Source organism: Sciurus carolinensis, chromosome 2 (genome assembly GCF_902686445.1).
Source record: "Sciurus carolinensis chromosome 2, mSciCar1.2, whole genome shotgun sequence".
Classification (NCBI taxonomy): Eukaryota; Metazoa; Chordata; class Mammalia; order Rodentia; family Sciuridae; genus Sciurus; species Sciurus carolinensis.
This window is the reverse complement of record NC_062214.1, coordinates 4107373-4178161: the sequence shown is the minus strand read 5'-3', so window position 1 is coordinate 4178161 and position 70789 is coordinate 4107373. Positions and strand designations below refer to the sequence as shown.

At 46.9% G+C, this 70789-nt stretch overlaps 2 protein-coding genes across 13 annotated transcripts; both read left to right on the top strand.

Moving 5' to 3' along the window:
* Window positions 1-590: 590 nt before the first annotated feature.
* On the top strand, window positions 591-1682 carry LOC124978161 (neuroendocrine secretory protein 55). Its single transcript, XM_047542287.1, has one exon. The coding sequence runs from the start codon at window positions 908-910 to the stop codon at window positions 1643-1645; it is 738 nt and encodes a 245-aa protein (XP_047398243.1). The 5' UTR covers window positions 591-907; the 3' UTR covers window positions 1646-1682.
* Window positions 1683-14026: 12344 nt separating this feature from the next.
* Gnas (GNAS complex locus) lies at window positions 14027-64882 on the top strand. 12 transcript variants are annotated; one of them, XM_047538026.1, is made up of 14 exons: window positions 14027-15181; window positions 15485-16274; window positions 51921-51993; window positions 55202-55246; window positions 59428-59482; window positions 59568-59687; window positions 60402-60499; window positions 63012-63066; window positions 63195-63268; window positions 63380-63438; window positions 63545-63665; window positions 63769-63899; window positions 64142-64209; window positions 64446-64882. In XM_047538026.1, exons 1-14 carry the CDS (start codon window positions 14027-14029, stop codon window positions 64590-64592), a joined length of 2991 nt encoding a protein of 996 aa, XP_047393982.1. In that variant the 3' UTR covers window positions 64593-64882. The 12 variants fall into 12 exon arrangements, with proteins under 12 accessions (XP_047393982.1, XP_047393979.1, XP_047393973.1 ...); XM_047538023.1 differs by having other exon boundaries at window positions 14027-15343; XM_047538017.1 differs by having other exon boundaries at window positions 14027-16274.
* The last annotated feature ends 5907 nt before the right edge of the window (window positions 64883-70789 follow it).

The following is a 70789-nucleotide window of genomic DNA, read 5'->3' as shown; positions in this document are numbered from 1 at the left end:
GCACAGGGTGTGTATTTTCTGGAAGCTTCTCTAATTATAGTCACTATAACAGATCTGCCAAAGGTGGTTTCATGATTAATGACTGCCTGAGGTTACCATCCTCAAACTATTAAGCCCTTGGAAAATGCCCGGGGCTGGATCATTAATACTCACGTAGGGCCCCCCTCATTCCCCAGAATATTTGCAATTTTGCGGTCTGATTTTCAGTTACTCAGGGGTTACACTCACTTCATTGAGAAGGTGGGAAGAGGGTCTGACCCCAAGAGGAATCAAGGCCCAGCTACCCAAGTACCCCAACCTGTGGCTAGCTCCCCTGCTTGGTGGTTGATGGGTTGGTACTCATCAGGCCCCCCGCCCATTGCTTTGACCAAATCCTTTCAAACAAGGTTCCCTCCTGCCACCTGCCGGCCCACCAGGGTCTGCGCCACCAGCTCCGCGCCACAGCGCAGCTCGCGGGGAGGCGGCCCCCACCTCTCTACTGCACATGCCCGGCAGAAGTCCGGGCGCGCAACTTCGCAGATCCTCACCGCCCCATCTCTCCTCGCCTCAGTCTCCTCTTTCCTCTCCCAGGCGAGAGGACCAGCGGAGGCACCTCTCCCGGGTCTTAGACTGCGGTCTGAGACTTAGCGAGAGGAGCCTGGGAGGAGACAGACCTTTCCTTCCTTTCCCATCCTTTCTTTTAGCTTGGAGAGGCAAGCAGAGGCGCGGAGCTTTAGAAAGTTCTTAAGTGGTCAGGAAGGTAGGTGCTTCGGTTTTTCTCCACACACCGAGGTGGAAGTGGGACCGCCCGGACCCAGCTTCTCACCTCAGAAGGTGCACTTTTTTCGGCTCCAGCAGCCGATGCGCATCGGAGCCGCTCTCTGCAGAGCCAGAGGGCGGGTTGGTTTCTCGGTGTGCGCCTAAGAGGATGGATCGGAGGTCCCGGGCTCAGCAGTGGCGCCGAGCTCGCCATAATTACAACGACCTGTGCCCGCCCATAGGCCGCCGGGCAGCCACCGCGCTCCTCTGGCTCTCCTGCTCCATCGCGCTCCTCCGCGCCCTTGCCACCTCCAACGCCCGCGCCCAGCAGCGCGCGGCAGCCCAGCAGCGCCGGAGCTTCCTTAACGCCCACCATCGCTCCAGCGCCCAGGTATACCCTGAGTCCCCCGAATCGGAATCTGACCACGAGCACGAGGAGGCAGAGCTTGAGCTGTCCCTCCCCGAGTGCCTAGAGTACGAGGAAGAGTTCGACTACGAGACCGAGACCGAGACCGAGTCCGAAATCGAGTCTGAGACCGACTTCGAGACCGAGCCTGAGACCGCCCCCGCCACTGAGCCTGAGACCGAGCCGGAAGACGAGCGCGGCCCCGTAGTGCCCAAGGGCTCCACCTTCAACCAATCTCTCACCCAGCGTCTCCAGGCTCTGAAGTTGCAAAGCCCCGACGCCTCCCCAAGTCTCGCGCAGCCCACCACTCAGGAGTCGGAGAGCCCCAGCGAGGGGGAGGAGCCCGAGCCTGAGGACAAGGATCCGAGGGACCCCGAAGAGTCCGAAGAACCCAAGGAGAAGAAGCAGCAGCGCCGCTGCAAGCCGAGAAAGCCCACCCGCCGCGACAGGTCCCCGGAGTCCCCTTCCAAAAGGGGACCCATCCCCATCCGGCGTCACTAATGGAGGACGTCGTCCAGATTCTCCTTGTTTTCATGGATTCAGGTTAGTTGCTCAGGGTTAAACTGGGGAGCCTGAGGGCAGTGTGGGCTCTGCGGGGAGGAAGGGCGAGAAAAGGAAAAGCCAGGTTAGGGGCAAGGTGGGAAGAGCTGGCTGGTACCTGAACGGAGGGTCAGAGTGAGAAGACAAGTGCTTCCCGACCTTCCCAAGGTGCCGGGGCCGCCCCCCGGTCGTCAAAGGCTTGTTTGACGGCGGGGTGCTCCTCGCGCCTCGCTGGAGACAACCTGAGGTCTCCGAGCGGGTGCCGAGCGGGTGCGTGAATACCGAGTGCACTCCAGATTTCGAGCTGCGTACAGAAATGGCAGTGGTAAGTAACTTGTTTTATGCGCTTTTTTCCCCCTCCTATAAAGATTAGTCTCAAACAAGTTGGTTTGGCGGGCGCCCGAAATGTGGTTCGGAGGTGCGCGCGCCAACTTTCCGGATTCAAGAGCCGCCGCGCTGTAGCGACACTGTTGCAATGTAAGAAAAGTAACCGGAATGGGATTGGGCGAGAACTCCGGAGGCTGCCGGCTCCTGAGGGAAGTCGCGCGCGCTCACCGCGCCTAACAGGCTCGGAGTCTGGAACCCAGGTCCTAGGGCTTCCAATTTGGAGCCCCGGGACCTCAGCGCCTGTGTCCCCCACTTCTGCGGTGTACCAGTCTTGGACACCACCGCCTGCCTCCAGGCGCTGGTGGGACCGGAGGCCTTGGAAAAGAGCGTGCGCACCTGTCTGTGCGCCCCAGAGTCAATCTCTCAGCCGACCGGCACCTTCTCGCAAGTACTGGTACTTGGAGGGCAGGCCGTGGAGGTACCAAGACCCAGAGTACCTCCCAGGGTAGGCAGCGCCGGCTTGGTCACGTCGGGGTTATCTCCAACCTTTTGGCTCAGCTGGTCAGACGGTGGGGCTGGGCGCAGCTTGGCTGGAGAGGTCCTAGGCTGTTTGCGCATGGTCCTAGAAGCCAGAGAGAAGGTTTAAGAGGCCCCCGAGGTGGTCGCGTGCGGAAAGGTAAAGCGGAACAAGGAACAGGCTGGAGCGGGGGATCCTGGCTATCTTCAGGACATCGTACAGTGCATCCCCAAAGAGCGTGGCCCTAGCCAAGATGGGGAAAGGTATTGGATCGGCACGCCAGTTCTTGGGCTTGGGAGAGGCAGGGGGCTGGCAGCTTCGGCAGCCTTAGGGGAGGAGAGGCAGCGGCGCGCTCCGGCCATTTTCGGTCCGGTGGAGCTAAGTTTGGAATCTGTAACCTAGGGGAAATTACCCTAGGAATCCAGCACAAAAAACGCCGCAATCTAGCAACACACCTTGGCGTGTCTTTCTCTCCTGTCGGGTGTGCGTGTGTTGGCGAGGTGAGGGTGTGGAGATTGATAAGTGAAATGTATTTAAAAAATCTCACCTGATTTGGAAACTGTTTTTTTTTTTTTTTTAGCGTGCGCGCGTGCGTCTGGTTTTGCACGGGCTTGAGTTATTCTGATAGGAATGATTTGCGGAAAAAATAAAGCGTTTTGATGGCTTGTGAAATGTAAGAAAAGGATGTTGCTAGGAGGAAAACACTTTAAGTGGTCTTCCTTCCAGGACCTCTTCCCCTGGAAAGGCGTCGCAGTCCCAGAATTTGGTTATGCAGGGCTAATGACGCCGGATCGGGCTTAATCAACACCAGGAAGGCAGTTTGTTAGCAAGGATTTACTTTGGTAGCCAGTCGGTTTCAGAAGTCTGGGGGAAGGGCCACGGTACCCTGCTTTTGTCTTGAAAACATGAAATTGCCTTAGAGAAATGGAGCCCCCCCCCCCCAACGAAGTTGAAATTTTTACTTAATGTAAACAATGATGGTGACATTTCTGTGTTTTTCTTCTGGTAATGAATTAGTAGCCGGAGTTCACCAAGCACAAGGGCTGTAGTTAACAGGCAAGAGAAGCCAGGGGTTTTCTATTGGATTTTGCCTCCTTTCTAGGATGGGAGCTGTCTTCACAGTTTGGGTAGTCTAGGGGACATGTTTTTCTGCAGAGGTAGATTTTTCATTCGCTAAATTAGCATGTTGACTATTTGTGGAATGAATAAATAAGTTTTCAAAAAGGTCTTTGGTGCCTAGGTTCATGCTTTATGTAAGTCTTGTTCTGATTTAAAAAGAAGGGAGGGGGGAGGACAGGGACGCTGGCTTCCTTAACTCTAAGCAATGCACTAGGTTCCTGTATGGGTAGAGAGTCCCCAGTCTAGGAATACACAAATCATTTACCATCTTTCAGACGGTATCTTCCATAAGCTACCCAAGTCAAAGTAGAAGATCCATAAATTACAGCCCAATTGTGAGAACCTGTTAACCACGCAAACATCCTCCCCCCTCAGTTCCCCTCCCCCACCCTTCCTCTTTCCCCTGCCTTTCCAGGGTAAAAAAGCCCTTTTTAGACCAAACAAAGCAACCAAGAAGTGTACCAACAACCCCCACCCCACCCCGGGCGGGGAAGCGCACCCACAGCCCACCATAAGAAGAGAAGCTTTTGCTAAACACACACTTCGAGCCCACTTTCTGCCTAGGGCACTGGGATTCAGCTACCTTTCTTTTCCAGAGACATTTCTAGCAAGTTCTCCAAACATTCCCAGCCCACTACTCTCCCAGCTGGCCCTTTGTCTCACCCTGGTAAGAGGAGGTTAGCATTTGAATGGACTCATTACCCTTCCACATAGGTAGGGTCTGCTGGGTGAGGCTAGGATCTCAAAAAAGAGACCTTCTAGTTGACCAGACACCAAGTGCCAGTCCTATAGGATATTTCTAGTGGAGAGGGAGGGAAGAGGGACAGGGACAAAACAAAGCTAGTTAAATATGATGGCATGGCCCAACGTTCAGGATTTTTTTTCCCCTTCATTACAGTAATCATTTGCTTAATGGAAATCTGCTTGGAGGGGGTATTGCATTTGTTTGCGATGGAAATTTATGTAGCTGTGTTCAAATGTGTCATGTCAAAAACCTGACAATGTAAGTTTATGTCTAAAAGTTTGTCAACAACACTGTTAATGTGTGCCTATGAGAACTGGTGATTTTAAAGCTCGGTGCTGAGTTCTGAGAGAATGTTTCTTTGGTGCACTGGCGTCTTCTCCTGGAGCTGCTCACAGCCCTTCAGCCTGCAGCCCTCATTGTTAGCAGCTGTGAGAAGGGTTAACGAGGAAGAAGGCTGAAACTTGGTAAGAATGGAGTTCTTCTTTAAAAAACAATTGCATGAGTTTTTCTTAATTTATCTGTATTACCGCTGCTCTTTAGGGAGAGGGAAGCTATTGCGGGGATACTGAGCAGCACTCCTGTACACGCAAAAGAACGGGAAGCAGTAACCCTTCAACTCCGGGCGAGGGGAAAGCATCTTAATAGGAAGGTGACCTGTCACGAAAACAAACCACTAAAATCAAATTAGCTTCCAGAGGCCAATGATGTCATATGCCAGCTCAAGCACTGCCCTCCTCTCAAATACTGCCCAGCAATGGGGAGGAGATGCTCAAATTACATCTTTAATCCCCATGTTCCAGAATGAGGGATGGAATTTCTTGTCTTGATGTTGGGTTGATATCAATGACTCTATTTCCTAAATCTTGAAGCCCCAGACCTGGGCAGTGGAATCTAACACAAAAAACAAAAGGCACTGGGCTAGCACCCCTCTGCCTCAGTCTCTTCTAAAATGAACTAGTTGAATGAGATGTCCCTATATCCTTCTCAGATCCAAATATGTGCAGGTTGATAGAAGCCTAGAGTGTCCAGTTTGATTCTATCAGTGATTTTAGCACTAATGGAGCCCAGTATTTCAAAAGTTGATCAAACAGAAAGCACCAGCTGTGAAGAAAGGTTTTTTTGTTTTTTGTTTTTTGTTTTTTTTTTGCATGGGTGGGGGGGTTGATCCAATATCAGTTTTGTCAAATCTGCTTTTCAACTGGTGACAAAAATGTTTTAAAGAAGCAGGGAAAGAATGCAAAATTCCACTGTGTACAGTCCCTAAACTGAGAAAACACTAGCCATCCTGCAAGTTGCCCTTGGTGTGTGTGTGTGTGTGCGTGTGCACACAGGCGTGTGTATACATGCATAGAGGCACACACACCCCTTGTCTCCCAGACCTCAGGCTGGAAGCAAGCTTTGCAAATCAGGCAGCAGAGTGCAAGTACTGCGTGGGTGCTGCAGCAGGGCCAGGACACCGGGAAGGTGCACGCTGAGGAGCACAGGTGTCCACAGCCTTGAAGGTATTCGCTGGTAACAGTCCTGAGCATCCTGACTGAGCTCTGCCCTGGAAGTCAGCATAAAGACGGCAGCTAGGGTGGGATGAACCCGTTCTTCAACCTTTTTCTCCCAGGAGTTTTTCAGTCATTTTTTTCCTAGTTGTCCCCTTACTGTAAAATTTTAATATCACAGATACAGATACACTATATTACCTATTCATGAACCGTGGGATCTGGCAATAGCTAAGCCTGTGTGTGTGTGTGAGTGTGTACACACGCACGCGTGCACACACACATGCCAAATCTGGCTCCACTGCAAGTGCATGGTATAAACAAAGCAAATGTTTCCTCCCACAATTAGTTGTGTCAAATTAAGTAATTTAACATCTATTTTTGTTTTGTAATTTAATATTTTTGGCCGCTTATTTGATGAATTTTTCCTGGTGTTTATTTTATTTTAAAAAGTCCCCTGATGCATTGTGCTGTGCCGGGGTTTAGTGCCTGTTATTCACATGGCAGGAAGGCCAGAGTAAAAGCCTAGTGACTTAGTTCTCTCAAGGCCCAGAGTCTGCACTGCAGGGCCACCATCACCTGTTGACACTACTCAGCCAGAAGAGGCAGGACACCCAAGAGGAGCTGGCGCCATGGCACCCTCCACTTGCAGACTATTCAGGGTGAACTGGGGAGGCTGCCTTCCAGCTTCAAGTGTGGGCAAGGCTGGGTGTTTATTCTATGTCTATGGGCCTATTTTAGGGTAAGTGTGTTATAAATTAGCCAGGGGACACAGCTACCAGAGAGGCCACGGTAAGCCCAGGCTGTGGACAGAGGGTAGGTGGTGGCAGTAATGTGGGGACACATTTAAGGAAGTTAGAGGAAAAGAAAGTTTGGGGAAATCACAGAGGGAAAATGGGGGAAGGATGTGGGCAGAACAAGGGTACACAGGAAGGAGCAGAATATTTAGAAATGGGGTGGGGGGCAAAGCCAGTACATAAAAAGTTGTATGAAAGAATAAAGAGAGACTTGGGGAGAGGTTTGGGCATTCTAGTAGGCTTTAAATACCTGGTGGCAAGGGGTTCAGACAAGGTGCAGCCAGGCACAGACTAGCTCAGCATTAGGAAGAGCATTTTTAATAGCCAAAGATATTAGAGCCACTAATAAGGATTTCAGATTAGCCACTCTTAAATTCTGTTTCCTTACAGTGTCTTAAAGACCTCACCTGGGTGGGGCACAGTGGTGCATGTGGCTAGGGAGGCTGAGGCAGGAGGATCAGGAGTTCAAGGCCAGCCTCAGCAACTTAGCAAGACCCTGTCTCAAAAATAATAAAGGGCTGGGATGTGGCTCAGTGGTGAGCACCCCTGGGTTCAGTCCCTGGGAACTGCATAGGTGCAGGGAGTTTTCATACAAGTACCTCAAATGCTTAACCAAACACAGACTTAAAACCTAGGAATCTTGTTTTGTAATTCAAACCCTAAACCTTGGCTTTCAGATCAGCAAAGGCCGGTTTTGAGGCCCCTGCTCTCTAACTGAAGGGGTGCGAGGGGCACATGCCCAAAGGCTGACAACCAGCCTAAGTTGACATGCACACTCCCCCTACCTCCCTACCCCAGGAGAGAGCTGGTTTCCAAGTGTCCTGGCTTATGTTGCTGTCCCAATTAGATTCATTAGAAAAATATACCCGGTAATTGAGGTTGTTCGAGAAGGTGAAATATACCATTCCCCTTAAATCCAAATAGCATTTGGTGCCCAGAAGCCCCCAGAGTGCCTGGAATTTCCAACCACGGATTACAGAAATTTTAAATAGAGCTTCCACTAAAGCCAAATTTATCTTCCGGGATTCCTCCCCCCCCACCCCCACCCCCACCCTCACCCCCACCTCTGCCCCTCCTTCTCTTGCCTTCCCGTGGTGCCATTCATCTTTTCTGGAATGGCTACCTCTCCCCTCAAAACTCTGCTGCATCATCATCTGGTCTGGAGAAGCAATCCACAGCACAGTTCAGGTGACTAAAGAGTGTGTGTGGACCTACTACACAGGCACAGGTGGTCAGGTGATAGTAGCATGCCCAACTGAGGCAGAAGTTGGTGGCCCTTCTGTGAAGAGGGCCACTGAGCCACAGCTAGTGAGGTGGTCTGAATTTACGGTGGGGGTTTTTCATCCAAGCAGATGAAAAGTGTTTGCATAAACACTGTTTTCACTGCCTCACCAGCTGCACATCTGCCCCAACCCAGTATCTGGCCTCATCCGTTGGAGGTAACTTTCCTTTATTTGGCATTTGCCTCAAACAGCCTGGTCATACAGCCCCTTCTGCAGACAGCTGTATGCTGCTACTGCTGCTGCTGCTGCTGCTTCCGCCACCACCTCCTCTGCTGGCCAAGGCTGGCAGAGATGCTGGGAAGGCAAGGGATGGCAGCGGCAGTCTTAATTGAACAGTAATTAATTGAACAGCTTCAAAGTCTTATTGCTACTCAGTTAGCACTCAGAAAAACCTTTGTCACTGGGAGGCTGAGGAACTTAGTAGCTGCCTAAATTCTCTTCTGTATTTTCTTTTTGTTTTTGCCTCCTTTTCCTCATTTGAAAGAAGCCCAGTGACCACTAATGAGTAGGCTTCAGAGAAGGTCTCCTCCCACCTGCCTTGTTCTTCTCAAGGGACCCTCTTGGCTTTCTCTTTCTTGGCTAAAGGAATGAACCAAGAAAGCTGACAGGCAGCTACTTAAAATTTGAATGTGCCTTGTACTTTTGGCAATGAATAGGAAGCCCAAAATGTAAGTATAAACACAATTAATTGTTGATTATAATGTATGTCATCACAGAGGCATCAACAGAGATTAAGTCTGGGAAGCCCAGGTACCACATAGGGTTGCCAAGAAAGGGCGCCAGGCCTCTACAGGTGGTAACGGTGCCAGGACACCCCTGGGAGAGTCAGACAGTGAGGAAACACATTTTTCCATTTGGGGTTACTTACTGCAAAAAGCCACTGATTTGCCACCTAAGCCTCCTGAACCAAGGGGTTAATTTTCCTCAGAAATGCAGTTTAATGGGAGCATGAGGAGCAGTTTCTATTTCTTTATAAATCATTAAATATAGATGATCTATATAGTTTGCAGAGACTGTAACCTGAACTTTGATAACAACCCAGTCCTCCTCTGATCCACACACCATCTCACGTAGCCCTTCAGTCTAGCGCATTCCCCACTGGGACCAGGCCAAGACCCTGGAACACAGCTCTTATCCTTCATCACTCCTCAGCTTTTTTTGGGCACTAGTCTTCTTGACTTACTCTTCCTTAGGTGCATGAACCCATTAATAGCCTTTACTTCCTCATTCCTATTAATACCTCTCAAAGATTTACCTCTTCCCCTGGCGCAAATCCATGTGGAACTGGAAATCCACATTTAAGGTCCTTTGGCTCTAAAAACAATGTCCCCAATAGGGCTGGGGTACCAAACATAGGCTGCCCACCAATACCCAGCACTGGTCCTCTCCATACAGGTCAAGCCCACATTTCTGTCTTAAGTCAGCAAGACCACCAATCCTCAACAGAATCACCAGACAGACAACTGGTCAAGGTGACCCCTCGTCAACCCACTTGCAGATTCCCCAGTTCTTACCATACCAATTTCCTCAGGTCTCTTTAGCCAGGTTACCCAGGTGTCTTTTGTCAGGTCCTCAAACATTTAGCCACACTTCTGGGGTCTCTGAAGCTCTACTACTGATGTCATTGAGGTTTTCAGCTTTCAACCCCCACTTATCCAGGTGATTTTGCGTTTTTAAATTCTGATAGTCACTACAGAAAAATAAACAAGAGTGGAAGAAAAAAAGGGAGACTTTCAGGTTTAAATGCTGAGATTTATTCTTCCCGAAACTAGCCTATCTTTAAATTAAGGTTATTTCTATTCAAGTCTATGGATTCTTGCTCAGCTTATAACAGTGATTTTCAACCGGGGGTGATTTTGCACCCCAGAGGACATTTGGCAAAGTCTGGAGACATTTTTGGTTGTTACAACTAAGGGGATGCTACTGGCATCTAGTGGGTAGAGGCTAGGGATGCTGCTCAGCAAATTGCAACACACAGGACTGTCACCACAGCAGCTATCCAGACCCATATGCCACCAGTGCAGAGGCTGACAAATCACCATCTAGGGTATGCTCACTGGTTCTGAAACCCCTTCCCCTGGTGTGGTCCCACCTCTCTATTCTGAGCCCTCCTTGTTTCTCCTGGACTGTCTCTCTTAATCCTGTCCACTTCTCCAACTGTTGTTATCACCAAATACGTGTATCCCCTGGGGAGTTTTCTCTGATCCAAGGATTTCAGATGCTAGTAAAGTTGATAGCCTATCTGAGTTTATGCTCTCTACCTTTCTTCTAAACCTCAGACCCTCCTCCCAAATAATGGGCTGTTAAAAATCTCCACCAGACTGCCCATCCTTCCTTCATCTCTGCCATGTCTGAAATCAAATTGGTCCCACCATCTCACCAACCCCTCCATAGGTCTTCCCCTGACTTTCCTGTTCTACTCCCAATATCCCATAATCCAGACACCCACCTTTGGCCCCTTTGCCTTTTGTGTCCCTCTAAAGTGCCTTCCTGAGCCCTTGGCTGTGTCTGGGTCTCTCCCTTAACAGTCAGGAGCACCCTCAGCCTGCTGGGTGCACAACCCCTTTCCTTTGTTCTCTTCATCGGGGCCATTTTCCACACTGCTTCTACCTTTACTAAAACTTGGCTCAGTTCTTCACTTGTAGGACAGAAAAACTTTCAATGCCTCTTCATTTCCAACTAAAACAGCCTAAAAGGTATTTGCTTGGATGTTCCATGGTATCCTCAGAGAGATCCAGTCCAGTTTGCCCTGCCTTCTCTCCCACTGCTCCTCCAACATGGGCAGTCTTGTGGAGATTTTTAACAGCCTATTATCTGGGAGGAAGGGTCCAAAGTTTAGAAGAAAGGTAGAGACCATAAACTCAGATCGGCAATCAGAAGTGACCTGTTCTGTTCCAAGTTTCCTACCATTGTATCCTTTGTTCCTTGTAGGCAAACATAACCCCGCCCCCTTCTATTCATAGCCAAGGTGTTTGTCCTTCCACAGGACCCACTTGAAACGCCATTTTCTCCATCATGACTTTCCAGGTCCCTCTAATTAGACATTTTTCTTTCATTTTTATGCTGCTTTGCACCTTAGGAGGAGGAATTGGTATCTGCCCGATCTTATCCCCTCAAGGTGCTCCCCTAGCAAAGAACATGATGCAAGAGAGAATGTGGAACAAAGGGGTTCCACGGGCCAATGAGACCCTGAACCCGTTTTTCCATGAATGGTGTTTTGGAAGTGGGCACAAGGCCTGGTGAGAACAAACAATCCCTTTGGGGCCCCCATCTCAGCCTCGCTGGGCCTCCAACCCCAGCATCTACTGACCTTCCACTTGTGCAGGGTTCAGCATTCTTGGGGCCTCAACTCTTTATCCATCCTGGGCTGCTTCTCTGCATTGGGGCAGCAACACTCTCCCCAGGGTCCTGGCCCACTACCTCCAGGCCCTGGAAATCTGTGTGCTCGCCTGGCCCAGCAGCGGCCCCCTCTGTTGAGTAGGCTAGGCTACCGACATCAGCGAGCCCAAGGGTTGGCCCTTGGAAGCCCCCGACCGCCTCATTCGGCCTTTGCGACTTGTGGCATCAGAAAGACTGACCCCACGGCGCTAGCTGTCCTCGTGGCCTTGTAGGCCTGGCTGCCATACGCCCGCCCACCAACCGCTTCCAACCACCCCAGCAGCACAACCTCTTTGGGCGTTCCAACGCGGCGCCCCCTATTGGACCTCCCACTCATATCCGGTTTCCGGTCCGACGCCCCCTGCTCATTCGCCAGGAAACCTTGATTGGCGTGACCCCAGCCCAATGGCTGACCCGGTGCTGGGGTCGGAGGGGAGTGAGTTGGTTGTTGGTACCCAGTTGGCCCATTCAGTGGATTCTCAAATTTTTAAGCCATAGAACAGGAGGGTAGTTGGCCAAACTTTGAACCAAAGTTCAGTCTTGCCATCAGGAAGTATGTAGACCCACAGAGCTAAGGCAACATGCCCTTGGGAAACCCCAAACCTACAGTTAGACTTTGTCAGCTTTCTTCCGTGCCGCGCGGCCACGTGGATGGCGATACAGGGAAGCGATAGTGCGCCGTGGCTCTGGTACCTGGTTCAAAGAGGGAGGTATTAAACTTAGCGGAACCAGATTCTGCAGTGGCTCATCTGCCTGCGGCTCATACACAGTGATCCGTTCGGCGCGCCTTTCTTGCCACAGCCCACCCAGCGTAACATTCATCTGGTGTCCCCTGACCCCCCAGTTCTGCAGGCAAGCTGACCACCTGCCCCCTGCCCAACTAGTCTTGCAACTGAAGGAGTTTTGCATATTCTGTCACTTGCTAGTGAGACTGACCACGTTGCGTGCGTGACTGGTTTTACGTGATGTGGGAGCGGTATTTTCCCCCCCAGACTCAAAACCTCTGCAGACGCCGGACCCAAAGCAGTGTGCGTTCATGCATTGAGCCCACCAGGTGATGTGGTTATTTACCCTTTGTGGGTTCTGAGTTCACCATGGGTTCTGAGTCCACCGCGGTTCCTCAAGGGGCGCGCAGCTCCGTGGGAGAGCGCTGGGTTTGTGGCCGCGCTTAGTGCCGCCTCGGCGAACTGTAACAGTGGAAAAGTAAAGGGGGTGTTCTTGGACTCATATTGGGAGGAGAGGGACTGACAGGGGGCTAGAGATAGGCTAGAGGTGCAGGCTGACCAACCCTGCACCCGGCTATAGCCGGCGCCCGAAGCAGGAATCCGCGCATCTCAGCTGCCGTTGCCGGCGCGGCACGGTTGATAAACCTTGGGTTAGGTGCGCGTAGGGTTTTTCAGTCTTTGAGACCACCCTAAATTGGCCATAAACCCCAACCAAAACCATATTTAACCCTTCTCCAGGATGCGGAAGTCTGAGGCCTGAATTGGGTAGGGTCCTGCTGAGCGCCCTGCACCACCTCCCCCATCATTGCCGCCGCAGCTTCCACCTAGGGGGGTTTGCTAGATTCTCTGTTGTGCGCGTCTAAGCCCCTCTTTTATTTCCCTGCGTCACCATCCACATAAACCGGAGAGCCCTGCCTGCGCCACCCGAGGCCACTACAGAGCCCCCGAAAGCGTGGTGGGGTTGGGGGACATTGAAGTGCTTTACCAGAGCCAGTCTCGGCAAACGGCAAACAAAAGCTGCAAAAGCAGCAGAAAGTACCCCAGAACATCTTCAAAACAAATGACGCATTCGCACTCAGCAGCCCCTCGCCCGAGTCTCTTCTCCACCCCGCCGGTGGGCTCACGACCACCTGTCGCATTCCGGCGCGCGCATTTATACCCCCTTCCCCGACATCTACAGCTTCATTCTCTGTACTCGGAGCTCAAGATCCGTGGCTGCCTGGGGCTGGGGGTTCAGCTAAGGGGTTCAAAGGTATTCTGGGGTGATAAAATCCTCCTGCAGTCCCTCCTCCCCCCCTGGAGAGTCAGTTGGGGAGGGAGGGTTTCAGCTCCTGTACTCCAGCATACCGAGGCCCACGTCTTGCGTCACGTGTCCCGCAACGCAGAAGCGCTTTCTCTCTGACCAAGGGAGAAGCGAGGAGAAAGACTCCAAATCAGTCAGGGAGAGGAGAGGAAGGAGCCAAAACATCCCTGCGAGGCCTGCGCTCATCAGCCCCCTTACCCAAAGTCCGGGGCTGCCGGAGCCAGAAGCGGTTTCCTGGAGCCGGATCCAGCTCAGCACTGGGACCGGCGTCCTCTGGTGGCAGAGAGAGAGCGCAACTGGCGATTTTCGGACCGAATCGGCACGCTCCTCATATCCAAGCAGGCGGAGCTGGCCTGGAGCATTGAAAAAGAGAAGAGGGAACAAGAGCAGGCCAAGGGGTGGCTGGTCAGGGGACAGCCTGAGGGGACAAAAGTGACCAGGAAGGAGTCAAGACTCCGCGAGCAAGAACTGAGTTGCTTCGACCATGGTCTGGGATTCCAAGCCCTGAGCCCCCCAACCTCATAAGGGTTGGAAAATAAGGTTGGAGAACTTTCCAACTGGTACTTTGATATTTTTTGAAAACAATTTTTGACCCTAGTTTGGTTGGGTGCTCCGTCTTACGGAGCCCCAATATATTTTAAGAGACCGCCACCGTGTTATGGGCATGCGCAACCGCCTCGACGGCAATAATATGTCAGGACAACGCAATATCCCCCCTGAAATCGGGGAACAGCCCGAGCAACCACCCTTGGAGGCCCCAGGGGCAGCTGCCCCCAGTGTTGGGCCTAGCCCAGCCGAAGAGATGGAGACCCAACCGCCTCACAATGAGCCCATCCCCATCGAGAGTGACAACGAGGCCAGCGGACCCCCAGAAGTCTCCAGGCCCAACTTCCAGGGCCTCAACCAGACCTTCGAGGAAGCCAGAGCCAGTGGAGGCTACAGCCCACCTCCTGAGGAAGCCATGCCCTTCGAGGTCGAGCAGCCCAGCTTGGGAGGTTTCTGGCCTACCCAGGAGCAGCCTGGGTTCCCCACTGGGCCCCCTGCAGGCCTCGAGGCCTTGGGCCCAGCGTTCATGGAGCCCGGAACCTTCAGTGGTGAGAGACCAGGCCTGGGAGGCTACAGTCCTCCACCAGAAGAAGCTATGCCCTTTGAGTTTGACCAGCCTACCCAGGGAGGCCGCAGCCAACCTCTCTTGCAGGTCCCCGACCTTGCTCCAGGAGGCCCGGGTGCAGGGGTCCCTGGAGCTCCTCCCGAGGAGCCCAGAGTCCTCCAGCCTGCAAATGCTGGCTTCAGAGGAGGCTATAGCCCTCCCCCTGAGGAGGCTATGCCATTTGAGCTTGATGGAGAAGCATTTGGGGATGACAGCCCACCTCCCGGGCTCCCCCGAGTTATCCCACAAGTCGTCGGTGGCAGCCAGTTCACGGCAGTCGCGGTCCCGAGTGCGGTCCGCCTCGCTCCCGCCGCAAACGCGCCACCCTTCTGGGTCCCAGGCGCCATCGGCAGCCCATCTGGAGAAGCTGTCAGACCTGCTCCTAACTTCGCGGTCGACAGCCCCCCGATGGAGATCTCCAGACCCCCTCTCAAGATTGGCAGCGCCCCCATTGGGGTCGACGACGCTCCCGTCAACATGGACAGCCCCCCAATCGCGAATGACGGCCCGCCCATCGAGGTCTCCGGAGCCCCAGATAAGAGAGAGCGAGCAGAGAGACCCCCAGTTGAGGGAGAAGCAGCCGAGATGGAAGGAGGCTCAGCTACCGCTGCTGCGGAGGAAGGAAAAGTCCCCTCTCCGGGGGACGGATCCCCTGCCGCCCCAGCCGATCCTGACTCCGGGGCAGCCCCTGCCGCCCCAGCCGATCCTGACACCCAGGCAGCCCCTGCCGCCCCAGCCGATCCTGACGCCGGGGGAGTCCCTGCCGCCCCAGAAGATCCTGATGCCGGGGCAGACCCTGCCGCCCCAGCCGATCCTGACACCGGGGCAGCCCCTGCCGCTCCAGCCGATGCTGACACCGCCCAGGGAGCCCCAGCCGATCCAGATGCCAGGGGAGCCCCTGCCGCCCCAACCGATCCAGACGCTGGGGCAGCTCATGCCTCCCCAGCCGATACCGATGCCGCCCAGGGAGCCCCAGCCGATCCAGATGTCGGGGGAGCCCCTGCCGCCCCAGCCGATCCAGACCCCGGGGCAGCTTCTGCCGCCCCAGCCGATCCAGACGCCGGGGCAGCCCCTGCCGCCCCAGCCGATCCAGACGCCGGGGCAGCTTCTGCCGCCCCAGCCGATTCTGATGCCGGGGGAGTCCCTGCTGCCCCAGCCGATCCAGCCCCCAGGGCAGCCCCTGCAGCCCCTGTCGCTCCTGCCACCCGGGCAGCCCCTGCCGCCCGGGCAGCCCCTGTCGCCCCTGCCTCAGGGGCCAGACGCAAGCTCCATCTCCTTAGACCCCCCAGCCCCGAGATCCAGGCTGCTGACCCGCCTACTCCGCGGCCTACTCGGGCGTCTGCCTGGCGGGGTAGGGCTGAGCGTGGCCGCGGCCGCCGCAGGTACGAGGAGGAGGGGTCCGCCAGCGACGACGATTCCTCCAGTGATGAGTCCGAAGATGGGACCACCGGCTGCTTCCAGTGGTTCCAGCGGCGAAATCGCCGTCGCCGAAAGCCCCGGCGCAACTTACTCCGCAACTTCCTCATGCAAGCCTTCGGGGGCTGCTTCGGTCGTTCTGAGAGTCCCCAGCCCAAAGCCACGAGCCCCACCAAGGTCAAGAAGGTATCTCTGGCGGAGAAGCGCAGACAGATGCGCAAAGAAGCCATTGAGATGCGCGCCCAGAAGCGCGCAGCGAAGAAACGCAGCAAGCTCATCGACAAGCAACTTCAGGACGAAAAGATGGGTTACATGTGTACGCACCGCCTGCTGCTTCTAGGTAATGCGGCGGACTCTGCCTGCGGGCAGCAGGGCCGCCAGGGTACCCAGGGAGGGGGTGGCAGGGCTGCCCGGTGGGGCTTGGGGCTCAAAAGAGGGAGGAGGGGTCCTGTCAAAGGCGGGAAGAGCCTGCTAGAAGTTCAAGGGAGGGACCCTAACTTTGCCCTGGGAGCGGGAGGGGAGTTTGGGTGGGTTCGGGTGGCCGAAGTATGTGCCCTCCAGGGAGAAAAGTGATGCCGAGCGACACTGGGGGTCGTTTCCGGCTGGAGAGGCCAGCGCCAGCGCCAGCGACCGTAAGCTGGACAGGCGGGGGCTTCAGGTGAGCCAGGAACTGCCGGGGAGGGGCCCCGGGGCTCCCCTGGCTACGTTGGTTGGGGCCATGGTGGGCTGGGGTCATTGGGGAAGGCGCGTCCCCGCCTCGCCTGGCACGGCTGCTTGGACTCAGACAGCTTGTTGTTGGTGTGTGTTGGTGTCCATATTTTGTGTCCGCCTGTGCATGATATGCTCAAGTGTCCCCCAATTCCCATCCCCAGCACCCCCAAATTACCCGCCGACTGTGTACTTGTACCTGGAAACAGGCTGTCTTGTGATTTGCGCCATGGCGCGGGCAAAAACTTTCCGTGTTCGCACACTCCTGTGGTACCTGTGCGCGGGCGCTCTGCAGCGAGCAAGCGGCGCGAAAACGCGCAGGGAGAGGTGGCGGGGCATCCTGGGTAATGCGCTGGGCCGCTGGCCGGGGGAAGAGGGGTCGCTTCTCGCGGGCCTCCGTAACCTTTTTCCTGTATGTCTTTCTCTCTTTTTCCCTTTGCGCTAAGCGTTTCCTCACTTCTCATTCGTTCGCCAAACCCTCCCGCCTTTACGGTTGAAAAACCAGACACACAGGTATCTGGGGCTCTGGGGCTGCAAACATAATTTCGGTATTCTGCACACACTCTGCTCACCTGGTGGGAGGCTGGAGGGGGAGGGGGGAACACTTAACCCACTGTTGACAAATCCAGATCCAAAACCGCAAGGGACTGGTTCCGAGGGGGTGGGCGTGGCTATGTTTTAAAAATATGATATAATTATTTTTACTAGCGAAGAGCCCGAGGTAAGCCAATCATTTACAAAGAGTATAGTAGGAGGGGCCTGGTTTAAAAAATGGGAGTTGTGTGTTGGGAGTGGAATGTCTTGTGTTAGAAATGCAATTAAAATAAAAAATATATATATTAAATGCTCCGAGTGTATTTTAAGTATGTGGACAAAGTATGGAAAACTGTGACTATGACTTGTGATATATGTTTGCATGTGAATTTTTTCAAGCAGCTTTAGCTGGGGGCAAAAAGGCTTACAGGTAAGGTCCTCTGCCAAACGGCTTTGGATTAAAAAAAAAAAAAAGGTCTTGTTGATTAAACTTAAAATACTGTTATATAGAAAAATGCTTCTGGAGGCCCTCGCCTCCCCCTCTCTACCTTTCTCCAGCTCCCAGTGCCCTCTCCCTGTGCAGGCCTCCTCCCTCCTCTCCAGACATCATGTCAAATCTGGGACATTAACTCTTTTTGCCACAGTTAATTACAGTCTCAATTAACACTGGTCAAAATCTGTGATTTAAATGAAATTTCCAAAGTAAACCTCCATAATCAATTGCTTTTTTATTTTCAAAGACCTTTCAAGGGATTTCAAGATCACAATTTCTCATGCTGTGCTACATTTGCTTGTTAAATATCTTTTAATATGTGATGGTTTTATTAATGACATTATTGACATAACTGTGCTGTTGTGATGTGTCTCCTACAAATCAGTTTTCCATGTGATAATCATTTTATTTTTGCCTACCTGGGGAAGCAATGACATTTTCATTCACCCAAAAACATACAAAAGGGAAGTAGTTTGAAATTTCAGCTATCCCAAAGCCACAGAACCTTCAAGAACAGTGTACTGTGTTCCCTGCAGACAACTGATTTTGCCATTACAGACCCACTTCAATATTTCAAGCTTAGTTCTGGGAAGCAAACTTGTGATTTGGGAGGAGGGAGGGACACAACTGGGTAAAGATAGGAGACCCAAGTGATGGTGCTCACCTGACCCCTTGTTGGCAAATTGACAGTGTCCCCTACATGCTGGGGCCTTAGTTGCCTCATTTGAGAAATTAAGCTTCTTCCTAGGAAGAAGCTTAATCTTCACTAAGGAGTCCCCTCAAGAATGGAGGCTCATACCATTATGCAGCCATCAATCCTGCAGCAAACTGTCCATGTCTGGGGTCAGGACTTAAGAATTTTAAACGTTTCCCTTTACCTCCCCTTGATTTGTTCCCAGGGGGAAAAAAATTAAACATAAAAAGAAAAAAATGTTAGGGTGCCTTTGCTCCTTGGGTATTGATAGTCAAGCAAGTTTGGATACAGCTCTGTATAGAAAACAGACTGGTAAACCTTGGGCCAAAGCTGGCCAGTGTTGCCTGCTTCCTGAAACCATAGCAGTGCAGTTTGTCAAAGCAGGCTAGTTTCCCACAGGCTGGCTTCATCTTGCTGAAGTGACAAGAGAGGTATCCCATCTGGGTCTGAGTTATTAACTGACAAGAGGGCAAAGAGGAAGAATAAGGACTTAGCTATATTTAGGATAAGAACTTTTTACTAAATTTCTAGTCCCAACACATGAAAAAGACATCCTCACATTCCAACCACTGAAAATGCAGGTCAGGAGCCATCTTTTGACATGGTTCCTAGTTTGCAACATTCATATTCATTCATTGCTTTAAAAATGTGTTGTTTACGTGCGTATGCTATTTTTATTGCCCAAATACCTTAACCACATTACAGAGAATCTTAAAAAGATAGAAAGCAATAACATGATGAAAATTCTAGAATATCCAAAGAGTCGAAGGCTTTTTTTTCTTGACCCTGTCCAATAATAGATTACATCCATGTTTTTGTTGCCTTTAAAAATAATTTTGGTGGGCTAGACTTTCTTTCTTTCTTTCTTTCTTTCTTTTTTTTTTTTTTTTTTTTTTTTTTTTTTTTTTTGGTAAACCTCATTCAGAAGTGATCCCCTCATTTTAGAATTGAAAGGGGCCACTAGATCAGAGCTTCTAAAGCTCTGCTGCATTTATTAAAATTGTACAGGCAAATGCTATATATAATACTGACTATTCTGCTAGGACACTTTATGCAGTGATTCACAATTAATTGTGTGATAATTTATTTATGTTGCCAGGTGCAACAGTGATGCAGCCCACCTTACAGAACGTTCTTCCTTTTTTCTTTTTTATCTTTCTTTTTTGATACAGCCATTTCCCATATTTAGAATGCTTCCCCTGAGCTGTTTGGTGCAGTGAGAAAGGCATGGCTTATCAGGTTACAAAATTTTAGAGTTAAAAGAGATTTTTATATTTTCTCTTCTCTCTCTCCCAATAGTATTTATGCTTCTCAGAGGCTGAAATTCTGCCCTGCTTTTTAAAATCTAATTTCCCATAGATTTCTCTGAAAGAATTTTTTTTCATATGGGCAGATTAATTTTTAAAATTTTCCCACATTGTCCACCATGAAAAATTGGTTTTTAAGCAAAGAGAATTAGTGCTATCTCCTTTCTGTACATCCCCTCCTGACTTGAAAGGGAAAAATCTCAACTGTTCTCAATACTGTCAGTGACCAGTAATGATAATGATAACACATTCAGATTGCATTTTACATTTTTAAAAGTCTTCTACCTAGGCACATTAGTCCTTTGAAACAATCTGGGCAATAAAAACATGATGGGACCCCATTTCATGGGCAAATTTAAAAAGGGAAAATATCAGGGACTTTTTCTCAGACTTCAAAGGTAAGTAGAAGATCTAAGGTTTCTATTTTAGATACCATAATGCTTACCAAAATCATGGTAATAAGCTGTATGGCATTATTTAAGTGTAAAGCATGATCGTTGTAAATGTGCTCTGTGTTCCTAAAATCCCTTGTCAAGTGACAGGTGTCTAGTAGTCTGTTGCTGTCTGAATTACAGCCAGGCCCTGCCAGATCCCTGGTTATAAATGTCCATTGAGTGTACATGAAATGTGAGCTACCCATTTCTGAGATACCTGTCATTGCTATGGTGATATTTAATTTCCACATTTGCCTTAACTCATCTGCCAGCACTGCGACACTGCAGTCTTAGTTTATTTGTTGGACTTCCTTTTCTTTTTTTCTAAATGCAGGTTTTCTTTAAAGGCTTTTTTTCTTGTTGTTGTTCTTTTTAAATTCCTCGGTAGTTTTCTGTAGCAGTACCTAAAACTTTTCTTCTTACTCAGCTTTCCAGTAATTAATAATAATAATAATAATAATAATAATAATACTTAATGTTATTTCCAATAATAATAATTATTATTATTTTAAAATAAAATGCAGTTGCTTTCATTAGCAACTACATGCTCCTCTACATGCCTACATGTATAGTGTTAGGGTATTTAGAACTCTCTGAACCTAATGATTCTATTAAAATAACTGCATAATATTCTTCATAGGTTTTTTTTTTCTTTTTAAAAAATATTTCTTGCTTTTAATTCAGGGATAATTCCTGTTTAGCAAGAAATCACCTTCGTTTATGCAGAAAGGTTGATATTAAGCAAAAATAAATTTCTTTTTAGAGAAAGTAACCTAATGGACCCGATTTGAAATTCCCAATAACAGGCATGTGCCATCTTTTTAGAGTCAATTTCCACTCTAAAATTCACACACACACACACACACACACACACACACCACCCCTACCCCCAGTAAAATGTCAGCTCTTCCCAGTGCCTCTGCATAAAGTACCTTCCAGGAGACACATAAAGAGCAAATGGAAATTGATTTCTGAACTTCTTGGGGTTTTTATTTTTTGTTATTTACCTAAAGCAAAGGTGGGGTTCTTCCCAGACCTACCTTGTCCCTCCTAAGATTTTAAAGAAATGCAAAATCAACATGTTATTTGTCCATTTTAATATCAAATTTCTCAGGAAGAGTGATTTTCAAAATAGAAAGGACAGGGCCAATTGATGCAGCAGAGTCCTGCCATCAATTAAAACAGCCAAAGGAGGGAACTAAAAGCAGTGGTTAGTCTAATTAACCTTCTTCACCCCTGGTAGCCCCCCATAATAAGGACGTGAGTCCTCACCCCTACCATAACACATTTCATTTACTTGGATGGGATGGATCTTTGTTCTCATAACATTCCTACTCTGATGTGGTCACCCTACACTTAAGATCAAGCTCTCATTAGGGAGTCAGAGAAAAATAGTCTGGGCCTCCCTTTAGGAGTGTCACTGAGGAATCTTTAAGTCCAAAGGAGCCTCCGTACAGTGGCTCAGTGGAGGCTCAGATGCCAGCTGGCCATCAGGGTGGGGCAAGAAGCCCTTGAACAAGGGGGGTTTCCAAAACAGTCAGGAGGAGACATGTTTTTCTTAATTCCTCTAAGAAGAGAACAGGATAGTAAAAGTGAAGTGACTGGAGAAATCTCCAGAAGCATTTTGAAGGATATTCTCAGCCCTGTGCCTGGCCCCCAAATGTTGTATTATTTTTAGAAGTTTTTTTTTTCTTCCTGGGCTTTTTTCTCCCTGCACAGGTGAGGGTGTGGTTGGGCTGTATTCTATATTGCTCAGGAGACTGTTTACGTCCAAGCTCTGGAAGTACCCAGCACCTCTTTCTCCTTTCTGTCTCTACATTTCAGAGTACACTCTTTGTACACATTTTGTAAATAAAGGTCAATTCAAGCAGCGGACAAATGGCACCTTATCAAATTTATGATTGTGTGAAGTCACTCAAGCGCGCTACGTGGTAGAGAGACCAGGGGATAGCTATTCACTTGTCCTGAGAAGGTCTCACCCATCACCCTGCCGACCCCCTCCTCCCCTTTCTCTCTTTATTAGCTCCTGTCTATAAATCAATTCAATGCTGTGGCTTAGCCCAAAGACCTGAGCTTGAATTGTTCTATGATTATTACACATGTTAAAAAAAAAAAAAAAAAAGTGTCTTTAGCTTCCTTCCCAACAGCTATAGGGTGACGGTGACGCAGGCCAGCCAGTGGGAATCAGAAGAGGACAAGACCTCCAAGAAAGAGGTAGGGAACCACACAGAAAATGTGCTTGTCTTTTATTATTGTCAATCATCACACACTCTGTTGAGGCATGGGGTGCCTTGGTCCCTAACCAGTAGCACACACAAGGCACACACCTTTCAGTTAGAATGACTGGAGCAGGCCTACACTTGTGACAGCTGGGTTGTAACAAGGGAAGACTGTTAGGCAAGGGGCCTGTGACAGGGGAGGGCGCCTCTGCTGTACTCACCGAGAGGGAAAACCCCAGATGCCTTGAGAATAACTTGTTAAACCTCGAGAGAAGTCACAAGTGTTCTGATTTGTGCAGTTCTGCCCACAGAACTTGAACTTCGAATTTTACTAAGTGTGTTTTAATGCTTCAGTCTGGGGCGAGGAGAGAGGTATAAAGGTACTATAAATTGCTATTCGATTTCAAATTTGTGATGAGTCAGTCAGTGTTTCCGACACTGTCACACACATTCTGTGTGTGGGACAGTGTAAGTACTTTAAACTTCCTCTAATGAGTTGATAATGGGGAAGAAAAACCTCATGTACCTATTTCTCAGAAGTGTCACTGTGAAGCTTTCACAAGCTCAGTGTCACTGCCAAGGGAGTGCTACTTCTTACAGAGATATCAGGATCTGGCCAGCAAGAGTCTTGCTCTTCTGACTTCCCCGGCTCTTGCCTCTCCCTTCAATCAAAAGATCACCCACCTCTCTCCTCTTTCCTATAGGAGCAATTTGCCTTGTATCAGACTGGTTGCTAATGTGTATAAATTACTGTGAAGATATTTTTATAGGGAACCTGTGTTCAGGTAAGTTTGAAGCCATGGGTTTTTAAAAAAACAATAATGCTTATGATGATACACAAAAATTAAGGCCAGGCATTGGAATATAGTCTAGGACCCAAGAAGTGTTGCTTGACACGCCCTTGTCAAGGGAAATCGTCACAAGTGCCTGCATCCTAGCTAGTATCCATCCAAAGTCCCCAGGACTTCTGGGACCACATATCTGTGCCTCAGTTTCTAGAGCTGTAAAAGTAACTGGTTGATTCAGTTGATGCAAAACAAAACAAACAACAACAACAAAAGCCTGCCAAGAATAGATGGTGTTACTTGGGAAGTAACATGGTGTAAGTACCTACTCAAGTTGCTGGGAGCCGCTTGAACACATCCTTTCAAAAATATGCTCTTTGTAATCTGTGGCATCTATTTATTGCCATCCACAAGTGTCCAGAGGATTTAAGCAGAAGCCCTGCAGATGTCTCCTAAAAAAAGGCAGACCTTATTTGTAACCAGCCCCTTGATTTTTTTTTTTTTTTTTGCCCCATGCGGGCTTTTGATAGCTTAGGAAGTATCCATCTTAATTCCTGTACATTTGCTGGATAGCATTACTAGGCCTATAGGTCTTTTAATTAACTTATTATAACTTTATCATATATGTCATTCAGAGATTCTTCTGCCCACTGCCCCCAAAATATGAATGTTTTAATAACTGCATTTAGAAGGACGCAGAGACGGAGAAGCAAGTTGATATTTCAGGTGGCCACTAGATGGTGAGACAGTATAAGGCAAAGGAAAGGCATCACAGCTACAGTACAAAGGAGAGGGAACAAGAAGAGTCAGCAAAGGTGGGGAAGGGTCCTAATTCACATTCACCATCTCCCCCCACCCCAGGATGGAACCCCAATTTAAATAGGCCCCAAAGCTTTAATCAGACCCAGCTTATAAGTTTTATGCTGTGACTTCTTTCTGTGAGCTATGTGCTGGGATTTTAGAAACACTTTGGGGGGTTCTTCCCAACAGAGGGGTCCTCCAAGCAGCCTCATTAACATTTTATCATGGGAGCGAGGTTGTCCAGTGCACTATAGGACATTTAGCAGCACCCTGGTCTCTAGATATTGGTCCCAGACACATACACACACACACACCCCACCCTGCTACCCACCACTACCACACAGTGTGACAACACAAACTGTCTCCATTTATTGCCAGATAGCACCCCTGGGTGAGAATCACTGCACCAACATTATCCATACCCAGTTCAGGGGAAGTTAGAGGTCACGGATGTCATAAGTTCCACACCTTACAAAAGTCTTCAGAGGGAAGGTTGTCTCTCCAGTTACTACTAACCCGTCAGCCATGTTCATACTTACTTTGGTGACTACATTTTGGGATAGAAACAGATTCCAGAAATCTCGGAGAAGGTGACCCAGGGAATTATTTGAAAAAAGTAAGTTATGAGTTGGTCTAAGACTGATCAGCCCAGTCCGTCCCCAGCTAATCAGTAGGTGAGTGGAGTCAGGTGACTGGAGTCTAGCCCTTAATCATGGTGGGGTTCATTGGGCTGCCTTTCTGTCACAGGCTGGGAATTCCCCCTCTGCCTGGTGTGTGCAGTCGATTCTCTCTCACTGTAGAGAGGGTGCCAAGACAATAGGGACCAGCACTTAGGTGGCTGCCGACCACGACCACCTGGGGTGGTGGCCCCCTGTGGTTATTTACCAACTGGTAAGGGAGTCTTGGGCTGGTAGTGTGGCCCACCAGAGTCTGTGGGCCCCATTTGCTTGATCTCCTTATTGCCAGGACTCAGGGGGCCACCCTACCACATGAAGGTGACCTGACACCTTCATGTCTCATCATAGTGGGGACAGTGAAAGCGTGCCTCTGAACGACTTTACTGAAGAAGGTAAAATAAAATTTTTCAGAAAAAAACATAGTGCCCATTTTCCCTGTCCTAAGGCAGATTCTATACCCAATATCTCTTAGAGTAATCAGAACAGGACTCAATGGCGGTTTTAAACAGTGGTCTCCCCCCTCCACCTGTCTGCCCACTTAACACTTCATCTGACTCTGTCCCAAATAACCATTATGGAAGAAAACTTGTGACTTCTTCATTCTATTTTGAGGCCAAAATATTTTTCTTTTTGCCCCCATGTGGTCTTTCAATAGAGTGTTTAGCTGGTACACATTTATCAGGAATTTTTTTTTTTCCAGTGCTGGAAATGGAGCCCAGAGCTGCACACATGCTAAGCATGTGCCCTACTTCTGAGCTATATCTCTAGCCCTGATTTTTAAAAACGGGACTTTTTTGTTGTTGTTGTTTTATTTTTGCTTGTTTGGTTTTTTCCCTTCAAGAAGCTTGCAATTTGTACCTTTAACTTCATTGCAAAGGCAAGAAAAGTAAATAAAGACAGTAACCAACCTCCACTCCACAGAGGCACATGCACTTAAACACTTCGGCTTTTACCATAAGGTTGTTCTTTTGTTTTCTTCTTTGGCAGGGTTGTTGTTGATGTTGTTGTTTGTTTGTGGTGCTGGGGATGGAACCCAGGCTCTGCAGGCACTCAACCACTGAGCCACAAACCCAGCACTAGTTCTTATGATTAGGATTAAGATGAGAGGCAGAAATGGTTTGGTAGTTTGGCAAATTACATATTGGATTTGTGAAATTCAAGGGATCATTTGAAATAAAAATCTTGTCTTCAGACTAGCTTGCTATGCCCTAGGTTCAGCTGAGCCACGAGCCCCCTAACTATAATACATCCTTACTACAGAGTCCTAGAAATTATTCAAGGCTAGCTTTCAGAATGTTGATTTTGACATTTTGCCTAGGACCAAGTACAATCTCTTTCCAAGGAAATGCTTAGAAGACTTCGGTCAGAACCCAAAAACAAATGCCCAGACGTTAGGGGAAAAATTTTTTTAAGTGGATTGCCAAAAAACTTGCAGCTATTTATAATTAAGAATTGATGTGATTTTATTATTTTTTTTTTCTTTTTGGTTGTTAAGAAAGAAAATGTAGTAGATAATTTTGTTTTGCACAGCAAATGGGCAGGCAGGATTTCAGATGGACACTTGTGAAGGTCTCTCTTTCCAAGGGCGAAGATCCTGCAAAGTCCCCCACGGGTCCAGTACCTGTGTAGCACTTGGGAAACTGTCTGTCCTAGGGTGGAGTGGTATTTTGAGCTTACTGTGATTACACCATGCTGCCCCAAAGGGGAAAAGATTTGAATCAACGGGGAAAGAGGTGGACAGAGGATACCCAACTTTGGAGGACCCTAGGATAGTGGAAAGAGAGCACTGGCTTAGCAACTGGGCAGGGTTGGGGGTCGCATCCCTGTGACCTTGGTTGATTCTAGCACTTAGTTCTGCGATTCCATGCATTTGCCAAGTGACGTCCAGAGAAGGCAAAATTTTGATTCTTAAAAGCATTGACAGTATTTATGATGATTCTGATGCGTATTCCTGGGACCCTGCCATGGTCAGAGAAGGGGCCTGTATTTAATGGTCCAAGGGGAAGCCAGAGTGTGTTTCTGCATTGAATTCTTCTGTGGTGTTGAGGTAGAGTGAAGAGAGGGGACTCAGGATGGAAACTTGTCCTCAAGTGGAGAGTGGATCCCAAACCCTTGCAGCCATCTTGGCCCAACACTCAGACTGATGGGTGGCAAAGGTCTCCCCCACCTTCAACCTTGATCCCCCTAGTCAAGATCTAACTTGAGACTTTAAGGCAGCTCTGCAGGGAGAGGAAGACCAGCAGGCTGCCTTAGGTGGAAAAGGGGTTTCCCTTCTCTTCCTCGGCAGTTTGCAGTTCAGAAAGGAGACAGAAATCAGCCTCCTGAGGAAGCCCCTACTTTTTCTTTCTTGGTTCGTATTCATTCGTATTTTCTCTCCCTTTCCCCTGAATTTTTTAAAAAATAGAATTCTTATTAGAGAAGGGACTTTCTGGCAAGAAATACATTTTCTTTCTTTCTTTTTTTAATGGAAAGAAATAAGAACACACACTATTCAGGGGTGGGAAGTAGAAACAATAAAATAAAACCAGGTTCTCAGAACTGACTGGCAGATGGCGCTCGGCTTTTACAATTGAGAGCCTGACTTTTCAAAACTCTTCTTGCCCTGCGCCAGCGCCCAAGACTTAGCTGCTCACCCGCTCCCTGATCCTCCTTCCCAGGATGCAGGCAGCCCCTGCTCCCCAGATCCTGGGTGTTCGTTAAAGGTTTTCAGTGGACCGATTTATCTGAGGTCAGATCCTGGTATTTTAATTAGCGGCTTTGTAGAACTTAGCTAGCACAGGAAAACACAGTAGGGGGTGACCTCCAAATTCACAGTGCCTTGCCCTGATTCTGCTTGGGAATCAGTTTGAGACCTTGGGCAGATTTCTTGGTCTCCTGGGACCAGTTTTCCTCTACTGGAAAAGGAAAGGGGGTATCAATCTCACTTTAAAACTTTCTGTGTGTGTATGAAAAGTTTAAGTAGAAGAGGTTTTTCAGCACCCGCCCCCCACACACACACACACACTATAGCTTCCCCACAAGCACCTTCCAAAGTGGCAGATTTGTATAGGAATCAAAGTTGGGCCATCTTTTGTCCTTTGGTAAATAATTAACAATTCCTGGTCCATTTTGCTGGGAGCAGAGGTGCAAGGAACTTTCTTTCCCACCACAATCAAGGACTGGAAAAGACAAATGAGTAGAGGTCCCATTTCCACAGGGAAACCCAAGGAGCCTCCCTGAGGAGGGAGCTTTTGAGACCCTGTGGGAAGGTGTGGCAGAGGAGGGAGTGGGATTTGGGCGCCTGTGAAAGACCTGTTTACAGGGCCTCCGGGATTTCAGGGCTAAATTTGAATTTCTGTCCTTTCCTCAAAACTTCCTGTTTCCTCAGCCCCCCACCCCCACCCCAGCATGGTAGGGCATTCTTCTTGATGTTTAATCTTAACTGTCCAAGAACGAGGAGACCTCCCCCTCCATCCCAGCTCTCTCACTGGACTCAGGGCAGGCCAGGCTGGCTTCTCTTTCTAGTGAGGGGGAAGCTGGAGCCGCAGGGTCTGGGCCCAGATCCCTTGGTCCCCTGATGGTGTTCTTGACATCCCCCTCCCCAGTCTTCCTGCCCTCCCTGCTGGGAAGTCCCTGCTGGAGGTCACTTGCTCAAGAAGGGCTGCTTAGTCTTCCTAGGCCAGGTACTGCCCAGAACTTAGTCCTTTTCCACCAAACGTAGCCTGGACACGCTTTCACACTTTCTCCTCTCCTCTTAAAACTGAAAAGTCAAAGGAACTGAATTTTTAAAAACATTTATTCGGGCAAATATTTCCCCCAACCTGACATTAGCATTTCTCTTCTAAGGTAACAACTAACTTCGTTACAGAATTCTCTTCCTGTACCTGTGTTCTTCTGAGGATCCTTAAAACTTTTCTCGCTCCTCTTCCTCCCTGGAGTTCGTTACAGAATTCTCTTCCTGTACCTGTGTTCTTCTGAGGATCCTTAAAACTTTTCTCGCTCCTCTTCCTCCCTGGAGCTCCTGATGTTTGACCCTGAATTCTGGTTCAGGCAGGTTAGCGGCCCTCCTATAGGTGCCATGGTGGATGGGGGGGCACAGGTGGGCTACTCTTTCTAGCACCTTCCCTGGGCCGATGGAGCTGCTTCCCACCAGAGGTCAGCAGAGAGCCAGAATAGCTGGGTGCGCTCGCAGGAAGTGGGGACCACTTAGAATTCTCTAGACCAAATGTAGGAAAAAACCTTGGCGACAAAAGAGACCCACCTTTTGGGGGCATTTGGGGTTGGAGTTAGCTCCTTCTTGGGTTCCTGGGGGCTTGGTTCTAAACCATTCCTGCTCTCCTGGACTTTCTGGGGGGACAGGGGGCTTTGCTCTGTTATTTGGTGGGTTTCTTTGCCAGTCCCCTGCTCCAAATGTCCAACTCCTTCCCTCACAGGGGACCACACCCACTTAGAACTCCCCCTCACGGGGCCAGACTGCCCACATTCGCTTCCTACAGGACTTGGAAACCACACTTGGGCCTGGCCCTTTTTCTTCTAGAAATTGTATTTATTGTTAAAGTGACATTATAAATATTACAGGAAATCCCCCTACCCTGCCCTTATCCTGCTATGACTGTTTCTCCTTATCTCATGTTCTTTACCCACACATATGGATGTTTTTAAGAAGGGTATTTATGAACTATGGTTCGAAAACAGTTTTGTACTTAGCACCCCCCACACCCCCGCCTGCCGCAGGCACACATTATAGGTCAGTTTCCTGAGAAGTCACCCCATCCTCCCTTGTTGCCTGCAGCTCTTTGTCTTGTTCAGTCCTTTTACTGGGGTGGGAAAAGTTAAAACCAAGTCCCTTAGTTCTTAATTGTAAAAGGAAAGAAAGAGAAGAGAAGGTACAAAAGGAAGGGAAAAGATAAATAAGCCCAGAGGTGAAATAAGAAAGTTTTGAAGGAGAGGGAAAGAAGGAAGAAAGAGAAAGAACGACGAGTGGAAGGCACCTTTGCCAAGCTCAGCTCTAAGCACCAGATGGGGTCCCTGCCCTCTAGAAACTTCCAGTCTGCAAGAGAGGATCAGGTTGCAAGTAACTAAAGCTGCTCCAGCAGAGCTGGAGAGCTGCCACGCAGGAGGAGGAAGAGGGGAGGCCAGGCAGCAGGCGGCGGGCATCGGCCCTTCCTGTCCCACCACCCCACAAGGCCATTTGGGTTCTGGGAGCCTTGGAGGAGAGCAGGATGAGACCACTGAGTCCTCTCAGCTCTGGCCATTGCCCTCTCTCTTGATTCTAAAGCCACCGTTTCATTTTTGTCTAATTTCGGAATTGAGAATACCCTTCTCTAGTCCCACCATCTGATTTTCCAGGTGTTCTCACATCCTTATCCCACTTAGTGGTTTGATTTGGTTTTAAGAAATCTGGCACACAATGGACCTTAAAAAAGTCTAATCTTCATGAATCTTTCTATGAAATAATGACCCAGAACAAAACAAAATCAAAGCCTTAGGTTAAAGGCAGACTCTCTCTACACTAAGTGAGCACCTCAGGAGTCTAGGACATCCTTCGAATTTTACAAGTGGATGCCCCAGCTAAATTTTTGTTGTTTTCTTGTTCTTCTTGTTTCCTTTCTTTCTACCCATTCACCTTGAAAAACAAGTATATTCATTAGAGAGGGAAAATGGGAAGGCAGAAGAGGAGGCTCAGCAGATGCAAATTTGGAGCAGCCCTGGGGGGGGGGGCATTCCCTCAGCTGTCTCTTGGTGTCCTGTGCGTCATTCATCAGCTCAAGTGAACAAACGAACAAACACCAAAAATCCTGTCCTGGGTGGTTGCCATAGAATCCCGTTCTCCCAAGTTGGGGGCTTTTGTTGGAAGCAGAGCCACAGAGGCTGAAGGGGCTTCCCAGGCTGGCCTGCCCAGCTCCTTCCCACAGTGAACCTCCCCCACCAGGAAAAGTTCCCTCTCCTCCCCAGTGCCAGGAGTTAGAAATGTGTTGATAATTGATTTGAGCAGAATTTGTATTGCTTTGAGACTTAGCAGAATGGTCAATTAGGGGCCAATGCCGGGAGGGAGAAACAATTGCTGTTCTAATAACCAAGAAAGAGAACTCGCCACAAATACTTTCACACAAAGGGCCTTCTGTGACATTTGGGATTACTGGGGAGCTGGGGGCTCATGGTGGTTCTTCAGGAAGGAGGAAAGAGAGAGTGTTGGGAAGTGTTTAATGGAAATTTAGAATAAAATGACATGCCTGATTTAGGACAAGAGTGAATCCATCATAGTTCCAAAATAAAAACAGTTGTCACAAGTTAGTTTTTTCAAGTTTTTGACCATTGGCAGGTCCGAGGTTTCTCGCACACAAGGGTTATGTCCAACTTGGCAAAGAGCATGGAACTCCAGCTAGTCCAAGGCACACATGTACCCACTTTCCCTCACTGATAAGTTATTCCTAATTTTTGGTTAACTTATAAGTCAAAATAGCCTTATTTCCTTTTTGCCTTTCTAGTAGCACCTCTCAGCACACAGTAGCTGCTCAAGAATCTGCCATGCCTCTCAGGAGGAAGAGTCCTTGCCGGGCCGGTGAGTTTGCCTTAATTTGGGCATTTTTATTCATTCATTCATTCATTCAATATACACAAGTTGAGTTCACAATATGTGCCCTTACCGATGGGGAAGACAAAGGTGTAAGACATCGCTGCCCGCTTGTTGGTCCACAGTCAAACTAAACTTCCCAAAGCTAGGAAGGTAAGGAGGGTGGTCAGTTCTGCGAAGGGATCATACTGAGAGTAGGGTGCAACAACTGAGAGGATCAAACGATGGTCAAAAGACGAATTTCAGTAGCCTTTCAAGAGATCTCCAATCCGATTGAGCAAACCAAATCAGAGCTTAAGTAAAATTATTGTGAGTGCTGATAATTAAAATGCACAAAACCCAGAAGGATCTACTTGGGACAAAACAAATAACTGTGTCTAGACATTTGATAGGCACAACCATTCTGATTTCCATGCCAGCCTGAGGCTGAAAGTTTGTACAGGAACCACAGTGAACAGCAGTGATGAATGTTCTCTAGCTGCAGGGGAGACCTTGGCCTTTGTTGATACCTTGTCAGTCACCCAGCTGAACATGCCCTCTCTCCAGGAGATGGAGTCCAGAGAGTTTCTGGCCATGCCCAGGGGCTGGGCTTGCTTCAAGAAGGGGCTCCAGAGCCAGCTCAGGTGGTACCGAAAGCCAAGTGCCCTCTCTCATTTCTTCTCTATCTGGAGCCAAAATATGTTTTCCAGAATCTTCCAGGTCTGGACTGAAATTCCCTTAGCAAGTGGGTCCAAATTCTTCCACTTAACCATAGGATCTTCTGTCCATGTCAAGGATTATAGCCCTGCAGGTGGGGTAGGGGGACGTCTAAAGTTTGCAGCTATAGGTCCCAATGTAGAGAGTGCTCTCACCTTGACTCCAGCCCACCAGCTTAGCCTGGCTCCTCCATGTTAGCTCCTGCAGTCCCTCATAGATGCTGAGCTCTTGGCCTCTCTTCCTGTTCTCCAAAACAGACATATTCTGAATTCAGATACTCTCATTAATTCCTAGTCTATGGAAAGAAAAGTCTAATTTTAATATCCAGAATTTTATTTCCCATTCAGATACTTATTTGTTATCCTTGGAGTGACATCTTGTCTATCTATAGATCTCTGCACTGTTCAGCACATGATAGATGAGGTTTATATATTTTTAAAATATGCGTGCATATATACAGATAGTCTTTTTTATATTATAAATAAGTCAAGGGAAGTTGTTTTGTGTGGATGGCTGAACTGAAGGAACTCCTAGATGAGTTTTGTTCAACAGTGAGTAAAATTCAGATTTGTAACATTATTAAATTTTGGCTTCTCCTTAAAAAACACCACCCCCAAAAGGAACTGAAAGAGAAATGCCTGAATCTTGTGTTCAGGGTGCTCAGGGATGAGCCTGAGGAGTGGAGGTTTGGCCCCAGTCCTCCTTACCTCCCTGCAGGGGCTGTGTTCTGTTCAGTTAATCCCATTAGCTGGCAAAGGCTTATGGGGTTACTCTTAAGGGACATTTACATTTTAATAAAGAGCTCTGTGAGGTCAAAAAGCTAAGCAAGTCACATTTTTAATAACAGGGTCTTTAGGAAGAGAATTCTAAAAGAGGGTAGAATGGGGAGGGGACTGGGGGGCCATCGCCTGCCCTCCCCACTCCGCTTTCCCTGCCCAGGGCTGTGTCTGCCCAGCACCCCCAATGCTGAGTGGACTTTGCTCCCTTGTGACCCAGGACACAGGGACCCTTGCATCCCCCTCCTAAAACAAACAAACAAACAAAAACCCAGCAGTTCTTTGGTGTTGCTTCTGCAAGTGGACACCCCAGTGGGAATGGTAGTCAGGTCCTGGTCGCCGCCCCCTGTGCTGCCTTCCTCATTCAGCTCAGGTTGGTAACAACAGGCCCCAGGCTTCTCAACACCCAGGGCTGTGACACTGAATAGTCAGGAAATAAAAGAGCTGTGAGTACCCTGTGGTTGCTCTGCTTTCTTTAAAAAAAGAAATAAAAGGGAGGTCCGGGGGCATGGGGAGAATGAGCAAGGGAGCAGGGGGTCAGGCCAGCACACAGCAGCACCTGGCTGCTGAATGAACAGCCCCCCGACTGTCCAGTGGTTGTAGCCCAGAAGATGCTTGTGCCCAGAGACCCTGGTGTTGACTTCACACCTCAGTCCTGAGTTACCAGGAGCTGAACAGCTAATGAGCCAGTCAAGGGAGGCCTGGGTTGCTACTGTCTTGCCCTTTTAGGGACCCAGCAACCTGCCAATCCAGCTCCCCTGTGTAGCTTAAAAGGGGCCTTTCCAGGATGCATGGTTTTTAGGAAAAGGAAACTAAGCTAGTTTTGAAAGCTCCGAACCCAGGTTTCCTTAAAATAAAAGAAGTTGAAGGCTAGGATGAATATTATGAATACCTCTAGTAACGTGTACTTGCGTGTGGGCCATGGATTCTGACAGTGAGTTCAACAGTGCTCAGGGTGGTGGGTTCTTTCATTTTGCCCTTTTAATGCTACCCACCTGAAACGTGCCTTTCAGCAAGTCCTTTGATGGCTCACAGGATTAGAATAGCATTGTCCTGAAATGAAGTGAAACTCTGGAAAGACCCCTAAACACTGCAGAGTCCACTGTGCACAGAATGTACCCCTTGTGCATCTTGGTGACACTCATCCAGGAGCAGGGTGATCAGTTATGCGTTTAAGTTATGGCTTTATTTCACACACAAGCAGGCAGGCCGACCGCGACACAGACAAGCAGTCAGTTAGTTCCCTCGGAGCGTGAGAGAGGCACTAGGATTTTATCTTCCAGATCAGACCTCTCTACTTCCTTCAAAATAGCTTCCTCTTGCCCCTTAGCTAAGTCAGTGCAGAGAGTCAGCCCCCAAGTTTTGCTAAATTGTGTGCCCTGACGATGACTTGTAATTAGAGACGCTGTGCGGAGCCGAAGCCCGCGGCAGCCGCACCACGGTTGCCGGTTCCCGGTTCCCGAGTGTGATAATGGCCTCGCCGGCACCGCGCTGCCTAAGGCTGATGCCGAGCACAGATTTCTCCCTACCCTCCAGGGTTAGGATTCTGCTTGGAACACTGCTTACAGCTACAATGCCTAGCACCAAAGGGCCTGATTTCAAGCAGGAAAAGGACCACTTTAGCCAGTGAGTGATGGGAAGAGGGACCGAGAGAGGGTCATTTCAATAGCAGCAAAACCAGCCATGCCATTTCCCTGACAGCTCTTTAATTATGATGAAAGAACAAGATGGTTTGGTTTTTACAGAGAGGCTTGTAGCAGGAGAGGGGAGGGGGTCTCTGAAGGGGATGTGGGGTGCAGAGTACAAAGCGCCTGCCACTGAGGAGTGATGGATGTGCTTGGAGGGAATCCAAACCTTCCCCGTCCTCCGAGCAGGACCAGCCAGGTCTTCAGGCCACCTTGCTCTGTCTATCGGGGTGGATTATGGAAGAAAGGGCCCAAAGGGCAAAGAGGAGCCACTTACTGGTGCTGGCTACTCCCTTACCCTTCAGGAGGCAGGCAAGACGTGCTTGCCACCATAGGCCGGCCTCCTGGCTGGTGCTCAGTAACCCTGGTTGGAGGACTTACACGCCCCAGTGTTGAAAATCATGTTCTTGAAGGTCAGGTGCTGAGTCAGATGCATGGTTCTTGTGGATGTTCAAGGGCCTTGGAGCTAGAGGTAGGGACAGAGCCAGCAGGGCCCAGGGACTGAAATTCGGACATGCAGAGGCAGTGTTTTAGGGCTGGAGGAGCAGATGTGGAGAGGCTACACTCAGCCCAGGCAAGAGTGCAGGAAGGCCCCGTACCCGCTTCCATCTCTGGTCTATAATCTTGTCCTGGTCTCAGACACAGGCACCAGTGAGCTGCTTCAATGGGTTTCTTTGCATGTCTGAGAAATAAAAGTGAACCGGAGACCCTCTCAGAGCTAGAAAGAAGCTTGGCTTCTGGAATGGAGAATGCAAGGAAGAGTGCCCCGAAGTGTCAGGCAGCTGTGGGATCCTGGGGAGGAGGAGGGCAGAGAGGAAGAAATAGACACGGAGGCACATCGTCTGGGGCTTTCTGCTGCCTCCCTTCCCGGTCCCAGGGCTCCTTCCTGCACGCAGCATAGACTGCAGGCTGCGCTGAGAGCTTCTGCCGAGGACCTGCACAGAGCGGGAGAGGCGGCTCCAGCCGGCTCGGCTCGGCTGCCTTTGTGTGGTGGCGTGGTGGTACAGTGTCTATGTCAGGAGAACTGTCACTCTGATAGCCCCCGGCCTTGAATTCAACCCCGACAGGCGACAGCTCGCCGCCCCCCACCCCTGGAGGCACACCGTGCGGCAACCTCCCCAAACAATTGTGATTTTGTGATTTTTCTGGGGTTCCTTCTTCCCCTCATTCAATTGCCAGGCTGCTGGAGACACTTGTAATTTTGATTATTATTAACGGGCAGCTGATAATGGAACAGCGAGGACTTGGGGCTTTGTGGTAGGTGAATTATGGACATTTACAAGTAAAGCCACTTTATTTTCTACACTTAATCAGGGGATTAACAAGCAGAATACAACATCTGCAGAGTCTTACCGGGAGAAGTGGTCCCGGAGCTGGCGAGGCGGCACTGCAGGCAAGCAGAGCTTTGTGCCCCTGTCCCCGTGCACGGTGGTTCTGCCTGTCACGGAGGTGGATAAACAGTGATCTCGCTAATTTTAATGGACCAGTTTAGGGGAAAATGCCTTAAAATACTTTAGAACCTTTTTTTTTTTTTTCCTTTTCCTCCATGGAAAGCAATATTGGGTCCATCTTTTCAGTCCGGAGAGAGAAGGCTGCAAAGACGGCATTCTGGTTATGGCCTTCAGACTGCTTAGATACTTCACTGTAGAAGGATCGTAGTTTGGAGAGGGGGAAAAAGCCAAACAAATCAGATATAGAGGTAGATTCAGCCTGGGTGTCAGAGGAAGTCCATGTTAAGAGATTTTGTATTTGCAATATCTGAATAAGAAAAGTATTTAGGATGTGTGCCATCTTAAAAATAAGTAGGCATTTTGGAGAAGGAAAATATTCTGCTTTTTGAGAGACACAGTGAGGTGACCTGCTAATGTGAGGTGGTAGGGGCTGTAGTCATGTGTGAAGAACTGGTCTCATTTTTCATGTCAGAATTAATATTGGTTGAGATTAGATGGCTTCTTAATTTAAACCGTTTACATTCTGTGGAGCTCAGAAAAGGAGGGCTCTCAGCCACTTCCTGGCAGCAGCAACGCTGAATCAATAGGGATAATATAACCCCAAAGATCCATTCTTTCACTCGGAACTTTGCTCTGGTAAATTCTGAGTCGTTTAGCACAACCTCAAAACTCATATTTTCATTGCTAGAAATATGTAACGTGTTCTGCTCTTCTTATCCCTCATCTACACATTTCCTATTCTGGTGCCCTTTTTTGACTTGAGCCTTTGTTGTCTTGACACCAAAGCATTCAGTCAATTTGGTTGAAAGTTCAATTATGAAAAAGCATCTGGATGTTTTGTCTACAAATCAACCAGTTTGCCTGAATGTTTGAGCCCATCAGCTCATCCAGGTAGCTGCCCCCAAGCCACCCCAGCACAGCCCGAATACTGGAGGTAAACCATTTGAGGGAATCAGAGAAAGCAGACCTCAAAGCCAGCCTGCACCTTGAGTGCAAGGAAGGCGGCAGGGATCAGAACAAGTCGCCTCCCCTGCAGTAGCCATCTGAAGTCGCCGCAGGGGGTGGAGGGGATGAAGGCGCAGGCTGGTCTCTGCCGCAGCTGCAGCCACAGTCACAGAGGGAAAGTGGTAGGGAGAGGAACCTTTATGGCTAGACTCTCAGCAACACCATTATCTGAATCAAGATTTGTATAGTGCCTGCAGCCATCTTAGAATTTAAAGGAAGTTGAAGCCACCCACCCTCATTTTGTCTTAGGTTACAACCAGTTCAATCCAGCGTGTGCAAAATAAAGATGAGAAGTGTTGTTTTACAGAAAAAGGAAAATGTCCATGATTTCTTTCCTTGAAAAAGCTGATCACCCCCTCCCCATCCTTATCTCAAAGTCACCAAGGTTGAGACTAGATAATCAATTCTTTCTTTCTCTTCTCATCTGCATGGACCATTTAGACTTCTGCAATCTGCCCCCCCCCGCCCCCTATTTGATCACTCAGTGTAGTAAAAAGCCAGCTAGGCAGGTGAGGAGAAGGGAGGTAGAAGATGGAAGTAAAAGGGTGGTAAGGGCTTTATGAAGTCTCATGCAGGTCATTTCTGTTTGCAGACAGCTCAGGCCAAAGGCGAGTATTCATAGTACCCACATACTATTCCTGATTGATCTGACTTCACCTCCCTCTGAGGTACAGACCTCCAAAGCCCAACCTTGATCCTTTATTTTTATGTTAGCAATCATAGAACCCTGAAAACATGTTTTCAGCAGTTCACAATGCACTGAGAATTTCAGGGGGAAAAGAAGGTGAAGAATTGATGACTTAGATTTATTACTAGTCCCATTAAGCAGAACTCAGAATTCTAATAATGGGTCTTTGCTAGACAAATCAATGTCATGTTTCTGAAAGGACGAGAGCGACAGCTGGCTGATTTCACAGAGGTGTCAGATATTGGGAGGAAGGTTAGCAAGGGTCCAATTACCGCGAGCTACAGGGGTGTGTTTGTTTGTTTCTTGGGATTTTCAGACTTCTTTTTTTCATTTGCAGATTTGTTGTTTTGCTTCCCAAATTTTAGAAGTTATGCATCTAATTTTTTTCTCTTCTTTCTTTGGCATCCATTTTAAAAGAAACTAAATATTTCATGGTAGGCTTCTAGTCTTTAACTATTATCTTTTTTTCCTTTGTTTTTTAAACAATGTTCCTATCTATATGCCTTCTTTACCCTCCACCCAATAAATCTAGTAGATGCGTAATTTGGCCAAGTTAAGGAACACACATGTATTTAACACATTTAGGAATGTGCAAGGTTAATGAAATATAAAAGTATTTTCCACTTATAATTAAATTAATTGAGTCTATTTGAGGATCACACTAGTCAACAATTTTAATAGTCTTTCAACTAACTCAAGGTATCATTGAAATGGTGTATTTAAAATAATTACTGATAAAATTCATAGAAGACTTTAAGAAACTCACTTTTCAGGCTGAAAATGACTTAAGTCATCCTGTTCTGGGGTACTTCCCAGTGGTCTGGGTTAGGTAACACTGATTTGGGGGCCTTCAGACTTTGGCATGCCTCAATAGGTATAAGTAAATGGGGTATCCACTTCACTGGGAGAGCAGATGTCTCTTGGTCCCAACCAAGTTGTGTCAACTTCCTTGGTATGGTTCAGCCACCTGCACCATCTTGACCTAGGATAGGGGCCTTTGCGCCCAAACAGTGAACCATGCAGAGCTCCAAAGAGGGTCTTTCCTGACTTGACACAACCCAGCTGCACCTTCTTTCTTTCTTGCCCTGACCGGAGCCCTGTGCTCAGGCTGGTCTTTGATGTTTCAGAGTCACCCTGTGCCAGTGTGCAGACATGGCTTCACAACCCCCAGGTGTGGTGTAGGGACCCACCTTTCCTGCTCCTATTGACACGTTCTCCAGAAAGTCAGCCACCTTTGTATGTGACTGCTGATTCCTCACCTCAGGTCCCATGGCAGCTGGTGAAAGCTTCACCTGGTAGCCCACCCCCAAGGTGTTCATCTCTTCCATAGGTGAATGGCCAGTTTCCCAGAGTCTTTATTTCTTGGTATTATGTCATTGCAACCCTGAGATAAAAATAGGTATAATTAGTATGTTACAGATTAGACTCTAGCTTTGTGTCACTTCCTCTAAAAATATCGATTTTGGTGACACATTTCCTAGAATTCTGGGCTTGCTTCAATCACTGAAATCCTCCAAGAGTCCACCTGTTGGGTAGACCTGTTTGCTTCAGAACCTAGGAGGGTTTAGTCTCATTAGATCTCTTTTTCCTACTTAGGAGGTCCATCTCCATCTTCTTGTTCTTTGATCAGGGACCCTCAGCTTTGTTCTCCCCCCAACACTGACATTTTTGTGAAGGCTGAGCATATAGGGTCATCTGCGCCTGTGGCAAAGGCTCTTTCCTGGCTGGGTTTAGAGTCACCACCAGTTAATTGGGAAAAAATTTGAGTAAGGCATCATGATTTCAGCCAAGCTGGGCATACAATGAGTACACCTGTCACTCTAGCCAGTGTTCGAAATTTGGCCCCATGGATCACAGCTGTAGCATTATTTCAGCATGAGCAATTCAGTATTTAATGTTCCTTAGAAAAAATAAATCATTCCAAGCTGCTACTATTCACCTATCAGCCCTTAGGGGATCTCTGGGGAGTAGGGGAGTGGGGGAGGGGGTCCATAATTTGCTTGGCTAATAGGGATAATGTGCCCTTTCCAATTCTGCCTTTTATTATTATTATTATTGCTATTAATTAATTTTTGTGGTTCTTGGTCAATTCTCTTAAAAGGCAATTTCTCACATAAGGAGAACAGGCTATAAAAATATCTTCTGCAACTGCAGCCTTCCAGAATGAGAAGCCATATTTTCTTTTCATTTCATTTATATTTTCACCTACATGGTAGAGGTACTGCTTTCCATGGTCAGTGGCATCCATTTCTTTCCTCTTTCCAAGGTAGTTTTAAATTAGCTTCTCATCCTAGACACATCTTAATTTAAGATAAAGTGCTGGAGAAAGGTTCATCATCATTCAGATTTTCTTATTTCATGTAAACCCCCCTCAAAGCAGCACACATTTTAAACATGTTCTCCCAGCAACTGGCCCCTCCGTCACCTGGATCCTAATAAATGAATTGGCCATCTGCAATTAGTCCATGCAGTACAAAGTGTTTGAAGGCTGAGTCCTCTGCCTTCTGAAAGAAATTGACTATGTTTAGTTTATAAAGCAAGTCCACTTTGTGTTCTTTGTAAAGTCAGCAACATTCTTTCGATTTTTTTGGTGTAATTAGCACAAAAGGAGTCGTAATCTGAGAAGGTAGTAAAGACTGAAGCAACTGAGAACCAGCAATATTCAAGAAAGTGGACTGAGGCAGTTTCCCCAGTACTGGGCAGTGTGCAGAGACCCCAGGACATTGCTGTGGGTAGAAAGAAGTCTGCAGTGCATAAAAACATCTCCTTTTCATTTGATCCCCAGCCTAGTTGCAAATGCTTGATGCTTTAGCTGCATAATTCTCTCCTGTTAACTTCCAGAGGTCAGCAGAGACCTCAGAAAGCCACAGTGCCATCTGGGCTTTGCTGCTGTTGAGTAGGCTCCTCACAAATCGGGAGAACAGTACAGAGGCAGCTGCTGCTTGTGGATAGCCACCTGCCAGGGAGGAACCCGACCTTTCTTTTGGGGAGCTGTACAGCTTATACCCCAATGGTTAGTCTCCCACAACATAACAAACCAGGGAAAGTGCTGGAGCTAAACTATAAATCACACAGTTTTCCACTTAAAAGTGTAAAGGCAGACACTCAAAGATGAAAATGTACCTACTTTCTAGATGAATTAAATGGTGTGACTAATTATGCCAGATGAATTGCTAAATATCTGTAAAACAACATCTAACTAAAAAATCTTTTGCCTAATCAACAAATTATGTAGGGCTAATTTTGAAGAATTGCATATGATGAAAAAAGCTTAAAATCTTTATGATAAGTGCAATTTAAAGCTTCTCTTATCCAAGGAAATTTTGTTGGAACTTTAGCTTCACCTCTCCAGTTGCACCAGGTGATTTTCCTGTTGTTATTTGTTTAGTTAGGTGTTGGATCAACATGTCATTTAAACAAGGCACCTTGTAAATAAGAACAAAAATTTTTAACTAGTCTCCCTGCATTATTCCCATCGTGGATGCATTTATGTCTTCAGGGCCAACTTAAAAGTTCTAAGCAACAGGTTTTCCCATTACCTTATTCCTTGTGAAATGTTTTCCCCAGGGGAAGTGAAGGATATTTTAGTTTAGGAAAATTAGCTTTCCTCCTGTAGAGTGGTGGGCTATTTAATACTCTTTTACCCAAATGAGATCTCCACTAAGTGGACCTCCAATGTGTTGATCTTGATATTGGGGCTAACTCTGTCTTCCTCCTGGACTCTACTTTCAGTTTTTTTAGTTCATTGTTTATGCCACTGCTATGCTCTGCAGAGGCATCTCCTTTTGATTCTGCCAGTGGGCCTGTTTTCCCCTCCCTCTTGCTACCCAAATTGTCCACATAGAATCTTCAACCAGGTCTAATGTATACACCATATTATTTTGGTTTAAATCTTAAAAGGAAGATGGTCATATACAGTCTCCTTCTGTTAGCTTCCCCCCCTTTTAAGGTAGATGGCAGCTTTATTAAAAGTCAATTCCTATACACTCTGGGGCTCATGGGGAGGTTTTAAGAAAGATACTAATGGTCTTGGGAATTTGGCTTCCCTGGAGATCATGAAGTTCCTCTCATACGTGGTGCCTGCCCATCAGAGTCAAGAGTAATCAATGAAGGCTTCAGAAAGATCCAATCGCCCTGATATTGTGTACTATGGTTTTAAGTGTACATATGAACAGCCACTGACTCAAGAAATTGGGTGTAAGGATATTGACCATTGCACCCTCACATTAGCTTTAATTGTTGGATATTCAGGAAAATTTCACATGATCATGTAGTTGATTTCAAGTCTTCTGAAATGAAGTCTAACATCCTATTTAGTTTTGAATGCAAGTTTAATTTTGAATGCAAGTTTAAGATAACTGTGGTTGAAACTGTGAACTAGTGAATATGACAAGAAAAAAAAGACACCCTCGATGATCACTACATTGACTTTATTTTTTATAAGAACTTTTATGGTTATACATAATAGAAGCTTCTTGCAGGGATTAACAGACTAGAAAATGCTTCTTACAATACCTGCCTTCATCTCCTATATGGCACGGGCTTCAAGTAACATTTATTTGCAGTAACAGTTTCAGTCATGGTAGTTTAATTAAAGTGCAGAATGTACTTTGAAGACAGAAAGCACCGTGGAAGCACTAAATACTATTATTAAAGCGTTACAGCTAAAGTTTCTATGTCAGTGGAAACCTATTTATTGTATCCTAGGCTACTAAATATATTATATTTTCTTTGGGCTTTTGGAAACTAGTTTACAATGACCCCAACAAATGAAAGACCAAGGAAACACTCTCAAATCTGAATTACATCATTAAGCATAATATTTTCAAAATTCTATGCTGTAGCAATTCTATTGCTTCTAAAAGCAGACAAGGCATTCTTACTTACTAGGAAGATGCAAAGGAGCCAAAGAAGACAGTAAATAAATATGAAGCTTACAGGATCACAGAATTCAAACCTCAACATGTGAATTCATCCATTATTATAAAATACAGAATGTTGGAAAGAAATGTTGCTGGGCCATCTACCTATTGGGAAATGGCACCATCTGTTTAAGTTGTATCATTAGGTGATTTAGTGTTTTAGGTTAGGGATGTGTTATTATCTCAACTTGCTGGCTTTGGCATGAAACAAGTTACCTGAGCCAGGGAGAGACCTGTGTCATCCCTGAGCATTTTATACAGAGGACATTCTGACCCTCTAGCCCTCGCTGGAGCCTCAAGTTTCCATACATTCCATTCTCACCCTCAGCCAAATGAGGGGCTGCTCTACTGGAAAACTCTCTAGACGGGCCATCCCAAGAATTATGTTAATGGATCGCTGTACTCTCACCACATAAGCTAGGCACTTAAAATGCCAATGACCCCCAATAAGTTACTAATTCTTATGACACAGTCACACATATTAACCTCCAAATTGGAAAAACTTGAAAAATTAAAACTTATAGCTAGGTCAAATACTAAACCAAAAACTATAGATGGTGCCAGCTGACCATACCAGTTAAGTAAAATCTCTTCTTTTGCTTTGTGTCTAGTGAAAACAGAAAACCCAACAAACCACAGACCAGCTTGTTTCAGAGCTCTTGGTGTCATTTGCTTACCTATAAACCTGTGATTCCACCTGCTGCCATTTATTTACAAAGTAAATGCTTTATTTGTTGATCCATAGTTAGTCATAATAAAATATAAGTGAAACCTACACTTAAAAAATATATTTTTTTTTTTAAATAAAGAATGGCTTGCTAGGTTAGGAGTTGGAAGAAGTAACACCTGACCTTGCGTTACACATTTCTAGGACAATAGTCCCAATTGTGCTTTGCCTAGAACATGTGTCGCTGTATACCATGGGACAGTTTCACTCCTTTTACAGTTCAGATGTGATATTTATCTAAAAGGGGAAGGCAGTAACTCAACTGGGGGACTTCCAAATAAGGAGACTCTTCATTATATTCATTGTATAACTGTGTGTCTACTGGCATTAAGTATCAAGGTGGTATTGGTTACTATTTACCTTGTACCTTTTAAATACAATGTATTTGTGCTTTGCCACATTAGAAGCAGGAAGGAAGATGCTTTTGAGCAAATGGAGCATTACAAAAACTTCTGACCAGTTCCTCCCTTTTAAGTCTTTATCAATTTAAAAAATGACAATCAATGAATCAAATTCAACCAAGAAGTTTTTTATTTAATATACAAAGATGTTAAACTTAGGCCTTGTCTTTATGTAGGTGCTAAAGGAGTCGGTGAATGTTAGTCATGATCTCTCCAAATAGCCTCAAAATCATTGACAGGAAGCCTCCTGCTATATTTTTGTATGAATACATCTAGGGTATTGGCTAAATATTTTTATCTGTTTCTGTTTAGGTGAAAAGCATCAACCTGGAACAGTAGTTCCTTTGAGCTTTTCTCAAAAGGCGATATATTTTTGCGTGGAAAGAAGGCCATACTCAGTGTGTGACAAAGACCTGGCGTATGTCTGACAGGGGGAGCAGCAACTTTTCAGCAGTTTGAGAAAGAGCCCATAAGGGAGGGCCAGCCTGCAAGTGAGAGGGTCTGAGGGCTAAGTTTGGCTTCCTGTTCTTAATTCCAGGAATTCTTTGGTGACTTTGAATTGCTCTGTTGTCCTTTCAGGTCCATAAAAGAGAGGCCTTGTAGAATGGGGGTAGAGGTGTACTTGAAGGGGCCAAGAAAAATAACATGCGACATCTTTATCTGCCACACCTTTTCTTACTTTGAATGGGACAAACTGGGGAAAAGGAGGACCTCAGTTGTCCTGTCGCTTGGTTAGCAGTGTCTTTCTATTTTAAAAGCTCACTGAAAACTATACCCAGCAGTTTGTTCGAGGCCTCTGGAAGTATCCTGCAAGGCCCCTGTACACCTGGGGACTATTTACTGTGTTTGCATTTGTAGATAGACTGACTTTCTTTCTTTTTAAATTTTGCCCCCACCTGAAACAAGTTTTGTGAACTCTTCAGAAGTCAAAGAAAAGTTAAAGTTGGAAGAGAGGTTGTGATTACTTTGCAGATCTGGGTTTACTGGCACATAGGGCTGTGTCCCATTCAAGACCCGGGCCAGATCAACCCGACCAACACTACCCCAACTCACCTGGGCACAAGGTGGGCATGGGCCAAAGTCATTGAATGAATGAAGGAATGAATGGTACCCAAGTAGACGCCCGAGGGGCAGAAAGGCTCTGGGAAGAACGGGCCCAGGTCCAGTGGATACAAACTAAGTGCTCCTACCCTAACCCAGTGCTCTCTCTACCACATCCTAGAATGCAGACCTGAGAGCGGACGGGACACTTTCGAGTTCTGAAACAATCTTCCAATAAGTTCGTGTTCAATAAACGACTTTTCCCTCTCTTCCAGAGACCCCTGCGGCGCCCTAGCGGGGCCACAGCCCCTCGCACCTGGAGGACCTGGAGGACGCCATGCGCCCGACTCTGGTCACCACCGCCTGCTCCTGGCCTCCGCGTCGGCCGTCGCCTGCTGCTCCAGGAACGCTAGCTTTGCGCGCACGTGGCACTTGTCACGCGAGGATCGGAGCCCCCCTGGGCACTGCGAGCCCGGGGGGGCTGCGCCCCTAGCCGAGCGCGGGAGGGTGGGGGGCAGCCCGCGCCGGCAGAGGCTGGAGGTAAGGAGGCGCGGCAGGCGAGCGCCGCGTCGCACACTTTGCACGCCGCCCAGGGCTACACCACTCACCGAAAATTGGGAGGCAGGTTTGGGAGGCGGGGTCGGGCGCCCACCGCCTCAGGGGCGCTCGCGCCCCGCGACCCCGCACTCTGCACGCCCCCCATGCACACCAGCGCCGCCCCCGCACCCGCTTGCACCCCTGGGCCGCCCCGCGGCGCGTTTGGGCGCGTCCTCGGTGGGCCGATTTTTCGCGCTTCCCCTTCGGTTTATAGGGGCCGCTGCTATGGGTCGGTCCTCTGAAGAGGCTGGGGCGTCATCAGGCCGGCTAGAAAGCGCCGTTCCCCGGCGGGGACACTCAGTCGCGTCGGCACCGCGGAGCGGGCTGCGTCAGGTGGCTGGCCCGGCGCGGCGCTCGCTAGCTCTCTAGCTCTCTGGCTCGGGGCTGCGGCACCGCGGCTGGAGCGAACCCCTGTCCCGGCTCGGGGCGGCGGCGGGCGGCCGGCAGGCAGGCAGGCAGGCACTGCCTTGCGTGTGAGTGCACCTCACTCACATGTAAGTCGGGGAGCGCTGGGGCCACCCGCGGAAGTGCGAGTCGCCCGGCGCGGGCAAGAGCCACCGGGACTGGGACAGGGCAGGGGCGCCCGGCGCCGCTGCCCTGCCCCGCGCCTCCCCGGCATCCCCCAATTCTCTCTTTTTCTCTTTTTCTCTTCTCCATTGGCGTGCCCAAGAGCAAACCAAGGAGCGCCTGAGGGTAACTGCAAACTCGTGCCATCGCGCCTTTGCACTCTTCTTTTTTGAGTTGTTTGACATTTCTTGGTGCTTTTTGATTTCTCGCTGTTGTTGGGTGCTTTTTGGTTTGTTCTCGCCCCTTTTTCGTTTGCTCATCCTTTTTGGCGCTAACTCTTAGGTAGCTAGCTCAGCAACCCCAAGCCCAGGCAGCCGCACTCCGCGGCCCGGGACAGCACAGCGGAGACCGCAGCTGAGCCCCCCGACACGGGGCGCACAGGGGCCGGACAGCCCGAGGCCGGGGGCAAGCAAGGCACCCGGGCCAGACGCGAGCCGGGCTCCCCGAGGTGGCCGGGGCACCATGCTGAAGATGGCCATGAAGCTCAAGGCTCGAGCGGCGGAGAGCGAGAAGAAGACAGCCGCGGCAGCTGCCGAGGTGGCTGCCGAAGCTGCTGCGGCGGCTGCGGCGCTAGCAGAGCCGCTCGCACCGCGGAAGAGCCGGGACACCGAGAAGACCCCGAAGAACGGGAAGACCCCGAAGAACCCGGCGCGGGAGGCGCCCCCCGAGAAGTTCCTAACCGACAAGGAGCGCAAGAAGATCGAGAAGAAGCTGCTGGAACAGAAGAGAAAAGAGGAGAAGAAGAAGGAGAAGGAGAGGAAGAAGTTGGAGAAGATGCTGAAGAAGAAGAAGGTGCCAGAAGCCCAGGAGGAGGCCCGAGGCCCCGAGGGCGCCGCCGCCGCAGACGACGACGAGGGCGCCGCGGAGGGCGCCGCCGGGGGCGGCGAGGGCGCCGCCACCGGGGGCACGAGTAGGGCTTGGGCCGAGTGGGACACTGACTCGGGCGACGAGGACGACGCCTACTACGCGGCGCCGCGTGTTGGGGGCGTCGTGTGGCGGCCCGGGCCCCTCAAGGCTGGCGCACTTAGCGCCCACCTGCCCCTCGTGGTCTTCCTGGTCTTCTCGGTGCGCAGCCCCTCGTGGGTGCTCAACTTCCTGCTGCAGAAGCGCACAGAGCAGGGCCGTGGCTGCGGCTTCGTGTTTGGGGCGACCTGCTGCTTCAGAGTGTTCCTGGGCTGTGCCTTCTTCTCCTACTTGGGCGGCCGCGCCAAGCGCAGAGGCCGCGGGCGCTCCGGGGCCAGTGGAGCCTTCGGCTCGGGCAATGGCGCCCGGCGCCGGGGGCGCGAGGAGCGGCTCATCTAGTCAGACCCCCAAGCCCCCCGCCACCGCCACCAGACACCACCATCGCTGTGTAGTGTGGATTTTTATTAGTATTTTTGTGTGTGCGTGTGAACACATTTTCCTTTTTAGTTGCTCCGTTCTTTGGTTCGTGCTCGCCTCGCTTTTTTCCACACTCCCTGCTCTCTGGCTCTCTCTGTGTCTCTCTCTTTTCGAAATTTTCCTAAGTCCGGGCTCGCACTCCCTCCCCTTCCGCCCACCCCGGCCCCTCGGCGGCGCCCGCGGGAGGGCGGGGAGCGGCGGCCTCGGGGGCCTCTGGGCGACACTGCCCGGGGGGTGGAGCGTTGGCGTCGTGCGAGGGGTCGTCACTGGCTCGGAGACGCCCCCTCTCTCCCCTTTGCCGGGCCCGACTGGGGCCCGCGCCAGGGGGGTGGGGGGGCGGCTCCCCGGCCCGTCCCGGCCCGGGCTGGGCGCGGGCGGAGGGACCCCCCTTCCCGGGCACCCGGGGGGGACGCCTCCCTCCGCCGGCTCCCGCCCTCCCCGCTGCCGCCGCCGCTGCGGCGGCTGCTCCTCAGCCCTCCTCCTCCTCCTCCTCCTTCCACCCCCCTCGCCGCCGTCGCCTCCTCCTCCCCCCGCCTCCCCCCGCCCGGCGCATTTGGGTCGGGGCGGTTGCGGGCCGGGGCCGAGGCAATAAGAGCGGCGGCGGCGGCAGCGGCGGCAGCAGCTCCCGCAGCTCCTGCTCTGGTCCGCCTCGGCCCGGCGGCGGCCATCAGTCCCCTCGGCTTCGGCTAGAGGGGCGGGGAGCTGCGCGCGCCCCTCGGTCCGACCGACACCACCCTCCCCTTTGCGCCCGTCCGCGCGCCCCGCGGCCCGCGCCCCGCAGTCCGCCCCGCGCGCTCCTCGCCGAGGAGCTGAGCCCGCGCCCGGCCCGCCCGCCCGGCGCTGCCCCGGCCCTCTCGGCCCGCGTGAGGCCGCCCGCGCCCGGCCCCGCCGCCGCCGCAGCCCGGCCGCGCCCCACCGCCGCCGCCGCCATGGGCTGCCTCGGAAACAGTAAGACCGAGGACCAGCGCAACGAGGAGAAGGCGCAGCGCGAGGCCAACAAAAAGATCGAGAAGCAGCTGCAGAAGGACAAGCAGGTCTACCGGGCCACGCACCGCCTGCTGCTGCTGGGTAAGGGCGGGGCGGGGGGCGCCGGCCACGGCCCGGCCCGGGGGCCCCGAGGGGCGCCCCGCAGGCCGCGCGCGCCGAGCCCGCCCCCCGCCCCGGGCGCGCGCTCCCGGGCCCGCCGCCCACTCTTGGGCTCTGTTTGTGGGGGGCGAGGCCGGAAGGGGGACCCCCGGGCGCGGATTCGGCCGGGCGGGGGCTCAAAATGGTTCAGGGGGCCGTGGCGGCGCGGGTCCCCCTCCCCCGGCCCGTCCGCTCTCTCTGTGTCTTTCTTTCGCCCCCCCTTCTCTCTCTTTCGCTCTCTTTCGCTCTCTTTCTCTCTTTCCGCGAGGCCTACACGACGCCAGGGGCTTGGGTGCGTGTTGGGAAGGGGGAGGGGGAGGCCCACCGGGCTCCGGAGACTGCGACAAAAAGAGGGTTTCGGGGACAGGAAATGGGGTGGCGGGCAGAGGGAGGGGGACCCGCCTCCGTAGGGTGTGTGATTTGTTGGGAGAAGGCGAGCGGGGAGAAAAAGGGGCGAGAAGAGGAGGGGGTGACGCTGGGGGGCGCCGTGGTGGCCGAGGGGCCTCGCCAAAGGGAGGCTTTGGCGGGGGAAGTGGCCGAGGAGAGTGGGGGGGCGAGTGACATCAGCCCCTCGGAAAGGACCGGAGCGGTAAAGGTGGTGCAGTGGGGGGAGGGGGCGCGGGCGAGTCGTGGCGCCGGAGTGGGGGGGGTTGTTGGGGGGAGGCGGGAGCGCGGCGGCCGCTGGGCGCGACTTGGTGCGTTTCGGGCAGGACCGACTGTGTGCGGAGCAGACGTGTCCTGGGCCAGGCCTGGCAGTGGAAAGAAGAGAAGGAGAATCAAATAAAATAAAGACAAAAAAAAAAAAAAAAAAAAAAAAAAAAGATAGTACGCAAAGTGCCCAATGAAGCCAAATGACACGTCATTTTACAGTATGACCTTTTTTCCCTTCCCGACTTGCAGGCTTTTTGAAAAGCAGAGAAGAGAATTAATTGTAGCAGCTGCCCCCCCCCAGCAGCGCCCCCCACCCGCGCAATAAACCATTAAAACACACACACACACATTTTCCTGTTAGTTGACCACATTGAGAGTGCTTTGTGAAAAAAATAAAGGAAAAAGAACATTCACAAATCAGATAAAACTGGAAAATGACATTTGTCTGTAAATGGCTTCTTGGTCTGGAAATGGCGTTTTTAAAAATTTGTCCTTTACAAGGGGGAGGGATTGAGAGCGCTCTAAGGGAAAGACTTTTCCCAGGTGGGAGAGATGAAAAGACATTAATTAGTTGTTTGTCAAGTGACATTTGGTTGTTTGGTTTTTCTTCTCTTTTTGATTGTGGTTTTTCCTCTATGGCAAAAAAAAAAAAGGGCGTGGGGGGGGTGGGATCCTTAACTATGAGGAGATGGCCTTTCCTCCTCTTTAAGGTGCTGCTTTGGTTAAAAACAAAACAAAACATTTTAAAAATTGTTGAAATGACCAATAGAATTACACAAGCATTAATTAGAATGGAAGTTTTCCACTTCCTTGGTTATTTAGTTATCTGAATAAATTTGTGAATTGGCTGGGTTAAGACCTAGTTCATGGTCACATTTCAACAAAACAGCTTGATTATCAAAAATACAATGTAAAAAGCCTTGTTTTTCTTTTTTTCTTTGTGGTGGTGTTTGATTTGTTCTTTTTGGATGGGTCACGTCTTTGTTCTCCTGGGTCCAGATTTCTAAAAGCAGAAAATTATTAATTAAATGAAAATAAGTCTCTTGGTGTTTATGCATTTGCAATTTCAGTAATTAAATGGTGCATATGTGAAGGTGTCACCTCAAAACTTCTAAAGGTAGACTTATGATATGTGAATGTTAATATGCATATGATTTGATTTCAAAGTATAAACCTGGAAAAGTCTAGAATCTTTCTGTGAATAGGGCCTTGCTATCTGAATACTAAGTTAAGTCAAATGTGATGCTAATGGTACCTTAAATTTCTAACACCTTTTGTGTTAGTGCTCACAAAATCTCCACTTAATTTGAGACTGTTACTCTGAACACACCTTACCTTGCTGGGGGCTCATCTTTTTAAGGTATCCTAGTCTATATGACTATATTTTTGTCACAATTCAGTAATGGCCTCTGGCACAGAAATCTGTAGCCCAGGCCAGTGACAACATTTTGCATTTTAAAATGGTGGGTTTCACTAAATAATGCCCCCCCACCCACCCACACACAAAGGAAATATCCTAATGCTCCAAATCCTGGTTTTACAAGTTAATGACATGAAAATTGGTGAATTACAGAACCACAAAAAACTTAATTTTTAGCCCAGTTCTCTGATTTCATAATGTGGAAACTGAGGCACAGATCTATTCATGCCTGTAAGACAGGTTTTAAAAGTTTTTAGCAATTCTGAAATCAGAACACTGTAGATCCTGATTAATATTAGGAATTCTCTTAATGAGATCTCCTAATAGTGCTTTTTATATTTTAATTTATGAGCTATGCTCATTAAGATAGTGTTTGCTTTGAAATCAATGTTTGAATTTTGACTTTTACAGATGATTGATTACAGCATCATGGAAGGGCAAGCAAAGGAGGAATGCTTTGCTATTTGGGTAGTAAAGCAAAACAATATAATTAAAAAGAAAAAGGGTGAAAAACCACACAGATTTCTGTGGGAGGAGGGCAAAGAACTATCACCTAGGGTTTGTGGAGGGAGTGTGCATTTGCCAAAAAAACAAAAGAAAACAAAACAAAATGCAAAATAGCAGCAGCAATCCTCCTCTAGCTTGATAGAAATGTGCATTTTCCTATAAAATATGCTATTTTTCAACAAATGAAAGGTGATTTAAAATGGAGGCATGTGTCCCTTCCTGCTTAGTTGGGAAAAGCTTAGAGTCTTTGAAATTCAGTGGTTTCCAGGCATATTTTTCCTTATGATCAAAGTCTTGTCCTTTTATTACTCTTTATTGTTGTTGCAGGTGACCTAATGCTAATATGGTCTCAAGTGCTATATTTGATATTAAAATGTGTTTTTGGAGAAGATGACAGATAATTGATGGTCTTCCATTTTCCTCTGCAACAGGGTGGTTGTATCCAGAGAGAATTTATATTTAGAAAGATAACAGTTTTCAGGGAGAGGAGGGTGAATAAGTAGATAAAATGTAATATTGTGGTTTTAAGGTTGGATTTTAAAGTAGCCCGAGGGTGGGGGCCCTGCATGGAAGGCAGCTGCATTGTGCCATGTTCGGGCGGGCAGTGCTGCATCCGTACGTGATGTGGAGACTGCGGTGTCTGAGCATTGTCTGCAAATCCTGGGTATTTTAACCATGAAACATCTGACAAACAATGAATTATGTGGCTCACATACACTTATGTGTACATTTTGCCAGCCAGTGCTCACGTTTCAAGAATTTAGTTTCACAGTTTTAACTTCAATTTTCTTTTTCCTCCTCAAATGACAAAATTGCGTCATTCTCCTTGGCCCATGCCTTCAACACCCCACAATTTTTTAAACAACCAAAAAGGAGGGAAAACAAACAAACAAACCTAAAACAGCACAACCTTTAATTCTTGTTTGTTGTTCTGATGGTGAAATACTGCAGGTAGACACTGAGTTGGATGTTTATTTCATTTTCTCTGCGTCGAAATGTCAAGGAAAATTGCAAGTCTGTTACTTTGTGCTTGTTGTTGTGTTGCTTCTATGGAAAAACAAAACAGAAAGAACTGCAGTCCTTTCCCAGCCCAAAGTGTGAGATGCCTCCTTCATAACCTGAGACTTACTTTCGTTTTCTAGGTGCTGGAGAATCTGGTAAAAGCACCATTGTGAAGCAAATGAGGATCCTGCATGTTAATGGGTTTAATGGAGAGTAAGTGTCAAATCTGTGTAAGGGCACTAAGTACAAGTGACACGTTTTATACTAACTTTAGGCTGAAGTATAGGTAGGTTTGGGGCTGGACAGCTAATTTGCACTTAATTTTTTTTTCTAATTTACATACTAGAAAATTCTAAGAGCTCTTTAGGACTCCCCCCTCCCTTTAATCTTTGGTGCAATAATAATAATCACAATCATAATAAAAATGAAGCACCCGCGATCATATAAAACACCCTCCCTATCCCGGGAAAGTGTGCCTGGTTGCAGAGGACAGTTAACGGCACTTGGGCCATGACAGCGTCTCTGAGGCCAGGTTGTCTGCCGCAGCTTCTGCTGCAGTGACTCCAACATGGCCGACTGGGGCCTTGGCAGCCCCCTTGTCAGACAGTGCTGACCACTGCAGAGATCCCCTCCTCCTCAGCAGATTGCAGCTTCATCAACAGCCCAGGATGTTTTTAACTATTAGGAAAACATTGTTTCAATAATATCTTCATGTAAAAAAAAAGTTGGAAGTGATCGCCCTTATTGATAATTTTTTTTTTTAATTGTCCCCTTTTGAATTGGTATTATGGGCAAATAATTATTTCCCTTACTAATAATCAATACTCCCACCTAAAGAAATGAAAAGGGAGTTTTGAAATGATGGAAAGACTGCGAGCTAGGTCTTCTAGCTGGTTCAAGGGGCCTTTTTGCCTTTGAAATGTCCTTCCAGGTCTGATGGTATACACAACACTAAGCAATACTTCAGTGAGATTAGACTTTTTTAAAAAGAGAGAAACAGCACTTATAAGAGACGCAGGATGCGTGTAGGGTCCTGCTTCCATGAAGAACACAAACTGAGGCACACTCAGTACACTATCAGGAGTTTGGTTTTTTCTTCTGACCCCCAGATGGGACCCGTCCTCACTCCCGTAACAAAATGTGTGGAGAGAGAAGTGAATTGATGTGCCCCTGCTTTTTCACTCCTGTGAAAGTGGTTAATCACCCGATCACAAGCACCTGAAGGCACTAGTTTGCAGTCACTAGCTAGTTATAGTCCCGTTCCCTTTCCTACATCTGCTTCCAATTGAAAGTCCGACCTTCATTTGCATTCCCTTCAGTTTCAAGAGGTAGATTGAGTCAAGGGGGCAGTTTTATTCAGTTAGGCACCCCTAAAAAACAAAAACCACCGCTTGCTACGCATTAAGCGCTGGGGAAATGGAGGTGAACGTTATAACCTTTCAGCGTGCCAAAGGTGGTTCTTTATGGAAAATTCTAGAATTTGTTAGATCAAATAATTAGCTTAGGAAAAGATGACATCACCCATAGAAATGGTCATTTTAGTTTAGATCCTTTTTATACTTTAACCCTGAATTCAGAAGAGTAGTATGCAGAAGGGAAGGACGGGCAAATTTACCTACATTTGAGAATGATTCCACGAATTATTAATATGTACCTATAAGCTACTAAGTAAGTCACTTTCACTTGTCACAAATCAATTCTGAAATTAATTCCTGACACACCCTTGAATAAAACCCTGCCAGCAGAGACTGCCATCCTATCAATAAACAAACAAACCCTAAAACAGACTTCTAGCCTTATATCTATAATATAAAGAAAAATCTTGCATAAATTCCACCCCCCTGCAACTTGTGGGGGTGGGGGTGCTTCTTCATGAGACTAGTTAAGCAAAAGTAATTTGACCATGTACCCTCTGGATAAATATTTTGATTAAAGCTGGACATGGCTAGCATTTTAAAAGATGCAACAGCCACTGTTTACCTTAACTTGAGTTGGATGGAAGAGCAGTCTCCTTGAAATAATTCACTTGAGGTTTTATTACTCTACAGATTGCCCTAACATTTTTGAATTTTTACATAAAGCGTTCCCCTCCCTAAGTGAGCCAGTCTAGCGCACACGAGGCTTCTAAACCAGAACTTCTCTTTTCTATTTTCTTTTCAAAAAGAGGAAGAGACATTCCTAGTTTGCCTCCTTCGTGGATCCCCGAGGATGTTAAATTTAGCCTGCGAAAGTAACACAGCTGAGTGTTCTTCATGGGGGTCTAAATACCTTGTTTTTACCCAGTTCAACTAAAGCTTCCTCTCTTCCTTTTCCTACTGTGGTATTGCAACAAATGCAGCTCCTTCTAAACTAGGAATTCCTTAGGAAATGGTGACCTCTGTCCCTAAGTGGTGGTCTGCCCGGTGCGGGGCTTTTTTCCCATCCATTCTCATACCCCTCCCGCCAATCCTGCACTTTGGTTAGTTGCAGTCTGCAGTATTAAATTTGCTTTAACTATCCATAAGCTGCCATGCCAATTATGTTTTTGAGAATAACAATATTAATTTGACCTTCAGAAATAGAGGTGAAATGTGGATTTCTTAACTCAAAGCTAACTCTTTATGTTTAATGTAAAAAAAAAAAAAAAGCATCATTAACATTAGTTGAGCTAAGCTAATCAATTACAAAACACGTTGAAGGTTCAGCTATCCTGCCCTTCCACCTTCGCTTTCAGAGAGCAATTCCTACTGTTTATGAAGATCAGGTTTTAGGGTTTTGTTTTTGGTTTTTATATTTTTTTGAATTTTTGTTTTTGGTGGTAGTGGGGTGGGTTTTTGTTTGCTTGCTTTTTTTTTTTTTTTTTTTTTTTTAAACCAGGCAATTGTAGTTGATAACAATTTACAAGCAAACACTTATTTGTAAATATAAACATTGTATGGGTAGTTGCTAGTTTCTCCCACTGCAAGAAGAGAGATTATTAATTTTGCACCAGGAAATAACGGGCAAAAATCTCAGCTGTCTATGCCTTTGCATGTTTGGATACAACATTGTGAAGATTCTGACCTGGGAGAATTAAGAGCCTTCTGAGCTGCCATATTCTCAGAAGAATAGTGAGATAAATCACTGCTTTAGTTCCCTAATGCATGTACATTTAGTGAAAGCACAAGAAAATAATTATCTGTCCCTCCTGTATCCGACCAGAGTCTCCAGAGGGCTCTGTTAATTCTGCAGTGAAGGTGTGGAATTCTTCCCCCTACGGCCTGCAGTCTCAATAGACACTCTGATTTAGCCAGAAAGGCGACCTAAGAATTAACGGGAGGATGGCGCGCGAATTGTTGCATTTGCTCTTGGCTGATTGTTTAAGAATGTGGAGAGGCTGTGTGGGTTGTATGGAACTGCAGTGCCTTGCAGACTAGGTGAGCTTTCAATCTCTCTTTAAAAGGGGCGGCGAAGAGGACCCGCAGGCTGCAAGGAGCAACAGCGATGGGTAGGCACATTCAAAAACAGAAAAATTTTTAACAAACAAAACAAACATGAAGATCATACTGGGAAACTAAGGACACAAACCTGGGAAGAAAATAAAAATCATTTACGGGCCATCAGCCATCTTGGTATACATTTGCAAATGACGTGTAAACAGCTTCTTAACAAGTGAAGTGCAAAACGTAATTTTTTTGGCATTTCTAAAGTATAATTAGATCCAGCTGGGGGAAAGTTATAGATTTCAACTTTAGACAATAGTTTAGAATTTTGAGAATTGATGTTTTTCCATATGGTTTCTATTCCCCCCCCCCCCAGTTCTCCATTTGAATCAACTACTTGTTTTTAAAATGTATCTACTAAATTCTATCCATCCAGTGGTTGGTCTGATTTTAAAATTTCAGATCTCTGGGGGAAAAAAAAATGTTTTTCCCTCTCTTAAAATATGCAGTGCCATACTGTTCTTAATTTTAAAAACACCTTGGCACTTAGCAGCAGATCATTGTTAAGAATCGTCTTGAAGCCACTGGCCTTTATAAAATGATCAAATTTACTTATCTAAGGCACTTCACATAGGCTGGATGAGGACATTCATGATGGCATCCATTTTCTCCATTATCATCATCTCTTTTTGCTTTCTGCATCCTGTACCATCTCCACGCGCATGCACACACACAGGCCCATGCATGCTAGGTGAGCCACGAGAACTCTGCTTGCATACTCAGTATGCAGGGATGGAGCAGCTATTTCTCATGAGAACACGCAGGTCCAACTGACTTAGCCTAGGGCATCTCAAAGAAATAGCTTCTGTGGCCGGGGTGGGGAGGGGCAAAGGACACGGGGTCGGGGACAAGTGACTGACACATGTTTGTTCATCTGTTTCTTTTAGAATATATTATCCCTAGATGATGGCTACAGTCTCTCCTCTTCCCGGCCTTGTCCTATCACAATTTGCATGCTGGAAATGCTCGGTCTTAAGAACCTCTAATAAGAATACTATTCTGTTGTCTGGGGGGAGGGGGGGCCCCTACCTATTACCTGACCTTTAAAGATAATTAAAAAAAAAAAAAAAGAAAGAAAACATCCTTAATTGGCAAAAATGTAATAGAATGACAATTGAGAGGCACCTATATAGAAAACTGATAATCTGCTGTACCAAAAGTTGGCACCTGAAAAATGACAAGTCCTTATTGAACAACCTACTGTGTACTAGATGTTGTGCTAAATCCTTGAACCCTACTAATACCTTGCCTGCACGTCTGTGACTGTTCTACAAGTAAATATAAGTATTAACATTCGTGTCAAATAAAAGTTCTTTGCATGTTTCAGCAGTCCCTGTATCTTGCGTCTGTCTTCTGTCTTTCTTCTTTTGTCTGTCTTTCCCCACAAAAGCACAAAAATAGGCATAGAACTGAATGAAACCTAGTACAGAGTGGCCCTCCCCTATCACTTAGTTGGAGGTAGGCAAGGACCCATTAAAAACATTAACCCCACTAATCTCTGTACATTTGGGGTGGGGGGGGGCATCGACATCCTGAAAGCATTTCTAGCCCCAGCCCCAACTATTTAGTCACTTGGAATTCTGGCAATTGGCATGTATTTTGCCATTAAGTAGTTTAGAGACATCTAAGGAGTTTTCTCTGAATTTCACAATCAATGTTAAATTCATTAAGCGATAGTACAAATGATGATAAACCTGCCAGCCCCCAGTGTAACATCTCCATCTACATAGTAATTGCTTCAATGGAAGAATTTTATGTTTTAGTATCACACACCCGAATTAGATTTTAGATTTCTATTTTAGCTGTTTTATACTTGATATACTCCCACACCTATTCACATACGTAGATGAATACTGAACACGTTCTCAAAATATCCGTATTTTAAGACTGGAAGTTTTCCAATTATCATACTACTACTTAGACCAAAATATCAAGCTGAATGAAGGAATCTCGTGTCTGGAAGTATTTTTCTCTTGCTGTATGTGGGTTTGGGTATTATATTATCCAAACACACTTCATCTTCCTGTTGTGAAACCTTCAACCCAGAGGTTTGGGGCATTCAATACCAATGACAGGAGCCCGTTTTTAATAGGTGGGAGTGGGTTTGTCCTGAGGGGTTTTTAGGTAAATTCTGAATTCAAGCATGAACATTAGGGATGTCAAACATGTCCTGTTACTGTCTAAAATCTGAATAACTGATTTTAGACTAATGCCAAGGCAGGAAATTCACAGTTTCAGGAATGATCATTAATTCTGTACATCTGGAGCAGATGGGCCCCCACTGAATGGTCGGGACTCTTGATCTCTTTAAATACAGGAGGGTGGAGCTTTAAAGAGCCCAGGGGCCAGAGGCAGCTTTCAGGTTTGTTCATGACACCCCAAAACACAACACTTGTACCATGTGCCCCTGGGGACCTGATTCCCTCCGCACACTGCTCTCACTGAGTGGACGCTGAGGAATTCCTGGTACCACCCCCCACATCAGACACTCCCCTCTGCTGACGAGAGCAGCACCCCAGACCTTTCTCGCACCTTCTGTGAAGGAGCAGAGGTCTAAGGGCCCATCTGTGAGGCTCAATTCTAAGAAAGAGGTGACTCTTGAGACCATAAAATGAAGGCCCACTCCTCAAATATGTAAATACTCAAAAAGTAAAATGCTAGGGAAATATTAGCTATTATACTGAAAAAGAAAAGAACAGGTTCTCTGAGGGGGGGGGCTGGTATGTATATGAACCTGCCCCCAACAAGGCCCACCTGTGCCCCCCCCCCACCTGTGGCACTGACCCTTCCCTGGCTTCAGTTGCTATCAGTCCCCCTTTGTATTTCCTGTACCTTGATTTTCTGTCCTCTGAAGGAGTCATTTGTTTAATTTCTGTCTCTATTCTGTGACTTCTGTTGAACCAATCAAGTGAATACTTCAAAAGTGGGAATCTCGTTTCTTTAATTACAAGCAGCAAGAAAAAGTAGCTTTATCCTCAGTGGCTGCCTCTGTGACTAGGACTTCAGTGTCCCCATTAGAGGGTGAGGCTGTGTCTGGCCTTGGGGCCCTGCCCCCAGCAGGCGCTGTGCTTGCTGGTACTCCCCCTCCCCTCAAGCCAGGGCTAGACCTCGGACCTCGAGCAGAAGGTGCTCTGTTGTTCCTTAAAAACATGTTTGGGACATAGGAAGCTGAGGCAGGAGGGGTCGAGCTCCAGGTCAGCCTCAGGACTTAAAAGGACTTGTCTCAAAGGGGCTGGGGGTGTAGCTCAGTGATACAGTGCCCGGGGTTCAACCTCCAGTACAATGAAAAACAAACAAAAACTTGGGAGTCTCTCCTGACTGTGCCTTCAATGAAGGCCAGTTTCTAAAAGACATATAATATTTTGGGTCAGTATAATCTGGTGCAAAAAATAACATTGTCAGGGAACCAGAACAGCCCAAGGTTATGGCCTTTACCCTTTGGCCTTTACCAGTGGCTCTGAATAGAGACAGTTACACAAAGACCACAATGGGCTGCATCAGGAACGGACATACATCCCCTACCACTGTCTTTAGGACTTCTGGGGGGTGGGGGGTCTTCTGTTCCTAAAAATATTGAGGGACCAGTGTGCATGACATCATAAATAGAAGTATTGCTAGCTGCAGAACCCAAAACATCTCCCTATGACAGACTCGCGACTTTTGAAATAACAGGGCTATTTAATAACTCCTGTTTAATAAGTAGGAGTGCAGAGCCCTGGAATCTGTGATTAATGATTATTAACACCACCCCTGGCATTTGCTGGTTGTCAGTAGCAACCCAGTGAATCCCAAGTTAAACCCCTTAATGACCTGTGCACCCCCAGCCCCCAGTAGAAGTGCTGATAAGGGGGCCAAGTAGGAGGAGCCTTTTAGCCGTGGTGGTGCATGGTCTGGGGCTGCAAACCCATGGAGCCAAATCTGGAATAGCAGATTAACCAGTGCAACCTCTGGTACAGTTGATGGTGATCTCTCTAGGTGCCAACTTACTAACCACTCCCATCTGACGTGTCCTTAGGGCACATTTGGGAGGGTATGACATACTCGGGTGCCTCCAATCTGCACGGATCTGAACCCACACTCCTTGAAGAACAGAATACTATGCTTTTTAGTTGGAGTATCTTGATTAAGGTGACCCCTGGTCAGCGGGATGCAATATGATTTTCTTTTCTTTTCAATCCCACTGTAGTGAGAAGGCCACGAAGGTGCAGGACATCAAAAACAACCTGAAGGAGGCCATTGAAGTATGTGCAGCTCCCCGCTCTCTTTAGTTCCCCCTCCCACATTTGCAGTTTCGTGCCCCTGACTGCTTTACTCAATCACTTTCAGACCATCGTGGCTGCCATGAGCAACCTGGTGCCCCCTGTGGAGCTGGCCAACCCTGAGAACCAGTTCAGAGTGGACTACATTCTGAGCGTGATGAACGTGCCTGACTTTGACTTCCCACCTGTAAGCCACCCCCTGCCCTGGTAGCCCCCACCCCCACTCACCTGCACAGTAACCTGATCCCATAAGAATATCAGGGACGGGCCCCATACCCAGCCAGTAGTGTGGCCACACACACAGGAAGTTAATCCCAAATGTACCCTGAATGCTGGAAAAAGAAGAAACATCATTAGGTCTTCGTTCAAGATGGATGAGTTGAATTGTATCACCCCTTGTCAATCTTGGCTCGCCCACCCGACAAATGAACACCACCTTTAAGCTACAATTCTCACTTTATTAGACTGTGAATTTTTATGAGGCAAATAATCCTGAGCTATGATAGGCTTAATTATTCCCTCATCCCCATATTAGGACCAACGAAATTGTGCTGAAGATGACAAATATTAATTGTCAAGTTAATCTAGACACGTCCTAAGATACTGAGGGATGCATAGATAAAGAGCCCAGAGAGACACTATTCTTTTTAAACCAGCTTACCTTTTCACGTTTATTAAGATCAGTAATTCACCACCAGAGGAGAACAGGAATTAACTATGCCAACTTGTTAGACTTCCTGAATTAAAGTTCTTGATGAACATTAATCTGTCGTGTGGACTTGGCCACGTGTGGGCAAGCGTGGGTCACAGGGAACTGTGGCCTCAGAATCTGAATGACTGTTCTTGGTTTAGTGCACACTCGCAACTTTCTCTAAAGATGCTTTCTTGGGTTCACTTTTAGGAATTCTACGAGCATGCCAAGGCTCTGTGGGAGGACGAGGGAGTGCGTGCCTGCTACGAGCGCTCCAACGAGTACCAGCTGATCGACTGTGCCCAGTAGTAAGGGGCTTTCCTACTTTCTGGGGTCCACACATAAAGTAGGGAAAAATGGAAAAACTGTAAAAACCTGCAATTCCCGTGATTCTTTTCATAGAAGCCAACCAGTTTTCCACTAGCAGTTAGAAAGTTCTAGTCTGATTCATTTGTTTTACAAAGAAAGTTCTTAATTGCACTTTTTAGTGCAGTGGCTCTATTTAATATCAACAATTAATACCTGTTAGAGCAAAATGATAATTACTTACGATAAAATGATGCTCATAATTAATTAGCTTGAAGTAATTAATTGAAATGACCTCCAAGCATTTAGGGAAATAGGGCAGCTATCATGTGTTGGATAATGTAAAAATGTTATCTTTTATTGCTACAATTTAAAAACATAACAAAGAACAGAGGAGACAAAAACAGGCCCCTGCTCCTTGGCAGTGGTAACTGCCTGACTGTTCCTGCTGTTCCCAGCACCTTCGTGGTTGCTCTTTCAGAGAACATAGTGCCACACATCTGGAAAGTTACCTTTTAAATACTTTACGACCTCCTTCATCCTGTGCACGCATAGGAAGCATGTGGTGGTCCAAGTCATTAAAAAAAAAAAAAAAAAAAATTAGAACTATCTTTTGTTTGCTGATGCCACACAAAGACACAAAGCAGTACAGTTACGATACCCTAAAGCAGGAGTGTCTTGTCAGTGGGGGATGAGGGGACACTAGATGTCATCTCCAGATCACATGAGCTGATGTTAAGGTCTGTGAAATCCATCAGTTTGTCTTGCCCCAACCCCACTTTCCCATAGGAAGCTCTTTTGATTGTTTTCAATTATCATATACATAGATGAGTCACAGTTTAGTACACAAGCAAAGTTGTATATTCTTTCAAGGAACAAGAAAAACAGTCCATCGTGGCCAGTCCCCACGGCCCCCAGCCCCCACTCCTCTAACAAAGTGCCTGATTTTCTCAAAAGTTTGAACTAAAAGCTGGAAGCACTAATTATAGTAACGCAAAACAAATGGAAATCCTGGAATTGTTTGCAATTTGTATTTTGGATCCAAGTCAGGAGTTAAGTACAGGTACAAGATTAGGAGGTTTAGCCATCCCGACTGAATGCTGGGGGCAGGGGCCATGTTACAATTTCATTAATTAACAGCAGTTTAACTAGGTAGTTTGTTTTACAGTCACATCATTTAAAAAAGCTTTTGGCTTCTGGGTTTTTTTTTTGTTTTGTTTTGTTTTGTTTTGTTTTTAACAATGCAACATTACTCCTGAATCCTTATCTGAAAATGACACCATTTGCACAGATTATGGGAAGTTTAAGAAAACTCAGAAAAAGAGAACAACATCACTCAAAACTTTTAAACATCTTCCCTACGGGGATGATTTGAAGAGTAGTGACCAGTGTGCTCTGGTTTGACTGCCTGCATATTGGAGCGGGGGTCCTGGTGCGGTGCCCATTTCTTAAGCTGCCTATTTTTGTTTGTTGAGCTGGAGTTTGGCTGGCCACACTCCAGATGTCTTCTCACAAGATTTGGTGCGGAGTATCTATTTTTAGAACTGTGGTTCTGTTGCCATGGCAATATGCTGGAGGCCAGGGTGGCTGGGGAGCTATTTCTGGACCCTGCTGTAATATAAGATTGATTGGGCAAGTTAGTATATCCTCCCAGCCAGACTAACTCCAAACTGGTGAAAAGGAAGGGAGAGAGGGGAAAAAAAGAACTTAGGGGTTTTCTTTAAATAGTCTTTTTCCCCTTCCTGATTCTTTTCTGATTTGCCCACTTTAAAACAATTCCCTCCTCCACCCCCCAAAAACAGAAGATCCAAACTAGTCTTAACATCAGTTTTCCATATTAGTTAAATTACCCCAATCTTACAAAAGTTAATTTCCCTAAACATGTGTCCAGTCAAGCAACACAGGCAAGATACCCCTTTTAAACTGAAAGTTCCACATCTGGAGTGTTGCATATCATGGACATCACAGATCGGAAGGGAGCTTTGTGTGTGTTTCCTGTTCGGCACAGCGAGGGCAAGAAGGGCCCCTTTGTGCCAGTGGCTTTTGTTCTCGTTAATCAATGAGATTCTTAAAAAGTAAAAAGGAAGGACAGATTCTGAGTAACAATCTCCTTTGCCCTTGAAGGGAAGGTCCTTGCTGCTTTAAGTGTGCCACTTCACACACATTACATTTTTTAAAAAGCTGAATGGCATGGAAGTAGACAGTTTTCAGACTATTTGCCATTTTAGTCAGTGCCAAAAATTTGAAAATTAAAAAATTGTTTTGGTTAGTCTTATGAAATGTTACAGGATCTGATAGGCCTCATTTGGGGTCCTCGCCCTACTGATTGACACACACAAAGCTAGACTTTTAAAATTAGAAGCAAGAGCAAAGTCCTTGCTACTATCCTGGGCTGTCTGTCATCTCTTTGGGACAATTCTTCCCATTTAGGCAGGACTTGTGGAGGACATAGACAGTTGGCCAGTTGGCGTGAGCCCTTTTAACATCACCTTGTGTCTTCTCTTTTCCTCCAAGCTTCCTGGACAAGATTGATGTCATCAAGCAGGCCGACTATGTGCCAAGCGACCAGGTACGCAAGCTTTTCACTGTCAGAGGACTTGGAGCCCACTTTCTAAGCTACTCAAGATTTCTGCTCCAGATCCATGATCATTATTTCCATTGAGTTGGTAAGATCCATTGATTCATGCTTTGTTTTAGGACCTGCTTCGCTGCCGCGTCCTGACCTCTGGAATCTTTGAGACCAAGTTCCAGGTGGACAAAGTCAACTTCCAGTAAGTGGATATTCCTCTTTATACAAAACAGAGACAGTGGTTTATTGATATGCCCAGTTAGAGTGGTGGCTCTTTTGGAAGAAATAACCAGATGTCCTTTATCTCCATCAGCATGTTCGATGTGGGCGGCCAGCGGGATGAACGCCGCAAGTGGATCCAATGCTTCAATGGTATGGATGGACGTGGTGGGCTCCATGCTCTCCAAGGGCATGTGCTTTTGGAATTACGAGGGGTCATTACTGCTTCTAACTCTCACTGCTTTTGCTCTCTTTGAAGATGTGACTGCCATTATCTTCGTGGTGGCCAGCAGCAGCTACAACATGGTCATCCGGGAGGACAACCAGACCAACCGCCTGCAGGAGGCTCTGAACCTCTTCAAGAGCATCTGGAACAACAGGTATGTGGTAGGACAGCTCCCTGCTTGCCCTGGAACCCCGGGACTTCTCTCAAGGGCCTGGTTTGCACTGTCCTGGCATTAAACCTGCCCCTCTCTCTGTTAGATGGCTGCGCACCATCTCTGTGATTCTGTTCCTCAACAAGCAAGATCTGCTCGCTGAGAAAGTCCTTGCTGGGAAATCGAAGATTGAGGACTACTTTCCAGAATTTGCTCGCTACACTACTCCTGAGGATGGTACGCATGACTTCCTTCTGTGTTTGATGTGGGGCACACTCGAGTGGTCCTTTTCCCAGTGCGGGGGGGCTGAGAACTCCCACCACTAAGGTATAAAGGCCTGTCTGGGAAACCAGGGCTCTCCGCTCACTTTCATACAGAGAAATCGAGTGCTGAGAAGTTAAGGGGTGGAGTGGTGTTGACACCCTGGCTGCGCTCTATCCTCTTATCTGTAGTGAATAAAGTATTTCTGTTCTTTATAGCCACTCCCGAGCCCGGAGAGGACCCCCGCGTGACCCGGGCCAAGTACTTCATCCGAGATGAGTTTCTGGTGAGTAGAGCTTTCTGTAGTCCCCACTCTTTTCTACAGATGCAAACTTACTAGTTCCAAATTTAGCGATTAACCACCCTGTCCTCCAGTTTCACTTCACCCGTGCCCAGCCAGCATTCATTTTGGGTGTCCGCACCCCTTCATTTGATTTTGACTCTGTATCACGTGGGCAGCTCTTCCACCCTCAGAGCCTCCTGGACAGGGTCACTGACCACGTCTTGTACTTGTGCCCACAGAGAATCAGCACTGCTAGTGGAGATGGGCGCCACTACTGCTACCCTCACTTCACCTGCGCTGTGGACACTGAGAACATCCGCCGTGTGTTCAACGACTGCCGCGACATCATCCAGCGCATGCATCTTCGTCAGTACGAGCTGCTCTAAAGAGGGAACCCCCAAATTTAATTAAAGCCTTAAGCACAATTAATTAAAAGTGAAACGTAATTGTACAAGCAGTTAATCACCCACCATAGGGCATGATTAACAAAGCAACCTTTCCTTTCCCCCGAGTGATTTTGCGAAACCCCCTTTTCCCTTCAGCTTGCTTAGATGTTCCAAATTTAGAAAGCTTAAGGCGGCCTACAGAAAAAGAAAAAGAAAAAAAGAAAAAGGCCACAAAAGTTCCCTCTCTCTTTCAGTAAATAAAATAACAGCAGCAAACAGAAATAAAGAAATAAATGAAACAAATGAAATAAAAAATGAAACAAATGAAATAAATATTGTGTTGTGCAGCATTAAAAAAATCAAAATAAAAATTAAGTGTGAGCAAAGAAAGACGTGACTCCTGTGAATTATTTGCGATCTGAGGCCCTTCCCATTGTTTTAGGGTTAAACTAGGTCCTTTTGTTGGAAGTGTGGAAGCCCATGTTGAGGTTACAGGTCCCAAGTTAATAAATGGGAGTAAGGACCTAACCCTTAGGACACCGTGCCCCAGTCAGGGAATACCGCATTTTGATCATGGCTGCCGACTCACACTCTGAACATCCTCACATGGCGCGCCTGTTTACCTGGTCTCCCTTGAAAAAGTGTTAGGCCTTTGTTATCAGATATGGACTAAGTGATGTGGAGAAATTTGCACCAGTCAGTGGGGGGAAGTGGGGTTATTCAAGAAATAGTTTTGAAACAGTGGACTGGCTGCCGGGGAAAGCAGCAGGGTCCCTACCTCACTCTGCACACCAGAGTGAATTGGACGTGGATCTGTCATAGACATCTAAGTTTAAAAGCTACTTTTTTCTTAAATGGCGGTTTTTCCAACTAAGATCCTGGTCTATAGAAGTCCTCTCTAAGCATGACTAAGACCTGAAAGCCAAAAGGGGCTGGGGTGAGGTGAAATGAAAATCACATAATAAATGTGGGGGAGGGGTTGGTAAAATATGAAAACCACATAATAAATACGGGGAGGGGGAGGGTAAAATATGAAAACCACATAATAATTATGGGGGAGGGGGAGGGTGAAAAATCTGTAAAAGGGTTGATTAATACATAAAGAGTTCTTAAGAATAAGCAAAAGCATAAAAATGGGAAAAGTCCATTAACATGTAATTTACTAAAAAAAGATGAACATCTTGGAATATGTGGAATATCATTCAGCAAAAATGCAAAGAAAGCACACTTACTCTAAGGGATGGGTGGTCATCAGCACTCATGGTCCCCATGTTAAACACAGAAGCCCAGTTGCAGTGTGGCTTGAAACTCCCTCCAAGCTTGTGGTCACCCACGGTGACCTGGTGTGGTTCCCTGAAATGTTGGGAGAAGAGGCCAGTGCTGACCCCAGCATCACCCTCTGTGCCCTCTGACATGGTCAAATGGGACATGAGTCAAATCCATTATGTGACCAAGCCCCAAATCCACTTTGTTCTCCAGATCAAAGCAATCCCAGCCAAGATCATTGTCCGCTGTAGTTCTCGATTATGAGCCCAAAGGAGGGCCGAAGAAGTAGCAAGTACCCCCACTTCCATCTCCATAAACCTTTCCAAAGTCTACATAACATTCAGCCCACATGATAATTGTATTTACTATGTAGATATTGTTAGAAATTAAGTCTTGAACCTCCCAAAAAAAAACAAGTAAAAATCGGGGCTTGGTATGCAAATAAATTGACAAGTCCACAAATTCCCATAATTCCCCCAAGTTCCCCCCAGTAAACATAAAATCCAAGTAAAAACTGGGGATTGCTATGAAAATATATTCAGTAGACCAGACCAATTCCCATAATCCTTTGTAGTCCCCTAAATAAACATACAACCCAAGGAAAAACTGGGGATTGCTATGTAATTACAATTCAGAAGACGAGACCAAATTCCATAATCCATTATAGGCCCCCAATAAACACAACTAACACCCAGCTACAACAATCACCTGAAGTTACAAGACCAGTGTGCCACACAAACATTTAAATAAGGGCCATGCTGCCTGGAAAACCAAGTTCAAATCCCCAGACCCCAGCTGCTCTTCCAAGATGGTCACCCACACACCCTGCCCATAGAAATTCTAGAAGCTGCTCATGTAAGCCACACAAGAGTGTCACAGCATCAGCCAAATGTCCTTCAAAGTGAGAAAACACAATTCCCAAGGGAAATGATTTCCCAGAACTCCACCTTGCTGGTCAAAACTGGCAGAGATATCATGGTATCTTCTAGAAGGAAGACAATAAAATCACAGCCATGAGACACCTACTATGTGTCAGTCACTGCTCAGTGAGATAGGTTCAGCTGTTGATGCCTTTTTACCAATGAGTAACAGAGGCCTAGAGAGGCCCAGGAGACATGACCAGCAAGCAGAAAGATGCTTTTGATTTTGACACCACGCTGTTGTCCTGGAAGATTCAGGAAGATGGAGGAAAAGGTCTGCTGATGTTCCACGGTGACGCCTGTTGTCAGAAGTCCAGGACCTGTGACCCAAGGGGAAATCCTGCAGGGTACCATGGGACTCCCCACCCAGGTGGTAGGGTGGAGTCTTCTTCCCTCAGAGAGCAAAGGGAAGCGTGCTCTGACTCCCCTCCCCACGGGCCTGGCCTTTGTCGGGGGTCCCCTCTAGTCCCTCAGTTGGGTCTGAGTCCTGCCTCCCTGCCTTATGATTCATGCCATCTATTTAAAATGTTTTTGTTTCCCTCTACCCTTTGACCTGGTACCAAACAATTTTTATAGGACCATTTAAAAATCCAAGTTCTAGAATCTTCAGAAAGAAAAAAAGAATACAAAGAGTTTTGTCTAAATCTTTGATTGCGTGAACTTAGTTTTTAAAAAATTAAGCTGAATTTTAAAACTCTATTTAAATGCAAAACAATGTGTTGTTCTAAAGGTGACAATTTGTACCACACTTCATTAAGTTTCAGTAAGCCAAATATTATAAATGACTATTTATTATTGACCTTTTGAAAATTGAAACATGATAATAAACCATTAGGCCCCTTCACAGTATGAGTGTCTGGAATTTTTTTTTTTTTTTTTTCTGCCTCCACATTTATTTAAATTTGGGCAAAATTATACTAAAAGAAATGGCCTCATAGCCATTCTGTCAATGACTTTCTCCTACTATAATGCAGTTTTTGATGATTTGGGTTGTCTTTGCCTTCAACAAATGCATAGAGAATATGAAATCTATGCCAGTCCACCAGAGTTCTGCTTTCATAGGGACACCCCCATTTACTGAACAAGTAACCAGAAGAATTCAGGTAGTAGCTAGGCATAGTGGCACATGCCTGTCATCCCAGGAAGTTATACTTTTAATAAGGGCCACACTAAAAAGTTATCACAATAAGCACTTAATTTGAGTAATTGCGACCCAGGTTTTATTTTAGAATAAAACTTTATTTGTCTAAAGTATTTGACTAGGCTTTTAACATTCATTTGCTATACAGTTAGAGTTTTCTGGATTTGCCTATCTTATTTACTGTGCTGTTTAGGACTGCGTTCAGCTGCAAATAAGAGCGCTGGCCACAGAGACAGGGACTAACACAAGTTTGTGTCTCACTGACCAAGAATTCTGGAGGCAGATGGCTCCTGGTATTATTTCAGCAGTGCTTCCAAAACAGAGCTGAAGCCTCCACAGTCTTCTTGGCTTCTCTCTTGTGATTGCAAGATGGTACCACATCATAACCAAGGGCTGAAGGGGGAGGAAACAGACAACCCAGCGAACCTCCCTTTTGACAGCCTTTCAAAGCTACCCTTCCACAGACACCTAGAGAGCTAGATGAATAGCCAGACAGCTAGCCAGACAGATACGTGGGAAACTGCCTTTGCAATAACACCATCACACACACACACACACTGAGGCATTTAGATTTAAATGTCCTGTTGCACACACCTTGACAGAACATCTGGAAATCATATCTAGTACTTGTAGTCTCAGGATTAGAGAAGGTAACAGGTAAAACAAATACTTAAATCATAAAGAGACTAATTTACACAATTCTACGTCAATAATTTAAAAGCCAAAAAGAAATAGATAATTTCCAGAAAAATACAGTTCACTAAAATCAACCCCAGCAGAGAGAAAAAAATCTAAGCAGATCAGTTGCCACAAGGGTAAAAATGCAGAGCATAGTTAGAGTTCTGGGCAAACTAGCGGTAGACTCGAGCAGGAGCCAATGACCAGAGGACTGTCAGGGAGAGTGCTAATGAATTTCTGTTTTTTTTTGTTTTTTTTTTTTGCTCTAAATGCTAATTAATTACACACACACACGCGCGCACACACCTTCACTTGAGAAAATGTATTGAGCTCTATACTTATCATTGTATACTTTTCAGTTTCTAAGATGAATTTTAAAATTCTTTTTAAATGAGAAAAGGTAAAAAGGCACCAGACCCACATAGTTTTACTGGGGAATTCTTTCTTTTTCTTTTTCTTTCTTTCTTTCTTTCTTTTTCTTTTTCTTTCTTTCTTTCTTTCTTTCTTTCTTTCTTTCTTTCTTTCTTTCTTTCTTTTGTTGTAGATGAACACAATACCTTTGATTTATTTATTTGTAGATGGTGCTGAGGAATGAACCCAGTGCCTCACACATGCCAGGCAAGTGCTCTACTACTGAGCTACAACCACAGCCCCTACAGGGGGATTCTAAGCCATGAAAGGTCAAATAATTTCAATGCTACTTAAATTACTCCAGAGTGTAGTAAAAGGAAAACTTCAAAACTGTTATGAAGTATAACACTGATTCCAAAATACCTCAGAGATTGCACCCGAAAATAAAATTACAGATTAATCCCACTTATGAATCAATGTAAATAGCTTAAAATACAAGGATACAATGTTTACATTTCTACATTTAATACATTCTTGTATTGAAATACAATAATTCAATGTTTCATTTTTAAAAATAATACATCATAACCAAATAAGACTTATTCTATGAATTCAAGGTTGGTTCAATAATAGCAAATATAATGATAATTTGCCAAAATTGAATACTTATATATATTTTAGATGTTCAATAAAAATATTAATTAATGGATGCTTTCCAAAGACTATGTATGTTTTCTATATGTATGCCATATAACTATATGTAATATACATAGTGCAACATATATTATAAACATGTGAAATCTTCAAAAGTCAACATTTTAATTAATGAGGAACCTCATCAAGGTTTTTACTACTGTTGGGATCAAGAAATAAGAAAGACAAGAATACTTCGTATCACCATGCTATTACATACCTTGTTACACGTATTATGTGTCATGGATATATAAGACAATTCAATCAACAAAAGAAAGCAATTAAAGGCCTGAGAATTCAAAAGGAAGAGGAGAAACTATCGTTTTTGCAGATGATTTAACTAAATATAAGAAGTCTCTTCTCCAAAAAAAATCCAAAGAAAAATAATTACTAAAAAATAGGAGATGTTCTAGCAAAGAACAGGTTTATAAGGTCAACACTGCAATAGCAGGTGAGGTAAACCATGAGGCTTCCGGGAGAAAACAGGAGGCTGCTGCTCAGATGGGTCCCTGGCTATGTTTGCTTGACTCTCTCCCAAATCTTGTTAAATGCATGGGTTCTCTCTCTTTCTTTCCACTTACAATTTAGTTGCTGAAGAAATTAGGATGTTTGTTCTGGATTGTTTTCCACACTTGATTTTGCTGATCGCAAGAATCAACCTATTTGGAAAGCTGATTCAAACAAACCATGTGTTAAAAAAATCAAAATGAAATTGTCAGGAAAACTTAAACAATGACATTTGACAATGCTAAAATAGTATCAACTTTTTACTGTGTGATACAGGTTTCAGGGTATTTTTTAAGAGTCCTTACCTTTAGATGTACCCACGGAATCAAAGTGACATAATGTTCTAAAGTCATCCAAAGCCATGAGCATGGGAATTGAAGCAGTGGTGTGCTGGAAACTGTTTAACAACGGGCTCTGGGGGTGGGAATGGAAGAGCCGCTGTGTCCATGTCCTCACCGCGGATGATTTCAAGTCCCAGCAGAATGTCACGAACATGGAGTTGGGAAGAGAAGTGTATACCCAGTACGAGTTGGTCCAGCACCTGTGACTTAAAACTTGGTGAAACAGAAAAATGGATGCATTATACTATTCTGATTTTGCATACGTTTACATTTATTGTTTTGTGGTACTGGGATGGAACC

Excerpts from the sequence above, each read along its gene's own strand:
- Gnas (XM_047538017.1), top strand. The coding sequence starts at position 14,027 with ATGGGCATGCGCAACCGCCTCGACGGCAATAATATGTCAGGACAACGC. Across the intron at positions 55,247-59,427 it reads GCAAGGAGCAACAGCGATGG|TGAGAAGGCCACGAAGGTGC; the intron begins GTAGGCACATTC and ends ATCCCACTGTAG. Across the intron at positions 63,269-63,379 it reads GTGGACAAAGTCAACTTCCA|CATGTTCGATGTGGGCGGCC; the intron begins GTAAGTGGATAT and ends TATCTCCATCAG.
- LOC124978161 (XM_047542287.1), top strand. The coding sequence starts at position 908 with ATGGATCGGAGGTCCCGGGCTCAGCAGTGGCGCCGAGCTCGCCATAAT.